This window comes from Drosophila persimilis, unplaced genomic scaffold, assembly GCF_003286085.1.
Source record: "Drosophila persimilis strain 14011-0111.01,24,50 unplaced genomic scaffold, DperRS2 tig00000572-arrow-pilon, whole genome shotgun sequence".
NCBI classification, from domain to species: Eukaryota; Metazoa; Arthropoda; class Insecta; order Diptera; family Drosophilidae; genus Drosophila; species Drosophila persimilis.
The window spans coordinates 3,468,721-3,540,809 of NW_020825321.1; the positions used below are offsets into that span (position 1 = coordinate 3,468,721).

General features: G+C 43.4%; 1 protein-coding gene across 1 annotated transcript; it reads right to left on the reverse strand.

The window, feature by feature from the left end:
* Positions 1-24,558: 24,558 nt before the first annotated feature.
* LOC113566125 (serine/arginine-rich splicing factor RS2Z32-like) lies at positions 24,559-25,285 on the reverse strand. The gene is made up of 2 exons (XM_026990259.1): positions 24,744-25,285; positions 24,559-24,666 (listed from the first exon to the last, which is right to left on the reverse strand). Exons 1-2 carry the CDS (start codon positions 25,200-25,202, stop codon positions 24,658-24,660), a joined length of 468 nt encoding a protein of 155 aa, XP_026846060.1. The 5' UTR covers positions 25,203-25,285; the 3' UTR covers positions 24,559-24,657.
* Positions 25,286-72,089: the final 46,804 nt, after the last annotated feature.

Here is a 72,089-nt window from a genome sequence, read left to right on the forward strand (position 1 = left end):
AAGCGACGTGTTTTTTGGACCGACTCCAAGAACGTGTTGTATTGGATATGTTCAGACGCCCGAAAGTACAATCAGTTCGTTGCGCTCCGAAATGGAGAGATCTTGGAAACCTCGGACATATCAGAATGGAAATGGGTTCCATCCGCTCTGAACGTAGCAGACGATGGAACGAAGTGGACCAAAGAGTCGAGTTTCCAACCGGAAGCGAGATGGTTCTCCGGTCCGCCGTTCCTATTTGACGAGGAAGAACACTGGCCAACTACACAGCTCAACTCGAGTAATCTGGAACGGATACACGTACACGAATGGACAGATACGCCGAAACCGCCATCAAAGCTGAGTAGCATAATCCCAAATGTATGTCGCTTTAGCAAATGGGAAAAGTTCACGGGAGCCCTGAGATGCGTGATGAGATTTCTGGACAAAATACGCAAAAGAGATTTCGCATCAGAGGAGGCAAATTTAGCCGCACGCTTTCGCAACATGGAAGATGTCAACATCGTTATATACCGGATGGTCCAAGAAGAGGCTTACTCTGAAGAAATGGCTCTTCTACGACAAGGAAGAATGGTGAGTAAGAAAAGTTCGATCTACAAATTATCGCCGTACCTCGATGAAACAGGCGTACTGAGAATACGCGGCCGCATAGATAAGTCGATCGGCATAACGAGGAACCTGAAACGGCCAGTAATTCTACCCGGAGGACATAACGTCACTAATCTTCTCATTGATTATTTCCATCGGAAGTTTCAGCATCAGCTTACTGAGATCGTCGTCAACGAGATGCGACAATTGTACCACATACCAGGACTGCGAGCAAGAGTTCGCGCCGTAGCGAAAACCTGCCAAAGATGCCGCAATAAAAGAGCGCTTCCAGAGGCGCCGGAGATGGGAAGCCTACCACCAGAGAGGCTAGCAATCAACGAATTGCCATTCACAAACACAGGTATCGACTACTTCGGACCACTGGAGGTAAACGTAGGAAGACGACGCGAGAAACGATGGGGAGTACTATTCACGTGCCTCACCGTGCGAGCAGTACACATCGAGCTGGCAAACTCCCTGTCAACAGACGCCTTCATGCTAACATTGGAAATGTTCGTAGCCCGTCGAGGAGTCCCCAAGAGAATCGTGTCGGACAACGGGACGAACTTCCGAGGAGCCAGCCGCCTACTACGAGAAGAAATTGAAAGAATTCTACCGAATGAACTGGAAACCAAGTACCCGCAAATAGAATGGTCCTTCATACCCCCAGGAGCACTCCACATGGGAGGTGCGTGGGAAAGAATGATCAGATCGGTGAAATCCATACTAGCCGAAATATTAGAGGAGACACACGTACAAGAACCAGTGCTGAGAACAGCACTAGCAAGGATAGAAAATATGCTAAATTCCCGACCCCTGACTTACGTGCCGTTGGAGTGTCCGGAAGCTGACGTACTTACACCGAATCACTTTCTGAGAGCAGAGACCAGCTCGATGGCAGCAAAGAGCGACGGCAGCGCAATAGGAGCTATGCTTGGTAAGAGTTTTCGCATTGCAGGGCAGATCGTGGACAGCTTCAGAAAACGATGGCTGAAGGAGTACCTACCGTGCCTGACGACACGAACCAAATGGCATGGACCCTCAACCAACCCTATCCAACTCGGAGACGTCGTGGTTCTAGCGGACGAAACAAGCCCCAAGGTGCAGTGGAGGAAAGGCGTCATCATGGACCTTCGAGTAGCCAAGGACGGCATCGCCCGAAGCGCGGTGATCCGCACTGCATCTGGACTGCTAACTCGGCCAATAGTTAAACTGGCCAAGTTAGACGTGAGGACAACGAACCCACTAATGGATCAAGGCGTAACCAAAAGTTTGGCAAACATCACGACAAGCGACGAAGTTTGCGAAGGGGGGAATGTTACGGCAGAAACAGCAGCGGCAGCTCTAAATATCACTGCGCCTAACAGTCCTGAATATCACTGCGCCTAACAGCCCTGAATATCACTGTGTTAACAGCACAAACATTAACAGCGCTGAGCAAAGGGTTAATCAGGGCGAACGGCAGCTATAGGCGAGAAAAGGAGAAGGCAAGGAAAAAAAGGCAGCGGAAAAAGCACTGAAGCGGTACAAGTTTTTTAGCGCTAGCTCGTAGTTTAACACCCGCCCGAATTTGTAAATGAATAAATGAATAAAATAAATCAAACCAATAAAACCGATCTGAAGAACAAAACCACGGGAGGCGTATTGAACACGGGAGGCTTATCAAACGTACGGCCCCAGATTTGGAGGCGTTGCCCGGCGCGGCAATAGTGCCCTCAGTACAAAGTACACCAGGACCGTATAGAATCAGTACAGAAAAACTTTTTACTCTTTGCTCTGCGGGGCCTTAACTGGGATGCGGGTGTAAGACTCCCATCTTACTCTAGTAGACTACTATTAGCCATCCTTAGTTAACCGTAGAAAAATGCTTGGTGTGATATTTATGCACAACTTGATCAGGGGTGACATAGACAGCCCTGATCTGTTGAGCCGCATACACTTCACGATTCCTATTAGACTGAATAGAAATTTTATACCGTTCTTCCTTCCACTTTGTAGATCGAATTATTCCTTGCATGAACCGTTTAGGGTCTTATGCTCGGATTATAATTCCCTCTACCATATTATATCCAACACTAATTCTCTTCCTCTTATTAAATTATTAATCCTTACACACCTTTCTATTAATTAGTAACTGTAGTGGTATTTGTATTTTGATTGCATGCTTAGTTTCTTAGTAAGTTTAGTGCTAATTTTCCTCGATTGTTAGTCTAATAGCTATCTTTCTTGCATGTTCGCGTTTGGTTCGGCTGCGCACCGCGCGTCATGCGGCAGCGCCCCTCGGTCGGTTGGGCGGGAGGAGGGCTGCGTTTTGCCTGGGATCCGCGCGTAACAGCCTTCTGCTGGTGTCACACGGGCCACTTGACGGTGCAGTAACTGCATCGCCTCTTGAAAGATGCAGTCATTGCATGTCAACGTCCAAATGAATACCGACCATGCATCATTGAAGTAGCTAATGTCACAATCGGACCTAAGTTCTAGGTTGGCAAGATAGGCTCTCAAATTGCAGGGGTTCAACTTCAAAATTTTCCACCGCAAAGGTAGCCAAAATGTTGTCCCAGATGCTCTGTCGCGGGTGCACACCGAAGATCTATCGACATTCAGCTGCGATGGATTGGTAGACCTGCAGTCGGATTGCTTCAAGTCGGCAGAATATTAGGAACTGATTCGAAAAATTAAAGGCAACCAGACACAGATGCCAAACATTAAGGTGATCGATAATCTCATATATCGGCGAGCAGAACACCCGGCTGCTGATCAGATCGCTGACGACCTGTGTTGGAAGCTATGGGTTCCAACGGAGCTGGTGTCGATGTACTAAAACAGAGTCACGAACAGTCGTTAGCAGCTCATAGCGGCATTAATAAAACGTTGGAGAGAGTTCGACGTTATTATTATTGGCCAAGTTTAGTAACCGATGTGAGAGCGTTCATAAACAGCTGTTCGGTCTGCAAGTGCACCAAGTACCCGAATCGTTCGTTACGACCCCCATTAGCTCCAGTGAAGGAAACTCAACGAGTGTTTCCGAAGTTGTTTGTGGATTTCCTGGGTCCGTATCCACGAAGCAAGTCCGGAAATATCGGTATCTTCGTTGTTTTGGACCATCTTTCAAAATATCCGTTTTTAAAACCCGTAAAGAAATTTACCGCGGAGGCGATAACTCGATTCATGGAAGAGGACCTATTCCATTGCTTCGGGGTACCCGAAATGGTTGTGTCCGACAATGGAGTACAATTTAAGTCCCATCATTTCAATTCGCTGTTGAAAAAGTACAATGTGCAGCATTTTTATACGGTTGTGTACGCACCTCAAGCCAACGCATCGGAACGCGTTAACAGATCCGTTATTGCCGCCATTAAAGCTTACATCAAGCCAGATCAAACTAATTGGGATGAGCAGCTTAGTTCTATTAGTTGTGCCTTACGATCTAGTCTCCATTCAGCCCTAAACGACAGCCCCTATCGGGTTGCATTTGGACAGCACATGATCACCAATGGAGACACCTATCAGCTCTTACAAAATTTGCAGGTTTTAGAAGATCGTACAGTGAGTTTTGGTCGGGAAAATTCGATTGATGTGATTCGAAAAACAGCCCAACGAACAGTACAAAAACAACACCAACGAAACGAACAGCAGTACAACCTTCGAAGTCGTGAAGAGGCGTTCAAAGTTGACCAGGAGGTCTACAGACGCAACTTTCAGCAGAGCAATTTCGTTAAAGCGTTTCAGCGCAAAACTAGCTCCTACTTTTGTAAAATCTAGAATAAAACGTAGGCTTGGTCACAGTTATTACGAGTTGGAAGACCCCCAAGGTAGACTTATCGGAAAATACCACGCTAAAGACATAAAGCAGTGACCATCCTAATACAGGTTAACGGTTTTCCTCCAAGCGGCTATCACCCTTTGATGTGATTAACACCAAAGTGTGATCTTGGCCGGGGGGATTTGTAGTGGTCGCTTGTCGGGCGGATAGGAAAGCATATTTGTGTTCTTCGCCTGAAAGTATGCCCGATGGTATTTGTACAATTTATATATTTATGTATATTATATATATAAATATATTTATATATATTATATTATTTATACAAGTATATATCACACCTCACCGAGATACTTATTAATTATTAAGTTTATTCCCCATAGTTAGTGTATGGTTAGGTTGGCATAATTTCTTGTTGTGTTGTTACATGTTAAATGTTCCTGGTCATGTGAGGCTAGCGCCACCTAGGGTTGACATTAAGAATATGCTTAAAAACGAACAAAAATCTCCCCACCATTTCCATAACCATTCAAGGTGAATGGCGAAGGATCGTGCAAAGGCAGATCCGGAGAACAACATTTTTGTTGGTCAGTAGATCCGCCCAAATCGTTCTTTCTCCTCGTGGCCGTACAAACATTCAGTTGCGCGGTGAGAAAAAAAAAATAATAAAAATAAAATTAAACCGCCGTAAATAACCGTGGTGTGAAACCAAAGTGTACTCGATCCGAAAAAAAAGAACCCAAGAAAGCAGATTGGGCTCTAATCGAAAACGTGAGTACCGGCCTTCGACAGTGCTAGGAGCCTCGAAGTTAGATTTTCCGACTTTTTCTGTAGTTTCCGCTTGGAGGTCAGCAGCCCCAACACAAAATAAAACTGGAGAAAGAAGGAATTAGCACCTCAACCCCATCCCCCTATTTTCGCAGTGCCAGTTCCAACCGGGTAAATATGTGCATGGAGTAACTGTTAGAAAAAGTAGCCTGATCAGTATTTTCAAATTCCACATTAGAATCGGCACTTAGTTTGGGAAGTATCCAAAATCTGCAGCCCGAGCTTTAAGCCCCCGCACTACGAACCAGCTGATCGCGGGTAGTGAACTTTGGCTGCGCGAGGCGAGGACAGCCGTCTGAACGGGCTTAGTGCGGCGAATTGGCGTAACCGTTTAGCGTTCAAAACCGGGCCAAGAAACGGAAACCGTTACTTGCAGTCAGCGTAGGACCGAAGCCGCTTAAATGTTCCTACCGGGCGGGAAAAAATAGTGCACCACGTGTGTACATAACCTCCCGGCGACCCCTAGTGGTATCGCCTCTCCTGTTCAAACGTTTATTTAAAGTGCAGTTGAGGCCAGTGTTTGTCTTATGTGCACGTTAGTGTCATTATGTAGGCTGAATGTACCCGAAAAACTGTAAGAAATGTGCTCACATACATATGTATACACAGCCCACTGAAAGACACTGAGGCCAGTAAGATCCCACCGTGACTCGCATTCCCTTGATCCTTGCAGTCCGTTTATATGTCTGTTTTTGTGTAGTTGGATATACTTAGTGATAATTGTAGACAGAAAATAAAAAAAAAATAAAAAGAACCCAACAGCACATGGAAAGTTTAAAAATGCATTTGATAAAAGTTATAAGCTTGAGCTTAAAAGCGTCCGCTCGGCCGGGTCCCATCCGCGAGCTTATGCCATGCAGCACGCGCTGTACGATTTTGTTTTTGGTTTGCAGCTAAAAGTTTAATGCACCCACACACAGCCACACGCCCAGCTACGAAAGATCTTTCGCCGCGGGAACACAAACAAAAACTGAGTGAGCTTTATAATATACCAACAACACTACATTTCTTTGCCTTCCAAAATTCCGCGAGCGTGGCAAAAGCTTCGTTCTTTTTATGCTAGAGCTGTTTGTCGGTCTTTGACCTCACATTTTTAAAGTAGTCACAGCTGATTGGCCTTCTGCCTTTACAATACGCTTGGTAAAACGAATAGTATGTCCAACTACTCCCTGAAGCCGATATCCTGGGACATGTGTACCTATATTGCGCTATAGTATTATCTTTCTATTTAAGGAAAAATCATTAGTTTATATCGCACTATAAAATATCGTATATGCACTTATAACTATTTACACTTATCGTATTTATTTATCTAAATATTCCCTAGTAATAATAGCTATATCTCTTGTGACGCTTTTCGTTCCTCCTTTTGTCCATTTAGCCTTGTCTTGGAGTTCTCGGTTAGTGTTTCTTTTTTCTTGTAACATGAGGGTATCTGAATATAGTTTCTAATAAAATGATTGTTAAGATGAATATGTGCTAGACATTACCGTATTTGGGGGGAACCATGCCGCTCGTGAGCGAAATAGGATGACCAATACCGGACACTCCAGGGATCCTGATATTATTATTGGCTCTTTCAGGATCATGGTAGGGTGGGCGTGGCACGACTCCGTGCCAGCAAAATAGAGATGTCCGACGCGATGTCCCTACTCCTTCTCTGTACTATCTTTGCCCCACTATACTTTCCGTTCCCCTAACGATCCTTTCCTTGTCTGTCCCCCTCCCATTCCCAAAAAGAGTACGCGAATTTTAATAAAATAATACCAGCAGGAGGCAAGCAACCTAACTGCAGGGTTACCCCAAAGAACCCATCCCCATTTCCGACCAGAGACCAGCCGTGGAAGCGAGCGCGTACTCCTTCTCAGTTAGCCGACCACCAGCTTCATCGTGCGAAGATTCTCTTCGTTACTCGTTACACGCTCCAGGAAATGTGGCAGAACCGCACATCTTGGGCACTAGCAACAATATGGCACTATAGCCCCAAAAAAAGTTGAACCCCGCAACTATATGGCACCTGCACTTATATAGATCCCTTCCCTATCTAGCTCTTGCATGTTAATTGAACCACCGCACCTATATAGCACCCACGCTCCAGGAAATGTGGCAGAACCTCACATCTTGGGCGTAAGCACCAATATGGCAATATAGCCCCAAAAAAAGTGGATACCCCGCTCCTATATGGCACCTGCATTTATACAGAACCCTTCCCTATCCAGCACTTGCACGTATATTGAACCACCGCTCCTATATAGTAGGAAATGTGGCAGGATCGCACATCTTGGGCACTAGCACCAATATGGCACTTGTTGAGAAATGAGCCTCGTAGTTTTTAATTCAATGTTCATGTATATTGCGATTGACCTATTTACACGCTCATGATTGTAGTACACCGCCTAAATAACTATTTTTACGCGCATAGCTGTGTTGTTGTTTTTGCTCGTGTCCAGAACATAGCTGTAATGTTCTCACACGCATGGCCAGACCCGCAGCTGCACACGCACACAGCGATGCGTTCCGTTGTTTGCATTGAGACCGTCGCGTCGAGTCGTATCGCGTGATCTTCCAATTCCCTTTTGCTCGACTTCTTTTCGCGGAGTTGAGTTAGTATAAACTTCTAGACGAAGCCGCCCGCACGCATACTTTGTACCGCCGCAGAAACGACCCCCCCGCTGTTCTTGTAATATAATTGTACTATAACCACCAATATTAAATAATCAATAAAAATAAATAAGCTCAAGATATAAACGATTATACAGTCCACTAATTCATAACCATAGCAAATTTTGGTCCTTCGAGCCGGATCTCCGCGTTTGAGTTTATTTATATACATATTGAGTGATACCGTTAACCGCTGTTTGCCATGAAGGCCCTAGTGCATCGTCTAATTCAGCAACGTGGTGCCTGCAAATCCCAATTAACTCGCGTGGCTGCGGAGGCTCAAGAGTTTGTACAGTCATGTACTTCTGTGCAAACATTAGAGCACAAGTTGGACCGACTTGTTGCAACTTTCAACCGCTTTATGGAGCTGTCTTAAGAGCTGGTCCAATATAATGATGAAGATGAATACGTGGATCCGGATTTGGACATCCCCGAATATGAGAAAAGGTTCTTTAGTGCGCATAGTATTTTCACTGAAGCCATACGTGACCGGAGCAGTCACGATAATGAGCACGACAACTCAAATATACTGCTATCGAACACTGTGGAACGCTTGTTTGAGGGACAAACTCAACTTCTGGAGAGGATTCGGGACTCATCGGGAACCACAGAGCTGCAGTTCGAGAAAATACGCATTCCGACGTTTTCGGGCAGATACGAGGATTGGTTTCAGTTTAGTGACTTGTTCTTAGGCTCAGTCGACAAGAAGAGTAGTCTGTGCCAAAAGTTTCATTACTTGAAATCCTATCTGGATGGTGAAGCGTTGTCTCTGATAAAACATATTCCCGTACCGGATGCCAATTACCAGGACGCATGGGAGAGGCTCGAAAATCGCTATAACAAGAAGTCACTGATTGCTCGTTCGTTCATTCAAAACTTTCTTTCGTTGCCAACCGCAAAGTGTTCAAACATCGCCGAGTTGCGTAAAATAGTCGACACCGCCGACGAAAGTATACGTGGTCTACATGCGCTGAGCTGCGACAGCCGCGATGTGTGGCTGATCCATATCTTGCTCTCAAAGCTAGACCCGGAATGCAAGGAAGCTTGGGCCACCTCCAGTGAATCGTGCAAGGAAAATGTGACCATAAATTACTTGTTCGGCTTTGTCTTCGTCCGTTGCGATGCACTTGAGTCTTGTCAAGATCCAAAGCTAATCCAGGATACACACACGGTGCTGAATAAACGTCGTGCAATTGTTGACGTGCCAATTCAAGGCTCTGGATGTTGTGGACCGCCGCAAGTTCGCAAGGGATGGTAATTTGTGCTTCAATTGTCTAAGCCGATCTCATCAAGTCAAGGAGTGTAATTCCACAAACACGTGCCGTCTGTGTAAGCTGAGGCACCACACTCTTGTTCATCCAGAGGACATACGCTCTGTCACGGCTTCCGCTGATGTCAATACATCCGCTGACTCACCCGTCCGCTCGTCCAGTTTCCCTGCTGATGCTGATCCTGCCGTGGTCAGCCATCATACATTGGAGAGGAAATTCGTGGCCAAGAGTCAGGCCATATTGCCAACGATTTTGGCCACTATAGTCGACTCCTGGGACAACGAGACCACCTGCAGGATACTGTTGGATACTGGTTCAACTATAACGATGGTCGCCGAATCATTTATTCAACGAATTGAATTGCCGCGCACCCATGCTCGTATACCAGTGGTTGGTCTAGGCGCAAATCCTGCTGGGGTTACTAGAGGTCGCGCCACGTTCGCGCTGCTCTCCCGCACAAGCTCGGCCTCAGTGGTGGTAACAGGTCTGATTATGAACACTTTAACCTCCTCGATTCCAGCCCAGAGGATCGAGTCTAACACACCTGTTACGGCAGAAACCGCAGAGGCAGCTCTAAATATCACTGCGCCTAACAGCTCTAAATATCACTGCGCCTAACAGCACAGACGTTAACAGCACAAACATTAACAGCGCCGAGCAAAGGGTTAATCAGGGCGAACGCAGCTATAGGCCAGGAAGAGGAAGAACAAAAAGAAAGGCAGCGGAAAAAGTTTACTGCAGTGGTACAAGTTTTTTAGCTCTAGCTCCCATAGTTTAACAACCCGCCCCGATATTGTAAATGAAACACCTGAATAAAACCAACTTGAAGAACAAACCACGGGAGGCCTATTGAACGCGGTAGGCTTATCAAACGTACGGCCCCAGATTTGGAGGCGTTGCCCGGCGCGGCAATATTCTAAAAAACTTTTCCTGCTCAACGGAGAGCAAGTCGAATAATCACGACCGACAGAAAGAAGATCGGCGTGCGACGCAGTCAGCTGCGTCACGAGGGATTCGACTTTGCAGGTGAGATATCCTCATACAGTTGGACAGAAAGGCTAATCTCATACATTCGAGCGACACGAGGTTCGTGTATAACCACAAACCAGGACTGTACAAAAAAAGACACCGGAGTAAAATGGACGGTGTCAAAGGTCAGCAGTCGGAATCTGGCGGTGAGACCCCGTGTGGATTAGGAGAAATATATGTGCCGGAAAAGATGCTTGGTGCGTGTTCTGAGACTGAGGGAGGTGCAAGGGAAACTCATCGCGTTAAGGATACATATATAGATGTGATCTCGGCGGCAACAACGGCCACACCTAACGTGTCCACCACAGCCCCGACGAGCCATCAAGCACCAGAGCATACCAACCAAGGAGGAGGGGTGGATCAAGCCCTTTCACCAAGAACGAGCCTTTTAGATAACTGGGAAACGTTCGCTCAGCAGAGAGCGGATGCATTAGGAAGGCCGACGTACGCCACGGCCTTCGAGGGAAGGCGCTCCATCCCGACGCATTCCAGACTGCCTCAAGCAGGAGGCCTCATGAGCTCCACGGTAACCAACGGAGGCTGGGACAGAGCAATTCCCAACTGGACCGGAGTCCACATGTCAGAACCCACGGAAGCAACGCGGATTGGAATGCCTACTGGGCTGAATCCGAAAGAGATAATGCCAGTCGGCGCTATGTGGCACCCAATGGCCGCACCGGCGCCGGGTACCAACCTGCATGGGCAAAACCCCTTTATTCGCGCCCCGACTGCACAGTATTACCCAAGTACGAGTCGAAATATTTCGGACCCGTACGCGTACGGGAGTAATCGTACGGTCGCGCCAGCGGGGGCGGAGAAATGCTTGACAGCATCCCAGATAGCCACAAGACAAGTCATCAACAAGGATCTACCATGCTTTTCTGGAAACCCCGAGGAATGGCCCATGTTCATAGTAAACTTCGAGCAATATACAGAAGGCTGCGGACTCAGCGATCAAGAGAATCTCATGAGGCTGCAAAAGTGCCTGAAAGGTGCCGCTTTGGAAGCAGTACGAGGAAAATTAATGATGCCCGCAACAGTTCGACAAGCCATCGAGACTCTTCGAATGCTTTATGGCCATATATCACACCCTACAAACGAAGCTAAGAATGGAGCCGTCCGTGAAATCGAGCAGCATCGAAAGCCTAGTGCGCCTGGCGCTGTCGGTGCAAAACTATCGCGCTACTGTTGACGCAATAGGACTGTCCGACTATCTGAACGACCCAATGTTACTTCGCGACCTTGTGGAGAAACTCCCATTCGACTTGAAACTGGATTGGGCCAGAAAAAGCGCTGGACTTCCGAGGGTAAACATCGCTGTTTTCGACGATTGGCTATTCCGAGTCGCATCGTGCGCAAGCACCGTGATGCCAGTAGCACCCGAGAAAGAAGTTTGCACGAAGGAGAAGAACCCAAGAGTCCGGCTTATGGTGCACAATGATAGCAGCGCACAACCGCCCTGCCGTAGGTGCCATGGGGCCCACAAATTGGAGGACTGTAAGCAGTTCCTGGAGCTAGAAGGGCCAGGTAGATGGAACTTCGTCAGAGAAAATAAGCTAAGAATAGGCCGAAGGAAAGCACTACGGTACTGCACACGATGCAGAACGAAGCTGCGTTGTTTAGATATGTCCCCTTAACATTGTATGGACCGAACGGCCAAATGCAAGTGTTCGCACTGATAGACGAAGGATCCGCCTGTACCCTAATCGAGACGGAGATAACGGAAAAACTAGGTATCGATGGCCCCTCAGACGAGTTATGCCTACGCTGGACTGGAGACATCACGCAGAGAGAATCTCAATCCAAATGGACAAGCCTAGCGATCTCTCAAGGGACAATGTGGCTCGCAGATTCACGCTTCAAAACGTGAGAACAGTAAAAAACCTGGATCTGCCGAAGCAGACGCTGGACGACTCAATCCTAAGATCCCATTCGCACCTGGAAAAGCTACCGATACTCAGCTACAAGGACGTGAGAGCGTCATTGATCATCGGATTGGACAACGTGAAACTTGGAGTGCCACTGACTGTCAAAGAACGCGAGAATTCCGAATTTATCGCCGCCAAGTCCAGGTTGGGGTGGTCTGTTTATGGCCGCAGAAAGGGCGACGGGCCAGCGAGTCCGCGGGTAATGCACGTATGCGAATGTAATAAACACCCACATCTGGACACTCTTGTAAAAGAGAGTTTCTCATTAGACGCGGTTGGCATAAACATGGCGAAGAGCACACTCAGGTCCAAAGAGGACCAAAGAGCAAAAACAATACTGAAAATTCCACGAGGCTTAGCAGCGAAATGAAGAGATGGGAGACAGGACTTCTCTGGCGGTACGACAACGTGGAACTTCCTTCTTCCAGAGAGATGGCAATGCGACGACTTCGGTGCCTAGAATATGACACGTATGTCAGTTCGTAAAAGAACAGATTAAGAGGTACGAAGACATCGGCTACGTCCGAAAACTCAAAAAAGATGAAATGGTCGAAGGCAAACGCTCCTGGTATCTGCCCGTATTCGTGACTAAGAACCCGAACAAAGGCAAATTAAGACTCGTATGGGATGCAGCAGCCAAAGTGGAAGGCATCGCTCTTAATTCAATGCTACTAAAGGGCCCCGACCAATTGCAAATCGCTGGTAGGAGTAATATCGCGCTTTCGAGAGAAGTCTATTGGCATCTGCGGAGATATTAGAGAAATGTTTCACCAGGTTAGGATACGTTCGGAGGATCAAAGCTCACAGCAGTTTCTCTGGAGATATGGTGACACCAGTCGAGAACCGGATAGGTACGTAATGAGCGTAATGACCTTTGGTGCTTCTTGTTCCCCAGCAGCAGCGACCTACGTGAGAGATAGGAACGCAGAAAGGTTCATCAAGGAACAAAGAGAGGAAGTAGAGGCCATACTTCGCAACACCTTTGTAGATGACTGGCTCCAAAGCTGTGACTCAGAAGACGAAATGGTCCGTCTAGCGCTGGCAGTGAGGAACATACACAAAGAAGGAGGCTTCGAGATGAGAGGAGGATATCTAACTCGAGCACCGTGATGAGAGCGCTCTCAGGAGATGGAGATCATCAAGAACGACCCATCGAGATGACGGACTCGACAAGACGAGAACGAGTGCTTGGTATGTGGTGGCATCCAAGGAATGATTACTTCACCTTCGTCAATAAGTTTCGGAATGACATATACGACGAAACGAAAACTGTGACGAAGCGGTCAATTCTACGTACAGTCATGACCATCTTCGATCCCTTAGGACTATTGGGGTTCTATATTATACAGGCAAAGATAATACTGCAGGACGTGCGGAGGTCGGCCGTAGGCTGGGATGAACAGGTCGAAGAAAGCGAACGTCAACGTTGGATGATATGGGCACGGCAACTACAAAACATCGAAGAATTAAGGGTTCCACGATATCTCGGTCTAACGAAAGAAACATCTAATATCCAATTACACATCTTTACAGACGCCAGCATAAACGCCTTTGCAGCCGTCGCCTACATAAGGATCGAACAAAGAGGAGAAGTCAGGTGCACACTACTCGCATCCAAGACAAGAGTGGCACCATTGAAACCAATTTCGATTCCCAGGATGGAGCTTATGGCAGCGATCATCGGCCTACGACTAGCTAAACTCATAACACAGGAGCTCTCCGTCGAGGTCAAGCGACGTGTTTTTTGGACCGACTCCAAGAACGTGTTGTATTGGATATGTTCAGACGCCCGAAAGTACAATCAGTTCGTTGCGCTCCGAAATGGAGAGATCTTGGAAACCTCGGACATATCAGAATGGAAATGGGTTCCATCCGCTCTGAACGTAGCAGACGATGGAACGAAGTGGACCAAAGAGTCGAGTTTCCAACCGGAAGCGAGATGGTTCTCCGGTCCGCCGTTCCTATTTGACGAGGAAGAACACTGGCCAACTACACAGCTCAACTCGAGTAATCTGGAACGGATACACGTACACGAATGGACAGATACGCCGAAACCGCCATCAAAGCTGAGTAGCATAATCCCAAATGTATGTCGCTTTAGCAAATGGGAAAAGTTCACGGGAGCCCTGAGATGCGTGATGAGATTTCTGGACAAAATACGCAAAAGAGATTTCGCATCAGAGGAGGCAAATTTAGCCGCACGCTTTCGCAACATGGAAGATGTCAACATCGTTATATACCGGATGGTCCAAGAAGAGGCTTACTCTGAAGAAATGGCTCTTCTACGACAAGGAAGAATCGTGAGTAAGAAAAGTTCGATCTACAAATTATCGCCGTACCTCGATGAAACAGGCGTACTGAGAATACGCGGCCGCATAGATAAATCGATCGGCATAACGAGGAACCTGAAACGGCCAGTAATTCTACCCGGAGGACATAACGTCACTAATCTTCTCATTGATTATTTCCATCGGAAGTTTCAGCATCAGCTTACTGAGATCGTCGTCAACGAGATGCGACAATTGTACCACATACCAGGACTGCGAGCAAGAGTTCGCGCCGTAGCGAAAACCTGCCAAAGATGTCGCAATAAAAGAGCGCTCCCAGAGGCACCGGAGATGGGAAGCTTGCCACCAGAGAGGCTAGCAATCAACGAATTGCCATTCACAAACACAGGTATCGACTACTTCGGACCACTGGAGGTAAACGTAGGAAGACGACGCGAGAAACGATGGGGAGTACTATTCACGTGCCTCACCGTGCGAGCAGTACACATCGAGCTGGCAAACTCCCTGTCAACAGATGCCTTCATGCTAACATTGGAAATGTTCGTAGCCCGTCGAGGAGTCCCCAAGAGAATTGTGTCGGACAACGGGACGAACTTCCGAGGAGCCAGCCGCTTACTACGAGAAGAAATTGAAAGAATTCTACCGAACGAACTGGAAACCAAGTACCCGCAAATAGAATGGTCCTTCATACCCCCAGGAGCACCCTACATGAGAAGTGCGTGGGAAAGGATGATCAGATCGGTGAAATCCATACTAGCCGAAATATTAGAGGAGACACACGTACAAGAACCAGTGCTGAGAACAGCACTAGCAAGGATAGAAAATATGCTAAATTCCCGACCCCTGACTTACGTGCCGGACCCCCAATCAACCCTATTCAACTCGGAGACGTCGTGGTTCTAGCAGACGAAACAAGCCCCAAGGTGCAGTGGAGGAAAGGCGTCATCATGGACCTTCGAGTAGCCCAGGACGGGATCGCCCGAAGCGCGGTGATCCGCACTGCATCTGGACTGCTAACTCGGCCAATAGTTAAACTGGCCAAGTCAGACGTGAGGACAACGAACCCACTAATGGATCAAGGCTTAACCAGAAGTTTGGCAAACATCACGACAAGCGACGAAGTTTGCGAAGGGGGGAATGTTACGGCAGAAACCGCAGAGGCAGCTCTAAATATCACTGCGCCTAACAGCTCTAAATATCACTGCGCCTAACAGCACAGACGTTAACAGCACAAAAATTAACAGCGCCGAGCAAAGGGTTAATCAGGGCGAACGCAGCTATAGGCCAGGAAGAGGAAGAACAAAAAGAAAGGCAGCGGAAAAAGTTTACTGAAGCGGTACAAGTTTTTTAGCTCTAGCTCCCATAGTTTAACAACCCGCCCCGATATTGTAAATGAAACACCTGAATAAAACCAACTTGAAGAACAAACTACGGGAGGCCTATTGAACGTGGGAGACTTATCAAACGTACGGCCCCAGATTTGGAGGCTTTGCCCGGCCCGGCAATAACACCGATGTGGAAAAGTATTCGTGATCTACCCTTAGCGGACCCTACATTTGGTAAACCAGGCGAAATCGACGTGATTTTAGGAGCTGATCAGCTTTGGAACCTTTACACTGGACAACGCAAAGAGTTTGGTTGGGTCATTACAGGCAGCTACCATCTCAGTAGTGATGCTCACAACAACGCACTAGCACATCACGCGCACGAGGATCTGGACACTTTGGTTCGATCGTTCATGGACATGGAACGAGTTCAACCAAGTGACGCTACCATTGATGCTAGTGATCCCGCTGAGCAACACTTCGTTCATACGCACGCCCGCAGAAACGATGGCGTGTACATCGTCCAATACCCGTTCAAGGAATCTGCCCCTCCGATGTGGTCCACACTGCCACAAGCACTACGCCGCTTTACTTCTCCCGAGCGGAAATTTCGAAAATTTCCTGCGCTCAAACAACAGTATGTCGACTTTATGAACCATTATATACAACGAGGACACATGGAGGTGATTCCTTCTACTACCATAGAAAACGATCCCGGCAATCACAATTACTTAGCACACCACGCAGTATTTAAACCAGATAGCAGATCACTCACGATCAGCCGAATGTCCCCTGCTGGCTCTGCGACAGCGTAGTCCACGCAAAATGCGCTGGATTTTCTGGCCTCGTGAGTGATACTATAGCCAAACGTAATGGCTTGCATTACAGTTGCGAGGCATGCCGTGCGGTGGAGAAGGACATGGTATCTTTCATGAGGCAGACGCGGAGTGGCTTTAAGGAGCTGACCGTTGGTTTCAAAAACCAATACGATCGGCTCCTAGCCATGGAGGCTCAGTTTAGCGGTTTAAAACTGCTGAATGAGTCTCCGAGGCGCAAAAAGGTCACTCCGCGGGACCTGCAAGTGCCAACCGTCACTCAGCCGTGCGCCGCCGAAAAACTGACTCAGACCACTCCAAGTGTGCAGCAGTTGATCTCGTTTGCCACTCCAAAGGCAACGACAGCTGCTGGCGATGCAGATTCGGTAGCCGAATTCATCGCCTCGGAGAATGTGCAGCCAAGTACGTCTGCAGCGTCCGTGTCCGTGGTGTCCGCAAGTTCACTAGTTGTCCCGTCTATCCCGATCCCACCAGTAAATAGACGTTCCGGACCTCCGGATATTGCCACCACAGATACTAGACATGTGGTGACTAAACCACTGGTGGGAGTCCCACCAAAACGACAAGTTTTTGTTTCACGGCTGGCCCCTGACCTCACATCTAATGATGTAATTGCTTTTATTCAAAGCAAAATAAAAGCCGTGGGCTTAAAGGTGGAGAAATTTAACTTCTCTTATGCCAGGGAGATAGCCTCGTTTAAGATAAGCATCTCCCCAACTCAATTTGACACCATTTGCTCCACCAAATTTTGGCCGGAGCATTTGGTGGTGAAGGAGTTTAAGGCTAAGAAGAAGAATAGGCCCCCCATATCCCTTCCAAATCTTTCCAGTGTGTAACCCTCAACCTCAACTTCCTCTTCCTCAACTTCCCGTCTTGCTTCAACCTTTCCAAAAAACTAACTTCTCTTTTAGTAACCTATCAGAATGTAAGAGGCTTGCGTAGTAAGCTCAGCATTCTTTTCCGGGATAGTGCTGCATTTGCTTCCCACGTTATTGTGTTTACTGAAACCTGGTTAAAGCCGGACATTCTTAGTTCCGAGGTTTTGGCAGGTCGGTACACAACTTTTAGAAAGGACCGTTCGTCTCGACGTGCAGGAGGGGTTCTAATTGGAGTGGACTCTTACTTCACGTCAGAACACTTCACAGTCCAAGTTCAACAGGAACTGGAATTCCTGTGTGTAAAACTGATTCTTCCCGCTTTCGCTATATTCATTACCTGCTCGTATATCCCACCTTCTTCGGATATTTCAATTTATGAGCAGCACTTGTCCGCTTTAACCGCTGTTGCTTCCTCGCTATCTGATAAAGATCGTATAATAGGTCTTGGTGACTTCAACTTGCCAGGAACTGTTTGGTCTTCGGTAAACGAGTCTAGTATCCTAGTGCCCATGTCACGACATGACTTTGTTGACGGCTTGCTTGACCTGTCCCTGTCTCAAGTCAATCATGCGAAAAATTCCTTGGGTCGATTGCTTGATCTATGCTTTGTATCGGATCCGACCATAGTGTTGTTAACCCGAGCCCTTCCGCTCACTATACCTGAACACGCCTACCACCCTACTTTCGAGGTGTCGCTAGATATAGGACCAACTGTATTGGATCGGTCGAGTAGACTACCTGAAGCTTAATAACCTAATTAGGGATTTTGATTGGTCCGCTTTGTACTTGTGCACTGATGTCACAAAAGCCACAAACATTTTTTACAATGCTCCTGGCACATTTTTTGATTCTTGTGTCCCGCTTTCTTGTCCGATTAGATCTGGAAAACCCCCTTGGTTTACCAAAGAGTTATCCAGTCTACAAAACTTAAAATCAAGACTTTATAAAAAATTTCAAGAAGTGGGTTCTCCTACTTCTCACTCTCGTTATGTAGTAGCTCGGTCAAACTTTTCAGTTCTTAATGCTCAATGCTATAAGAACTACCTATCTCGTTGCAGGATACGTTTTCCTCAGGACCCTAAACAGTTTTACTGCTTCGTAAACAGTAAGCGTAGAACGTCCGCACACCCATCCTCGCTATCATTTTGTAATACGTCGGCAAATAATAATCAGGCAATTGCCGATCTTTTTGCCCAGTTTTTCCAAACCACCTATGTTAAGACCTTAAAAGAAAAGTCTAGACATTTGCGAGTTGAGTTGTAAATTCAAACTAAATTTTATTCTTAAAATCAGAGCCTTATATGTGATTTGACAATGAGGTAGGAGGTACAATTTGGTAGTCTATAATTATCGTTAGACCTACACAGAGGATACACTTTACTGAGGGTGTCTTTTTGAGTACATGCTTACATTAGTTTTATTTTAGGACCGCATTTGTTAAGTGTGTTGTGTTGTGTTTTGTTGTCGTATTAATGGGTTACAGATCTCTGTTTACACCAGTGCAGTCATAACTTGTCCACTTTATGTTATTTCTTTAGAGATCGGTGTTGTTACATGAGTTTATGTGTACAATAATCTATTTGTATTTAAACATTCTGCAAGGGGCCGAAAGTGGCATTGTATTGACGATAATATGTTCATGTTTGAACATTCTGCAAAGGGCCGAAAGTGGCATTGTTTTGTATTTTGATTCTTGTGAAACTTTTTGTGTACATTTTCTTTATAGCTATAATTACAAGTACAGATAATCATTTACAGTCAATTACAGTGGGTAGGGAAGTGCTATCGTTTGCAGTCTTCGTGCTACTTTAATTCTTCTTATGGCATAGATTATTAATATTATCATTATTATGATTCCGATAATCAAGGCCGCATGTCCAGATACATGATGGAACTTAAGTCCTTCTAAGTCATGATGACCTTCTTTTAACAATTTTATTTCGTTTTTTAACTTATCCATTTCTTCTGTATGGTTAATTAATGGTACTGCTAATGGATTCCAAACAATTTTTGGTATTTTGCTTATATTACTTGTATAAAAGGATGAAATTGGCTCGTAGCTTTCTGTTTGAATTCTGTGATGAAGTACTAGTATTTTGTCATCGGTTCGCACAGTACAACCATTTATTATTGTTAAAATTCCTTGTTGCGGAAGATCAATTAGTTCTTGATTTGAGTTACTACCTTGAATTCTAGCATTAGTGTTTACTGGAACTTTGAAGAGCCAACTACCTGCCTTTCTAATTCGACCCAAAATGATCATATCTCTGCTATCTTCCTATACACGCAATTTGAATTACCTTTTACTACTACGAGTACTTCTGGTCTCTTTTGGAGTCATTCCTGAGTCTTGCTCTTCTGACTCAATTCCAGCTAATGGACAAATTTTAGTTATGTTGATGTTTTATAGTTACTACTCTGACTCTATCGTCCCTACCTTTATGTATTTCTTCTATTTTTTCCCAAGGGCCATCTAGCTGGGTGACAGGTTTCATCTTTTATTAATACAATCTGTCCTGTTTTAATATTCTGCATTCCTATTTTCCATTTGTTTCTTTGTTGCAGTGTGTGCAAATAATCTTCTTTCCATTTAATCCAAAATTCTCTTTTCATTTTCTGAATTAATCTCCATCTATCCAGATTCCCGATTTTTTCCTCTGAAATTGTCTCCATCGGGCCAAATATTGGCCTTCCAATTATAAAATGACCTGGTGTTAATACATCCAGATCGTCAATATCATTTGTAGCCGTATACAAAGGGCGTTAATTTAGTACCGCTTCAATTTGACATAATAGAGTTGCCATTTCCTCATAGGTTAAATTATTGTCCCCAATTACCCTTTTTAAGTGATATTTCACTGATTTTACCCCAGCTTCCCAAATACCTCCGAAGTGAGGTCCTGCCGGGGGAATAAAATGCCACTCGATCTGTTCTCTTTCTAATATTGGAACCACTTTTAGGTTCTCTTTGAGGGTTTTTTGGTATTCCTCGTCTAACTTGCGCGAAGCTCCCACAAAGTTAGTTCCATTATCGGAAAAAATTTTTGCAAATTTTCCTTTTCTTGAAAAAAAACTTCTAAGTGCATCTAGAAGTGCATCTGAAGTAAGATCACTGACTACTTCCATGGCTTTTGTCGCCATGCATACGAATACGGCAATATATCCCTTATAGGATTTCTGCCCCCGGTTTTTAGAGCATCGGATATGGTAAGGCCCGGCGAAGTCTACACCTGTATTTGTAAACGGGTGCGACATTGTAGCTCTGTGTTTCGGCAGATTTCCCATAATTTGTTCTGCAGTATTCTGTCGATACCTAGCACAGGTGACACACTCTTTAAGTTTTTTCTTTAAGAAATTTCGTAGCCTAAATACCAAAATTTTCACTGGATATAGTTTCGCATCAGGTTAATTCCACCATGCTATTGGCGCAGAAAGTACACGGATGTTTCGTACTTTTTATGATTTTATTTTACTTAATTCTTTACCAACCACTCTGTCCTGTTGATACCGCAAAAGTGCTCATTGAACCCAGCTCCGATCTCTGGTTCTATTCCGATCTAGTTCTCGCATAGTTCTAGTTCGCAGAACTAGAACTATCGGATGATTATTCATATCGATACTTATTCGGATACTTACGATATTTCGTACTACGTTAATAGTAAATACAATTGTAGATTAACACTAATAATTATAAGCTAGCAGCAAGGTAAATACAAATGTAGGGTTATAATACTAAAACAACCTAACAGCTCGGCCATCCTGACAATTAGATCGCCCTCGATCGTAAATATGTAATTAAGAGTAATTTTAATTATATGTGTATATATATATTTTGTTAACTATTTAAGTAGGGGTCACTTTCACACTGATTACGCCAATCTGCCCATTTCCTTAATCGGCATGCCTCTATAATGCCCTCATACGGGATTTGGCTTATTTGGCAGTTTTCAATGTCATTTAACACATATCTGTCGTTCGGCAATACCTTTTTGATGATGTACGGACCCCTGTACTTCGGAACAAATTTTTTATTTGTACCTATTGTGGTGTCAATGTTTCTCATTACAACGAAATCGCCTTCCAAGAACTCAATATGATTTTTGTGATTCCTTTCAAAATACTCTTCACTCTTCTGCTGACAATGCTCGATTTTATCCAAAGATTTCTTACGTACTGATTCTAAATCGCTTTGAGTTCGGTCTTGTTTATCATCTAAGTATTCTGTTAACGCGTCAATATTACAACCCCTCTGTTGGACTCCGAATAACAACACTGAAGGCAATTCTTTCGTGGTCGAATGGACTGAGTTATTAATTGCATATTCAGCCTTTATTAAAAGTTTGCTCCAATCTTCGTGATTTATTGGCTCAGTTATTTTGGCGAGCATAGCTTTCATAGTTCTGTTAACCCGTTCTACCTGACCATTCGCTTGGGGTGAAGCAGTTGCCACTTTCACGTGTTCTATATTATTTTCTAACAAAAATTTACTAAATTCTAATGATGTAAAACACGTTCCTCTATCGCTAATAATTCTACGTGGACGACTATAAAATTGAAAATACTTTGAAAAACATGTGTTGACTTCTTTAGTGCTTGTCGTATTTACAGAAAATAATTTTACAAATTTCGTAAAGGCGTCAATGATAACTAATACATGCTTCTTCTTTGATATAACAGCGGGAAGTGGTCCAAAATGGTCTACGTGTAAGGTGTCGAATGGGATTGGTCGCTTAGGAATATTGTGAAGTGTTCGATTGTTCGCATGTGTGGGGACTGAAAACATGATACAATTTAAACAATTTCCTATAAACAAATCGATTTTAGATCTCATATTCGGGAACCAATAATGTCTTAAGATTTCTTTCATACATTTCTCAGTTCCTAAGTGACATAAGTTTTCGTGAACTCTTCTGATTATTTGCGTTTCCATTTCAGCTGGGACATAAAACAGCTCAACGTCGTTCTCACCTATTTTATAAACAATTCCATCGCTCAATGAAAATTTCTTAACAGGTCCATGCTCCAATTGTTCTTTTAATTTTCCTATATGGTTGTCCCTGTTTTGTGTTATCTGAAGCTGAAGATTAATGTCGTCGCACTCAATCACGGAAACTATTCGGTCTTTGTTATCACTTTCATGAATTGTCACTATTGGTTCATATTCAAAATCTTGATTAAGCGCTGAAGGATATCTACTTAAGGTGTCCACATGGGACATATATTTTCCACTACGATGTTTTAAAGTGTAATTATAATTTGCTAGCTCTATGGCCCATCTGGCGATATTTGAATGAAGACGTCCCTTTCCTAAACATAAAACTACTGAGTTACAATCTGTTATAATTCTAAACGGAATCCCTTCTAAATAAATTCGAAATTTCCTCAATGAATAGATCACAGCTAACGTTTCCAGCTTGAAACTTTCGTATCTTGCCTCTAGTTTTGTCGCTCTCTGTGAAAAATATGCTGTTGGGTGAAACTTATTGTCATCTTGTTTCTGCAACAAAATTCCACCAAAACCTTCACTACTTGCATCACAATGCAATTCTGTTTCTCGATTTGGATTATACAGAGCTAATACTGGTGACGAAATCAGTTTTTCTCGAAGATATTCAAAAATTTGTATGCATTTGTCTTGAAGCTCAAACTTAGTTCCAGGTTTTGTAAGTTCTTGTAATGGTTTTGCTATTCTTGAGTAAGCAGGAATGAAACGCCTAAAATAAGAGAATAATCCCAAAACCTTTTGCATTTCATGGCGATCTTTTGGCAATGGCAGATGCTTAATGGTTGCTGTGTGTTGACAGTTTGGGCTTATTCCCTTACCAGAAAGGGTATATCCCAAGAACTCAATACTTTCATAACCAAATTGACATTTACTAACCTTAATTTCTAGTCGATATTCTGCGAGAATTCTTAAAACTCTACCTACTGTTATAAGATGTTCGTTCAACGACTTGGAACCTATAGCGATATCGTCCATGTAAACTACTACATTACCTTCGCGAATTAATGGTTGTAAAATGAAATTAATAAATCTCATAAATACTGCTGGTGCATTCATAAGCCCAAAAGGCATTCTTGTGTATTCATATTGTCCGCTAGGTATGACAAATGCTGTATACTGCACCGAACTTTCTGCTACTTTTACTTGGTGATAACTGTGTTTCAAATCTAAAAGTGTAAAAATTGTGTTCCCTTCTAATCTCTCTAAGCAGTCGTCTATTAGTGGCAATGGATATCCATCACGAATGCAAATCTTATTAAGCTGTTTGTAATCTACACACATTCTTTTTTTCCCTGATTTTTTCTTAACTAATACTATTGCAGAGCTGTAAGGCGATTTACTTTCTCTTATGAAGCCTTTTTTCAATAGTTCATCTATTTGGGTATCTACTTCTTTCTTCTCCTGATATGAAAGTCTTCTCGGAACAGTGCGTACAGGTTCTTCTGATTTAAGTTTGAGGTTCATTTCATAGTTATGTTGAATTGCTGGAATGTTAGTTAAGTCTGAATAGTTAAGTTTTATCAATTCCATGAATTTACTACGTTCTTTATCAGTTCGCTTTGGGTCGATATTATAGCTGTCCTCTTCTTTTGTTATTTCAATACTATATATATACGGTATATCTAAGTTGGTTCTTTCTAATGATTCACTTGCCATATGCTTTTGCTCGTTATCTTTCAATAAAAGGTCAATGTTATTACAATTCAATTGGACACTAATCTTATTCTCATAATTTTCATCCTTCAATAATCCATTATTATTGATATCTGATAACATCATCTCACTGTCTCTATTTGTCAATACTACATTTTCAATTTGGTCGCTCTCAATGTTCACTAATACTCTATTTTCATCTAAGTCACTGTTCACTAATACTCTATTTTCATCTAAGTCACTGTTCACTAATATTCTATTTTCATCTAAGTCACTGTTCACTAATACTCTATTTTCATCTAAGTCACTGTTCACTAATACTCTATTTTCATCTAAGTCACTGTTCACTAATACTCTATTTTCAATTTCATTTTCAAAAATTAATTTTATTCCATAATTTTCAAGGAAACTGCGCCCCAGAAGGACATTATACGAAATATAGTTGTTTGGTACAACGAAAAATATAAGTTCTTTTTCAATGTTATGAAAAACTAAATTGACAATTATTTTTCCAAAAATGCTTATTCTCGAACCGTTAACTCCAAAATACTCTGTCGGTCTTAGTACACCATCAAAATTTTCATAAGGTATCGCCGAGCGCTGCATCAAATTAATAGCGCTACCGGTGTCCAACATGCCAGAAAGAAATTTAATTTGATACCTGCGTTTTATATCAGTGTAAAAATATACCCCTACCTGATTAACAATAGGAACAAAAATATTGTTCTCCTCTCTGTCGTCCATCGGCGGGTTGCTGGCTGTACCCACGGATCGCTGGGCTGACATAGGCTTCTGTTGGCAATCCTTCACCTGGTGCTGCATGGATCCACACTGGAAACACGATCCCTTCTCCCGCTTAGGTGCGGGACACGATGAAGCATAATGGCCATGTGCTGAACAATTATAGCAGCGCGCCTGGCTCCGGTCATTTCCGGAAGCAGTCATCCCAGTGCGCCTAAAATTCGTCTGGGTACTCTTCCTCAAAGCCTCGTATTGTCGAGCTAGCTCCTTAAGTTTTCCGATGGTCGACGCTGAATACAATAAGGCGATACTGGAAGATCGATCACGAAAACCATCAATGATGAACTGCACTGTCAATTTCTCTTCGATGTCGGCACGCATAGCAATTTCTTCCATGCGAAGAATATATCCCATTACGGAGTTTTTCTCCGGGTTGAAAAAGGTTTCCTTCAACAGGAGTACCACGTCGGCAGTTGAATTGCTGCGGCCAAAAGTTTTTAGGAAGTTTCCTTTAAACTCGTCGTAAGTCTTTGATTTGTCGACACGCATGAACAAGTCCGCCTCTGTTCCCGCCTTCATCAACATGCGCACACAACGAAGCTTAAAATTGCTGCTTTCGTTCACGCCTCCGCAAATCCGTTCAAAATTCAAGACCCATTCAGAGGCTTCATCATTTTCACTGGCAGAAAAAGGGGCAATCAGTTGCTTGACCATTCGGATGTCATCGGTCACATGGTTGTCCATTACCATTAAGGCAGCCAGTTTCTTCTTTTTCTCAGCAACCCTTATTGCGGCGTCAAGTAATTCTTCTTCTTTCATATCGTCGATCTGCTCATTTTCAGACACTTTCTCCTCCGATTCAATATCCGATTTATTCACCAGACTTTCAGAAACTTCGTCCATTCCACCACTTATGGCAAGCTTGCGAAGTTGCCTTAGTGTTGCGCTGGCTGGAAAAATGATCTCTTTCTCCAGCAACCACTCTACAATTTTTTCTTTGTCAATGTTTGCCATGGTTTCCTCAGCCATTTATAAAATGTGGAAAATACTCGTTGTCGGGGATGCCAGTAGACAAATACTTATGTAGGCAGATTCTTTAAAGGGCTACTATCCCACTTCTGAAGTTATTGGCGCAGAAAGTACACGGATGTTTCGTACTTTTTATGATTTTATTTTACTTAATTCTTTACCAACCACTCTGTCCTGTTGATACCGCAAAAGTGCTCATTGAACCCAGCTCCGATCTCTGGTTCTATTCCGATCTAGTTCTCGCATAGTTCTAGTTCGCAGAACTAGAACTATCGGATGATTATTCATATCGATACTTATTCGGATACTTACGATATTTCGTACTACGTTAATAGTAAATACAATTGTAGATTAACACTAATAATTATAAGCTAGCAGCAAGGTAAATACAAATGTAGGGTTATAATACTAAAACAACCTAACAATGCAATGTTTTTTTATGTGCATTCTTGATAATTAAAGACGTCAAGTGACACTTATCTAAAATCAAAGGATGTTTAACCTCAAATTCCGCGTTGGAGTTTTGCAATCTACCTCCAACTCGTAACAATCCGTCTTTATCTAAGAACGGATTTAAGCTTAATAGTTTATTTTTTGTTTCTAATTCCTTTTTATTAATTAGGCTAGCTATTTCGGAACCGAATTGGATAGCTTGTTGTTGTTTTACTATTAATACTTTGGCGCTCTTAATCTCCTTCACTGTCAAAAATGAAGGAAATTCTTTCTTTTTGGTTTTGATTTGAATAAACCTCAATACATATGCAATGACTCTTTCTAGTTTATGCATACACGAATATTTTTGTAATAATTCACAAAAAACGTTATTTTTTGCTATTACCATTGTTGTGCCAACAACTAATTTTTCTTCAATTTCCTCTTTTGGCCAATGTTCCTTAAATTTCGCCAACCATTGAGGCCCTTTCCACCAAATCTTAAAATCTTTTAGCTTATCTGCACTAATGCCCTTTGATGCTACATCTGCTGGATTGTCTTCAGTTCTAACGTGTCCCCATTTAATTTCCTTAATCTTTCTTATTTAGTCAGTTCGACGCCTGATAAACTTGTCTTTATTGTCTCCATTCTTTATCCAGGCTAGAGTAATAGTAGAATCACTCCAGGCATAACACTCTACATTACTTTCAACCGCTACTTTCACCCGTTGAATTAATTTTGCCAGAAGATGTGCTGCACAAAGTTCTAATTTTGGAATAGTTTTCCGATTCTTCTTTGGATTAACTTTGCTTTTGCTGGCTATTATAATTGTAGAACTATCTACCTTGGCATAAACTACGGCAGCATAAGCCTTTTCGGATGCATCGGCAAACCCATGAATTTGCATCGACTTATTGTGCTGAGAATTTAGCCATCTCGGTATCCGAATGCTCTCTAACTCTGTTAAACTATTTTTAAACGAATTCCATTCCCGAGTATCCTGATCTAATAATTCTTTATCCCAATTTTTGTCTGCTAGCCAAAGTTTTTGAATAAACAATTTTCCGACAAGTGACACTGGAGACAACCAGCCTAAGGGGTCATATATCTTGGCTAAGGTAGATAATACTATTCTTTTGTTATTTTTCTTAATTGGTTCATAGTGGAAACTGAACCTAAACTCGTCTTTAACCGGTTCCCATTGTAGTCCTAATGTTTTGACGGATTCATTCTCCTCAATGGTTAATACTTTATTTTCTTGGTCATCTCTAATGCCTTCTATAATTTCTGGGATATTTGTTATCCACTTTCTTAAGTTAAACCCAACCTTATTAAACTCCCGGGTAACTTCCTTTAAAATATAAAATGATAAAAATCATTCTTTATGATTTCCTTAATTGCTTGATTTTTGCAATTATCTGCTATTGCAACAAGCACCCTGGTTGCTAAGTAGGGTGCTGAAGCTGTACCGTACGTAACGGTTGTAAGTTGATAATCTTTTAACTTTTCGTTTGGATTATCTCTCCAAATTATATGCAAATATTGTTGATCGTCTTTATCAACATTAATTTGCCGGTACATTTTTTGGACCCTTTCCAACCCACATGATATCATTTAAACTTTTATTGTTTGTGGTTTTTGCTGAAGCATCGAAAACCACCCTCAGCTTTGTCGTTAGACTGGAATCTCTTACTTGGGTTGTTAAAGTTAGGGTCTGCCAACACATAATCTTGCCACTTAGTTTTATCAATATTGAAAGACTTTAATGGTAAAGCTTTCAACAGTTTCGGAAGAATAATTGCTTCAATATTTAGAGGACCTTTATTATAATCACGAGATTTTACCGATAAAGTAACTTTGTACTTTGAAGTGCAAGAGTCTGTAGATGACACTCCACTTACCTCGGTGTTCGCTCTTTTTCGTACTAAGTTTAATATTTGCGCAGCTTCTTCTGAAATTATGGTACATTGCGACCCACAATCAATGAGAGCTCTAAGGTTTTGATAGCCACCATTCCTTGCCCTTACTTTTATAAGTGCTGTGGCTAAGAACGCTTGTTCTTTTGTCAAGCAAGTGTTAACATTTTCCCTCTTTTCGTAGGGAATATGGAGCATCGTATGATGAGGTTTTTTACAAATCCCACATAAAATTTCAGAAAAGCATTTCTTATACATATCATGCCTACAGCATTTTGTGCAAAGGCGCTGTTTTTTAATAAACTGGCCTCTATCTATCGGACTCATTCCCTTAAACTTATAGCAGTGAATTATGGTATGTCCTGCCATTTTACATAACGGACAATTTTCTTTTTTTTTACCATATTGCACTACTTTTTTCAATGGTTTCCACTCTTTATCCTGCGACGTGTAAAGAGAAGTGTACCGTTGTTCTAAAAATTCCATTACATCTGGCAATGCTTGGATCTCTTTTGTCCTTTTTATATGACTTTCATATAATTGTAAGGTATCTTTGTTGAATTTTTTCAACACAATGTGCGCGAAAATCACATCAACTTCTTCTGTTAAATGTGACTTTAATTTAATTAAATGTATCGACTCATTTATAGAATCAGAAAACCATTTAATATGTTTCGCTGAATCGTGATCTAGCATTGGTAAGTCTAGTAAACGATTCAGCTGATCCGAAAAAATTTTTCGCTCTTTTTCATACCGCTTGGTCAGCAATTCCCAAGCGGCATTATAATTCTCCAGCAGCCCAGTTAAAAGGAGAGCTACCATACTCCGTGCCTCACCCTTTATCGCGATTTTCAAATAATTGAATTTTAGAGATGTACTCAGACTATCTCTGTTATGAATTAATTCACAAAATATTTGTGAAAAGCCGTCCCACTCTTTTTCTTTGCCCGAGAATGTGGGTACTTCTACTTTCGGAAGATCAGGCAAATCGATATCTTCTCTTTTTACCGTTGCCCCTTTAGTATCCATGCTGCTTTCTTCAGCTATGGTTTGCATCCTAACTTCTAGGTTGCTCAACATGCTTTGAATATCAAATTCCAAATCTCCGATCTGATTGTCGAAGCTGTCGTTTGTTTCATAGCTATGATAATAGTCCTCAATTTTTGAGCTCAGGCTTTTACTGAGGAACTCAACTTTTTCCTTTCTCATTCTACACTCTCCCATTTTAGCCTGATCAAACCTCTGCATGGTTTGCTCTAAATATGTCCTCAGGTTTTCCACTATTCTGATGATTTCCTCAGATACTTTTTCTATGCTATTGTCAATTTTTTTCTACATTCCCTTTCGTTAATGTTTTATTATTTTTTTACTCTACATACTTTTTATGTATGTCCTCTATATTTTTAATCATTTTTTCGTACTGCTGTCTCTTATAGTAGTCATGATCGACTACTCCATATGTTAACAGTGCAGATTTATTGCCTGTAACTTTGTTTTTAAGGTCTCCTAACCTTTGGATTACATCGCTGGTCAAATGACCAGCTTCAATCTTTTTAATCTCCCTTGCTATCGCTGCTTGAGCCTCTAATAGCTTAATTATTTGTTCCGACAACATCTTAGTTTAATCTTTTTTTTACTTTTACTTAATTAGGCTCAAAAACAATTTGAAATGTGAGACTTAGCTGATGAATTCTGCTTCTGCTGTTGTTGTTACTGCTGCCTCTGAAGTCGCTGCTGCTGATATCGCTGTCGCTGCTGCTGGTGTTGCCTCTGCTTAAGTCGCTGTCGCTGATCTTCCTGTCGCTGCAGTTATTGTTGCTGGCACAGTGGGCACACACAAACCCCTTTATATATTTATTTTTCACAGTCAGTTATTTGCCACTTTTTTTCAGTTCTAGCCATTAAGCACTTTCGATGTTTCGGATTATTATTTTTTCTCTTTCGATGTTCCGGCCTCAAAAACGCCACCGTCGCGAAAATTTTTTATTTTTCAATTACAATAGATATACATATTTCGTTATCTATTAAAAATACAGCCTGTTTAGCTCGTATTTTTTCCAAATTATTAATTGACACTCTCGTTTCATTAATTTATTTTATAATCTGTTCCTTCCTATAGGAGGGAAATCAAAGTTTTTTATTTTGCTACCTTTTGCTGTCAGTGAACTAGACACTTGTTCAGTCTCAAGGAAGCTGGTTTAACTCCGTGCTCTTACCACAGGGGGGAAACAACGGAGAGTCTCGAAGGACCAAAATGTTAAGACCTTAAAAGAAAAGTCTAGACATTTGCGAGTTGAGTTGTAAATTCAAACTAAATTTTATTCTTAAAATCAGAGCCTTATATGTGATTTGACAATGAGGTAGGAGGTACAATTTGGTAGTCTATAATTATCGTTAGACCTACGCAGAGGATACACTTTACTGAGGATGTCTTTTTGAGTACATTCTTACATTAGTTTTATTTTATGACCGCATTTGTTAAGTGTTTTCTCCACTTGTGTTATGTTGTCGTATTAATGGGTTACAGATCTCTGTTTACACCAGTGCAGTCATAACTTGTCTACTTTATGTTATTTCTTTAGAGACCGGTGTTGTTACATGAGTTTAGGTGTACAATAATCTATTTATATTTAAACATTCTGCAAGGGGCCGAAAGTGGCATTGTATTGACGATAATATGTTCATGTTTGAACACCTATTCTGAGGAAAGCTACTCTGGTCAACCGTACCCATACGGATTACCGAGGTCGAACGGCACTTTCAGTCCCTTGTTATATGAATATTCCCTACTTCATGATCTTCGACTAGTTAAGCCGGTGTTTTCACCGGGTCCAGACGGGGTTCCAGGTTGTGTACTCAGGTACTGCGCCGAGGCTCTGTGTGGACCATTGCTTAAACTATTCACCCTGTCCATTGATTCCTCTTGCTTCCCCACAATCTGGAAGGAATCGTTTATAATTCCTATCCATAAAAAAGGTAGCAAGTCTGATGCAAAAATTATAGAGGTATAGCAAAGTTATCCGCTATTCCCAAATTGTTTGAGAAGGTTTTAACTCCGCACTTGCAACATCTCTGCAAGTCACTTATATCTCCAACTCAGCATGGATTTATAAGGCGGCGATCAACCACCACGAACTTGTTAGAGTTTACCTCTTTCATTATTAAAGGTTTTCAAGGTAACTTACAGACGGATGTTATTTACACCGACTTTAGTAAAGCATCCGACTCTGTAAACCATATCCTTTTAGCACATAAGCTTGACCTTTTAGGGTTTCCGCCCAACCTCCTGAGATGGATTTCTAGCTATCTTTGTTCTAGGTCTCAAAGAGTCCTCTTCAAAAACTCCCTTTCTTTACCAGTAAAGGTTTCTTCGGGAGTACCACAGGGCAGCCATCTAGGCCCCTTACTCTTCACACTCTTTATTAATGACTTGCCTTCAGCATTAACATACTCTCGAGTACTTATGTGTGCGGATGATGTTAAACTCTGTGTCCAGTACAAGGACATTTCATTTCATTCTCGCTTGCAATCCGATCTCAATAGCATTCAGTCATGGTGTTGTGCAAACTTGTTACACCTTAATGCCTCGAAATGCAAAGTTATGACATTTCATCGTTCTAGCCTTTGTTGGCTCCCTACACCCTATTTGGTGGTTCTCTTGAGAGAATTACCCTGGTGGATGATCTGGGTGTTATGTTAGACCCCAAGTTAAAGTTTTCCGAACACATTTCTACCATGGTAAATAAGGCCATGGGCGTGCTTGGGTTTATAAAGAGTTTGTCAAAGGAATTTGACGACCCCTATATAACAAAGACTCTCTATACCTCGCTTGTTCGTCCGATCTTAGAATACGGCTCCTGTGTATGGTGCCCTCAGTACAAAGTACACCAGGACCGTATAGAATCAGTACAGAAAAACTTTTTACTCTTTGCTCTGCGGGGCCTTAACTGGGATGCGGGTGTAAGACTCCCATCTTACTCTAGTAGACTACTATTAGCCATCCTTAGTTAACCGTAGAAAAATGCTTGGTGTGATATTTATGCACAACTTGATCAGGGGTGACATAGACAGCCCTGATCTGTTGAGCCGCATACACTTCACGATTCCTATTAGACTGAATAGAAATTTTATACCGTTGTTCCTTCCACTTTGTAGATCGAATTATTCCTTGCATGAACCGTTTAGGGTCTTATGCTCGGATTATAATTCCCTCTACCATATTATATCCAACACTAATTCTCTTCCTCTTATTAAATTATTAATCCTTACACACCTTTCTATTAATTAGTATCTGTAGTGGTATTTGTATTTTGATTGCATGCTTAGTTTCTTAGTAAGTTTAGTGCTAATTTTCCTCGATTGTTAGTCTAATAGCTATCTTTCTTGCATGTTCGCGTTTGGTTCGGCTGCGCACCGCGCGTCATGCAACAGCGCCCCTCGGTCGGCTGGGCGGGAGGAGGGCTGCGTTTTGCCTGGGATCCGCGCGTAACAGCCTTCTGCTGGTGTCACACGGGCCACTTGACGGTGCAGTAACTGCATCGCCTCTTGAAAGATGCAGTCATTGCATGTCAACGTCCAAATGAATACCGACCATGCATCATTGAAGTAGCTAATGTCACAATCGGACCTAAGTTCTAGGTTGGCAAGATAGGCTCTCAAATTGCAGGGGTTCAACTTCAAAATTTTCCACCGCAAAGGTAGCCAAAATGTTGTCCCAGATGCTCTGTCGCGGGTGCACACCGAAGATCTATCGACATTCAGCTGCGATGGATTGGTAGACCTGCAGTCGGATTGCTTCAAGTCGGCAGAATATTTGGAACTGATTCGAAAAATTAAAGGCAACCAGACACAGATGCCAAACATTAAGGTGATCGATAATCTCATATATCGGCGAGCAGAACACCCGGCTGCTGATCAGATCGCTGACGACCTGTGTTGGAAGCTGTGGGTTCCAACGGAGCTGGTGTCGATGTACTAAAACAGAGTCACGAACAGTCGTTAGCAGCTCATAGCGGCATTAATAAAACGTTGGAGAGAGTTCGACGTTATTATTATTGGCCAAGTTTAGTAACCGATGTGAGAGCGTTCATAAACAGCTGTTCGGTCTGCAAGTGCACCAAGTACCCGAATCGTTCGTTACGACCCCCATTAGCTCCAGTGAAGGAAACTCAACGAGTGTTTCAGAAGTTGTTTGTGGATTTCCTGGGTCCGTATCCACGAAGCAAGTCCGGAAATATCGGTATCTTCGTTGTTTTGGACCATCTTTCAAAATATCCGTTTTTAAAACCCGTAAAGAAATTTACCGCGGAGGCGATAACTCGAGTCATGGAAGATGACCTATTCCATTGCTTCGGGGTACCCGAAATGGTTGTGTCCGACAATGGAGTACAATTTAAGTCCCATCATTTCAATTCGCTGTTGAAAAAGTACAATGTGCAGCATTTTTATACGGTTGTGTACGCACCTCAAGCCAACGCATCGGAACGCGTTAACAGATCCGTTATTGCCGCCATTAAAGCTTACATCAAGCCAGATCAAACTAATTGGGATGAGCAGCTTAGTTCTATTAGTTGTGCCTTACGATCTAGTCTGCATTCAGTCCTAAACGACAGCCCCTATCGGGTTGCATTTGGACAGCACATGATCACCAATGGAGACACCTATCAGCTCTTACAAAATTTGCAGGTTTTAGAAGATCGTACAGTGAGTTTTGGTCGGGAAGATTCGTTTGATGTGATTCGAAAAACAGCCCAACGAACAATACAAAAACAACACCAACGAAACGAACAGCAGTACAACCTTCGAAGTCGTGAAGTGGCGTTCAAAGTTGACCAGGAGGTCTACAGACGCAACTTTCAGCAGAGCAATTTCGTTAAAGGTTTCAGCGCAAAACTAGCTCCTACTTTTGTAAAAGCTAGAATAAAACGTAGGCTGGGTCACAGATATTACGAGTTGGAAGACCCCCAAGGTAGACTTATCGGAAAATACCACGCTAAAGACATAAAGCAGTGACCATGTGATTAACACCAAAGTGTGATCTTGGCCGGGGGGATTTGTAGTGGTCGCTTGTCGGGCGAATAGGAAAGCATATTTGTGTTCTTCGCCTGAAAGTATGCCCGATGGTATTTGTACAATTTATATATTTATGTATATTATACATATATATAAATATATTTATATATATTATATTATTTATACAAGTATATATCACACCTCACCGAGATACTTATTAATTATTAAGTTTATTCCCCATAGTTAGTGTATGGTTAGGTTGGCATAATTTCTTGTTGTGTTGTTACATGTTAAATGTTCCTGGTCATGTGAGGCTAGCGCCACCTAGGGTTGACATTAAGAATATGCTTAAAAACGAACAAAAATCTCCCCACCATTTCCATAACCATTCAAGGTGAATGGCGAAGGATCGTGCAAAGGCAGATCCGGAGAACAAAATTTTTGTTGGTCAGTAGATCCGCCCAAATCGTTCTTTCTCCTCGTGGCCGTACAAGCATTCAGTTGCGCGGTAGGAAAAAAAAAATAATAAAAATAAAATTAAACCGCCGTAAATAACCGTGGTGTGAAACCAAAGTGTACTCGATCCGAAAAAAAAGAACCCAAGAAAGCAGATTGGGCTCTAATCGAAAACGTGAGTACCGGCCTTCGACAGTGCTAGGAGCCTCGAAGTTAGATTTTCCGACTTTTTCTGTAGTTTCCGCTTGGAGGTCAGCAGCCCCAACACAAAATAAAACTGGAGAAAGAAGGAATTAGCACCTCAACCCCATCCCCCTATTTTCGCAGTGCCAGTTCCAACCGGGTAAATATGTGCATGGAGTAACTGTTAGAAAAAGTAGCCTGATCAGTATTTTCAAATTCCACATTAGAATCGGCACTTAGTTTGGGAAGTATCCAAAATCTGCAGCCCGAGCTTTAAGCCCCCGCACTACGAACCAGCTGATCGCGGGTAGTGAACTTTGGCTGCGCGAGGCGAGGACAGCCGTCTGAACGGGCTTAGTGCGGCGAATTGGCGTAACCGTTTAGCGTTCAAAACCGGGCCAAGAAACGGAAACCGTTACTTGCAGTCAGCGTAGGACCGAAGCCGCTTAAATGTTCCTACCGGGCGGGAAAAAATAGTGCACCACGTGTGTACATAACCTCCCGGCGATCCCTAGTGGTATCGCCTCTCCTGTTCTTCTCGTGATTCGGCCTAGCTGTTCAAACGTTTATTTAAAGTTCAGTTGAGGCCAGTTTTTGTCTTATGTGCACGTTAGTGTCATTATGTAGGCTGAATGTACCCGAAAAACTGTAAGAAATGTGCTCACATACATATGTATACACACCCCACTGCCGCATACGGGAACGAAACCTTCCGTTAAAGTGTTTCAGGTGCCTTGAGATCGGCCACGTTGCACTAAAGTGCAAAAGCTCTGTGGACAGAAGCGGGTGGTGCTTCCGCTGTGGTTCTGCGGAGCACAAGATTGGTGACTGCCACAATGAGGCAAAATGCTTCCTCTGCGCCGGAAAGGGCAAGCCCCACACACATGTGGCTGGTAGCCACAGGTGCCCCATGGCACCTAAAGAGAAGGCAAGTCACCACGCTGGACATGGTTAGGTTTTATCAAATAAACCTAAACCATTGCGAGGCTGCCACAGACCTGCTCTCTCAGTCGGTGCGCGAAATGAGATCGGACGTTGCAATAATTAGTGAACCCTACATATCCCCCGACGATGGATTCTGGGTCCAAAGCTCCTCAGGCAAAGCAGCAATATGGGCCTGCGGTAAGCCTCCTCTACGGCCTTCAGGGTGTGCGGAGTTCCGACATTTTGTCAGGGCAAAACTGGGGAACTTGTGGATCTACAGTTGCTATCTCCCTCCAAGCCTGAGCCGCCATAGTTTCGCTGCGGCGATGGACGAATTGGCCGACGACGCCAGGCACCACAAACCAAACGTGATTGCTGGCGACTTCATTGCTTGGGCCCAGGAGTGGGGCAGCGACATCTCCAGAAGCAGCAGTTCAGATGCCATATCCAAGGGGCATGCACTTCTTGAGGCCTTCGCTGCGTTGGACGTAGTACTGCTGAACCAGGGGACCGCGAATACCTTCAATAGGGGTGGCGCTGGGTCAATCATCGACCTTACTTTCACCTCTAGTAGCCTTTCCCCTCTGTCCACCTGGCGCCTGGGAAACCACTACACAGCCAGCGACCACGAGGCAGTGGTGTTCTCGATAGGCGGAGAAGGTGGTTGCAGACCGACCAGGACCCCGCAAACAAGCCGGAGAGCAGCCTACAACCCCGAATCAATGCGGATTCCAAGGTTCCTGGAGGCGCTGAGGCATATGGAGGTCGGAGGCTCAGCGCAACAGATGGTCAACCAGCTTCTGGAATCCCTACTGCTCGCATGCGATGCCAGTATGAGTCGCAAGAGGCCATACAAGGGTAAGCAGTCGACGACCTATTGGTGGAATGACGAGATTCAGGAGGCCAGACGCACCTGCCTGTCAGCTAGAAGGCGATATCAACGGGCCCGCAGAAGGAGCGACACTAGCTGGCCAAGACTACAGGCGGAGTACTGCGGAGCTAGAAAAGCTCTAAAGTACGCTATCAAGGAGAGCAAGAGGGAGTGCTTCCTGCAGCTATGCGACTCAGCCGATAAGGATCCGTGGGGACGCGCCTACAAGACGGTGATGAAGCGTATTCATGCCAGCAACGCGGGGTCGCCGTCTGACCCAGCACAGCTGCGGACTATTGTTGAGACATTGTTCCCATCCGGGGCTCACGGCCTCGCCACCAGTGCCGCTGCACACCAGTCTTCATATACGGTCGAACCAGTCACGGAGGACGAAATCGCCGCCCTGGCCCGCAGCTTAAAGGCCAAGAAGGCTCCAGGCCCTGATGGAATCCCCAACCGTGCGGTAAAACTGGCGATGGCATACAGCCCGCATGAGTTCGCCAAGGCATTCACGCAGTGCCTGCGGGAAGGACTATTTCCGCCGCAGTGGAAGTCGCAACATCTGGTGCTCTTGCCAAAGCCAGGAAAGCCGCCGGACGATCCCTCCTCGTTTCGACCGATTTGCCTAATCGACTCGCTGGGTAAGGCTCTTGAGCAGATAATTCGCAGAAGGTTGGACAACGCCGTCGAGGATGCTGGGGGACTTTCTCCAAACCAATACGGTTTCAGGAGAGGGAAGTCAACGGTGGACGCCATAGGCAGGGTAGTCGACATAGCCTCCAAGGCAGTGGAGGGAACTCGATGGAAGGGCGGCAAGAAGGAATACTGCCTGATTGTCACCCTAGACATCAGGAACGCCTTCAACTCGGTGAAGTGGGAGTGCATCTTGGACTCATTGAACCGGCGCGGGGTACCCCAATACCTGCAGGCAATAGTACGGAGCTACTTCGAGGGGAGACTGCTGGAGTATAATACGGCGACCGGCGCGCAGTCTCACGGCATAACGGCAGGCGTTCCCCAAGGATCAGTGTTGGGACCTCTCTTATGGAACATTGCCTACGACGGAGTCATGAGATTAGCACTCCCAGGCGGATGTCAACTAACCTGCTACGCAGACGACGTCGCCCTGACGGTTGTAGCCAAGCACCTGGACGTCGTCGAAGCAAATTGCGACACCGCAATCCAGCTGATTGCAGACTGGCTCCGTTCTGCGGGACTAGAACTAGCCGCTCATAAAACCGAGGCAGTATTGGTGAGCACCCGTTCGACTGTGGAGACCGCTCACATCAGGGTTGGCGACCAGAGATTATCGTCGAAAAGAGCCATTCGGTATCTGGGCGTGATGATAGACACCAGGCTCAGTTTCCGAGAACATCTAAGCTACGTTCAGGAGAAAGCGGCAAACACGAGTCGGGCGCTGTTCCGAATACTGCTGAACACCCGTGGCCCGAAGCAGGAGAGGAGGATTCTGCTGACCAGCGTAGTCCGCTCAGCCATGACCTACGCAGCAGCCATATGGGCGGATGGCATTCAAGTTGCCAGTTACGCCAGGGGCGTAAAATCCACTCATCGCCTTTGCGCGCTACGAATCTGCTGCGGCTTTCGGACTCTATCCGACGACGCTGCCCTAGTCCTGGCGGGAGTCCTACCCATCGACCTTCTAGTTCTTGAGGAGAGGGCGGTGGCCGAAGCCATCCGGGCCGGCGCGGCAAGGAGAGACGCGCGCAAGCACGCCCGTGACGAAAGCCTTAGAGCATGGCAAAGCCGCTGGGACGGCTCTGGTAAGGGACGGTGGACACACCGCCTAATTCCGGATGTCCGATATTGGATCGGCAGGCGACACGGTGCGGTCAATTTCTATTCTACACAGCTTCTGAGTGGACACGGCTGCTTCAGCCATTACCTTTGGAGGTTTAGGCACGAGGACTCGCCGAATTGCTCGTGGTGTGGCGACGCCACTGAAGACGCTGAGCACATAATTTTTCATTGTGGGCGCTTCGCACTTAAGAGGGAGGAGCTGTGGCGAGCCGCCGGCGGGCAGCTCACGCCGAACAACCTGATCGAGACGATTGTGGAAGACCCCACGGCATGGTCGGCCTGGAACAACTTTGCCGCCGACGCCATGAAAGAATTGCGTAGGTGCGAGCGCCGAAGAAATGAGAGTGGTTAGGAGGAACCATGGTCCCTGCGAAGCATTGCTTTGCGGCCGTCCCGCAGAGACCCGGAACTTCCTTCCTTCTCCAACTCAACACAGCTCCCTGTCTAGCTATAGTTAAGTCCTAGGCTTATAAAAAATTTAATAAAATTAAGGAGTTTATTTAGAATAAAAAAAAAAAAAAAAAAAAAAAACCCCACTGAAAGACACTGAGGCCAGTAAGATCCCACCGTGACTCGCATTCCCTTGAACCTCGCAGTCCGTTGATATGTCTGTTTTTGTGTAGTTGGATATACATAGTGATAATTGTAGACAAAAAAAAGAAAAAACCCAACAACACATGGAAAGTTTAAAAATGCGTTTGATAGAAGTTTAAAAGTTTGAGCTTAAAAGCGTCCGCTCGGCCGGGTCCCATCCGCGAGCTTATGCCATGCAGCACGCGCTGTACGATTTTGTTTTGGTTTGCAGCTAAAAGTTTAATGCACCCACACACAGCCACACGCCCAGCTACGAAAGATCTTTCGCCGCGGGAACACAAACAACGAGGGGGAACGTTGTGAGTTGTTCAAGGGTTCTTGAACTTCACTTTATTTAGTTGTGTGTCATAATCAGGTGAGCCTGCATAAATGAATACATCAGCTGGTGTCCTATTTGTGGTATTATGTTTGGTTTTATGATTATAAGTATAAAGAATTAATTCAAACTTCGTGAATCTATCTTCTGTGTTATCCTCGCTAGATATTATTCTTAATTTTTCATTTACTGTTTTATGAAATCTTTCTACGTCAGATATTCCATTTTTGCTGGAAGTGATCTCTATTTTGACGTTTTCCGCATTCAGCCATGCTTGCAATGCTGTGCACATAAAAGCTGAATCTTTATCGGCTTTGATTTCAATTGGTTTGCCCATCTCGTTAAAAACTTTCATGATGGCTCTTTTTGCTTCTAACCAGTCACGACTTTTTACTTCTACAAGAGTGGCAAACTTCGAGTATACGTCAATACATGATAGGAACTGTTGGTTACCAACCATATAGAAATCCATGACGTATTTCTCTCTGATGTTCAGTATTTCCGGTGTAGTTTCGAATGCCAACTTCGTATTTCTATGCTCTGTTTTGGCAATATTACAAGTAGGACATTCGTTTATGATGTTTTGGATTAGTTTTTGATAATCCGGGTAATAGTATTTTCCCCTAAACCAATTGACGGTTTTCTCTATCCCTGGATGGAGTAAGCCTTTATGATTCTTTAATATGGTTTCTTTAAATTCAGCGTAATTCTGAATATCTAGGAGTTTCGTGCTTGATTTAATAGCTTTCGTTATATTGTTAGAATTAATGATATCTAAATAGGCTTTTTGGAATGGAGGAAAATCTGTTTCGTTTTGGAAATATAATGCGCTCTTTTTGGTGCATAGATATTCCTTTATTATATCCTTCGCTAAGGTGTTAGTCATTTCCTTATACGTGATCTTGATGATTAGCTTGTGAAAATAACGAATTGTTTCTACCTTATCTTCATTGCCTTTTATTAGCTTGTAATAGTTAATTGGTCTTTCCGTGATAGCAATGTGATTTAGATTGTCTTCCTGTGCGCTATGTACAGTTGCACCAACGCTATTGGAAGCTTCTCCCAGGAGATTTTCATTAATCTTTACCCTTGATAAGGCATCAGCTACATGATTTTCTTTGCCTGGTAGATATTTCATTTTAAAATCAAACTCATTCAGTTTTATTTTCCACCTTTGTAATTTCATATTTGGCTCCTTGAGGTTGTTCAACCAAATCAAGGGTTTATGATCGCTTTGTATCTCGAATGTTCTACCGAACAGGTATGAACGAAAATACTTGGTTGCCCATACGATCGCTAATAATTCCTTTTCGATGGCTGAATAGTTTATTTCATGTTCATTTAGGGTTCTGCTAGCGTAGCAGATCGGTTTGTGTTCTTGTGACAAAACCGCTCCCAATGCTATGTTACTAGCGTCGGTTGTTACCGTGAACATTTTGTCAAAGTCTGGGAACGCAAGGATAGGGTCTGAGGTGATGAGTACTTTTAGTCTCTCAAATGCCTCGACGTACTTTTCTTCCTTGGGGTCTATGACAGCTCCTTTCTTTAGTTTGAGTGTCATGGGTTTTGCTATGTTTGCAAAATTAGGAATGAATTTCCTGTAGAACCCGCACAGACCTAAGAATGACTTTATTTGTTTAGTCGTTTCTGGTATTGGAAATTTGACAATGGCAGAGATTTTGCCTGGATTTGGTACTATTCCTTCAGTAGTGACTACATGACCTAGGAATTCAGTTTCCTTTTTCATGAATTCACATTTATCCATTTGTAGCTTCAAGTTGGCGTCTCTCAACTTTCCAAATACTCTCCTTAGTGACAACAAGTGTTCTTCCAATGAAGTGGAAAATATAATGATGTCATCTAAGTATACAAAGCAATCTTTGAAGATTAACTCTTCTAGCAGATTGTTCATACATCTTTAGAAGGTAGCTGGGGCAGTGGTTAGCCCAAAGGGCATACGAGTGAACTCGTAATGTCCATGCTTAGTGAAGAACGCAGTTTTGGGGATTGAGCTAGGTTCCATGGGTATTTGATGGAAACCTTTTGCTAAATCGATTGTCGTAAAATACTGACATTTACCTAGTTTGTCTAGGATTTCATCCATTCTTGGAGTTGGGAATTTGTCCTTAACTGTTATTTCATTTAGACTTCTATAGTCTACTACCATTCGATATTTTTGCTTTCCTGAAGCATCTATCTTCTTCGGAATCATAGATATGGGCGAGCAGTAAGGAGAATTCGACTTTCGAATTATTCCCTGCCTGATCATATCTTTGATTTGCTGGTTTACCTCCTGATCATGTATCTGGGCATATTTGTATGGTCGTCTGTAGACCGGGTCTTCATGTTGAGTTTTGATCTCGTGCTTGATTGTACTTGTGAAAGTCAAATTGTCACCTTCTCTGTACTGCACATCCTTAAACTCATATAAGACCTTCTTTAACTCTTCCCTCTCTTCGTCGTTTAAGTGTTCCAATCTTAATTGATTACATTCCCTTAATTCACTGTCTAGAGCGGAAGCGAAGTATTGATCTCCCTCTGGAGATGGGTCAAGGCACTTAGGTGCGATCTTCTCTTCTTTTGTAGAGGGATCAGTGCACTTCTGTGCGGTCTTGCCGGCTTCAATAGCTTCTCCACTCTGAATGATTGGGTACGACCTAGCTCCTAGTGTTACAGTGTCATTTCTGTAATCGATGACGGCTTTACTTGCCATCAATTATTCTCTTCCTAATAAAATATCATAATTTTCGGAAAAGTTATGTATGCAGAACTTTTGTTCGGACGGACATGTTTTGTTCGCATTCCTCATTATACTCTTAGTTAAACGGACAGGTCCATTGATGGTATGGACCGTAAGGTTATCGTCTTTTATCTCGGAATCTGTGTAATTTTTCTTTCATGATGTTGATCGATGATCCCGAGTCAGCGATACACCTTAATATTCTTTTATTAATGGTAATGGGGTTAAATTGTTAATAGGGTCCTCCTCGGTTTCTTCCGAGGCGGCTTGATGAAAATTTACATCCATCTTCGTTTGGCCACTCTCGCTCTCCCTCCCTCTTTTAGTAGGTTGGTTGGGTCCACTCCCACTAGCTTGGTTTTGAGATATTTGCTGATTGAATGGATTCTGAGCCCTACCTTGATTCAAGGAATTTTTGAACTCATTGTATAATCCAGGATTTTGGGAATTTTGATTTTGATTTGTTCGATTAGTCTGACCTGTTCCAGATGAACTCTGAGTTTGATTGTGATAGTTAGTAGTATTATAATTTGGATAATAGTTTCCAACATTTTTTCGATTTGATTGAGACGATTTCGATTGATCTTTATTTGTACCTGAATCTGTTGTACTAGCTTCGTACAATCCTTCTTCTTGTGCTGCCTTCTTAAGATTAGACAATGTGGTAATATCTTTTCTTGCTAAGGTCATGAACATTCTGTCAGGAAGTTTTCGAGTAATGACATCTTTAATTGTGTTGTTCAAAGCGTTTTTATAAATTACATTATTTTCTGGTATGTTTTCTAAGTTTAGCTTATTGTTTATTAATAATGCTTTTATCTCTAATTCTTCTATAAACTTACGAAGACTGCCGTTGAATCTGGTGGTGTATAGTTGTCGTAAGAGTTCTTCATATGGTGTGTGATTTTTGAACTCGTTGATCAGCGCCGTCTTCAGTTCGAGCCACGTGTTGGGTTGTATCATTTGCGATATGCGTTGTGCCTCTCCTGACAGTTGGATCTCGGTCGCTCCAAATAGGATCCTTTGTTGGCGAAGATCTTCAGTTGGATATAATCCGCATACATATTCGATTCGTTTGATAAATGAGCTTAGCTGTCCAGATGAACCGTCATAGGCAGGTATTTGTCGGATCGACAGCAGTGCCTGGTTCAAGTGGATTTCGCTCAATGATAGTGGTGGTAACGCCATGTTGTTGGTGTTGATTGGGTTTTGTTTTGTTGTAGTTTTTAACTTTATTTTGGTTCACTTGTAAGTTTTTTTGATTTTGTATTAAGTGTTTCACTGTCCTTGGTGATTCACTATCTCCGTTTACTTCAGTTCACTTAAATTAGTTTTGCAAATCGTATGTGCTTGCAGCACATATGTAGGTTCTTTGGCGGATTTCACAATTTTATTAACAATTCCGGGATAACGTGATCACAGTAATTATAAATTACACAAGCTGACCATTACCGAAATATAGGTGTTAATTTTAAACGAAATCCCACCGACTGCGCCAGTTAAATATCCGCAACTCGATTTTAAGTTTTTTAACAAAGACTTTTATTTTACAACTTAAATATCTTTATGTCACAAGATTTAAATGAATTCCCCGACTTGACTTTCGGTCTGCTTGTCTCAAACGGAACTGATCTCTCTGCTGCTGGCTAGTTTCCATGAGCCCTTCTCTTGGAACTCCCGACTCTGGCTTCGGGCGTTGCTTTCCTCGGCTGCATCTTCGTGTCGGTGGCGTACGTGCCTGGATCGATATTTGGGGATGCGTCGGCTTTGATGAAAGGCATCCACTGCTGGCGATCGGTGTTGCATTACATGACGGAGCTAGGAATGTGATACTCCTTGGTTTTATGTCTAGCTTTGATTGGTCCTCATGAGTGGCGTGATTCTAAAGAATCGATTTCTCGAGAGTGGCGTGATTCTAATGTTGATGAAACAATGTGGTCCATTGTTTATATTATGGGGGGCCCTAGCTTGGAGTATGGGAAGAAACAGTTATTGATTCTTGAGTGGGGTCCTGTTATTTGTGTGGATGGGGTGGATGAATTGTACATAAACATAATGTGTATGGGATGTGGGGAATTATGGATATGTCACTATATACTTTATGGGGTCGGAAACGATTCCTTCTGGACGTTACACACATCCACTTTTACCACAAATCTAATATACCCCAATACTTATTTTGAGTATCGGGTATAAAAATTGAGTGAGCTTTATAATATACCAACAACACTACATTTCTTTGCCTTCCAAAATTCCGCGAGCGTGGCAAAAGCTTCGTTCTTTTTATGCTAGAGCTGTTTGTCGGTCATTGACCTCACATTTTTAAAGTAGTCACAGCTGATTGGCCTTCTGCCTTTACAATACGCTTGGTAAAACGAATAGTATGTCCAACTACTCCCTGAAGCCGATATCCTGGGACATGTGTACCTATATTGCGCTATAGTATTATCTTTCTATTTAAGGAAAAATCATTACTTTATATCGCACTATAAAATATCGTATATGCACTTATAGCTATTTACACTTATCGTATTTATTTATCTAAATATTCCCTAGTAATAATAGCTATATCTCTTGTGACGCTTCTCGTTCCTCCTTCTGTCCATTTAGCCTTGTCTTGGAGTTCTCGGTTAGTGTTTCTTTTTTCTCGTAACATGAGGGTATCTGAATATAGTTTCTAATAAAATGATTGTTAAGATGAATATGTGCTAGACGTTACCGTATTTGCGGGGAACCATGTCGCTCGTGAGCGAAATAGGATGACGAATACCGGACACTCCAGGGATCCTGATATTATTATTGGCTCTTTCAGGATCATGGTAGGGTGGGCGTGGCACGACTCCGTGCCAGCAAAACAGAGATGTCCGACGCTGTGGTAGATCCCTACTCCTTCTCTGTACTATCTTTGCCCAACTATACTTTCCGTTCCCCTAACGATCCTTTCCTTGTCTGTCCCCCTCCCATTCCAAAAAAGAGTACGCGAATTTTAATAAAATAATGCCAGCAGGAGCCAAGCAACCTAACTGCAGGGTTACCCCAAAGAACCCATCCCCATTTCCGACCAGAGACCAGCCGTGGAAGCGAGCACATACTCCTTCTCAGTTAGCCGACCACCAGCTTCATCGTGCGAAGATTCTCTTCGTTACTCGTTACACGCTCCAGGAAATGTGGCAGAACCGCACATCTTGGGCACCAGCAACAATATGGCACTATAGCCCCAAAAAAAGTTGAACCCCGCAACTATATGGCACCTGCACTTATATAGATCCTTTCCCTATCTAGCTCTTGCATGTTAATTGAACCACCGCACCTATATAGCACCCACGCTCCAGGAAATGTGGCAGAACCTCACATCTTGGGCGTAAGCACCAATATGGCAATATAGCCCCAAAAAAAGTGGATACCCCGCTCCTATATGGCAGCTGCACCTATATAGAACCCTTCCCTATCTAGCACATGCATGTATATTGAACCACCGCAACTATATGGAACCCACGCTCCAGGAAATGTGGCAGGATCGCACATTTTGGGCACAAGCACCAATTCGGCAATATAGCCCCAAAAAAAGTTGAGCCCCGCAACTAAATGGCACCTGCATTTATACAGAGCCCTTCCCTATCCAGCACTTGCACGTATATTGAACCACCGCACCTATATAGTACCCACGCTCCAGGAAATGTGGCAGGATCGCACATTTTAGGCACAAGCACCAATTCGGCAATATAGCCCCAAAAAAAGTTGAGCCCCTCAACTATATGGCACCTGCATTTATACAGAACCCTTCCCTATCCAGCACTTGCACGTATATTGAACCACCGCACCTATATAGTACCCACGCTCCAGGAAATGTGGCAGGATCGCACATCTTGGGCACTAGCACCAATATGGCACTTGTTGAGAAATGAGCCTCGTAGTTTTTAATTCAATGTTCATGTATATTGCGATTGACCTATTTACACGCTCATGATTGTAGTACACCGCCTAAGTAACTATTTTTACGCGCATAGCTGTGTTGTTGTTTTTGCTCGTGTCCAGAACATAGCTGTAATGTTCTCACACGCATGGCCAGACCCGCAGCTGCACACGCACACAGCGATGCGTTCCGTTGTTTGCATTGAGACCGTCGCGTCGAGACGTATCGCGTGATCTTCCAATTCCCTTTTGCTCGACTTCTTTTCGCGGAGTTGAGTTAGTATAAACTTCTAGACGAAGCCGCCCGCACGCATACTTTGTACCGCCGCAGAAACGATCCGCCCGCTGTTCTTGTAATATAATTGTACTATAACCACCAATATTAAATAATCAATAAAAATAAATAAGCTCAAGATATAAACGATTATACAGTCCACGAATTCAAATTTTGGTCCTTCGAGCCGGATCTCCGCGTTTGAGTTTATTTATATACATATTGAGTGATACCGTTAACCTCTGTTTGCCATGAAGGCCCTAGTGCATCGTCTAATTCAGCAACGTGGTGCCTGCAAATCCCAATTAACTCGCGTGGCTGCGGAGGCTCAAGAGTTTGTACAGTCATGTACTTCTGTGCAAACATTAGAGCACAAGTTGGACCGACTTGTTGCAACTTTCAACCGCTTTATGGAGCTGTCTTAAGAGCTGGTCCAATATAATGATGAAGATGAATACGTGGATCCGGATTTGGACATCCCCGAATATGAGAAAAGGTTCTTTAGTGCGCATAGTATTTTCACTGAAGCCATACGTGACCGGAGCAGTCACGATAATGAGCACGACAACTCAAATATACTGCTATCGAACACTGTGGAACGCTTGTTTGAGGGACAAACTCAACTTCTGGAGAGGATTCGGGACTCATCGGGAACCACAGAGCTGCAGTTCGAGAAAATACGCATTCCGACGTTTTCGGGCAGATACGAGGATTGGTTTCAGTTTAGTGACTTGTTCTTAGGCTCAGTCGACAAGAAGAGTAGTCTGTGCCAAAAGTTTCATTACTTGAAATCCTATCTGGATGGTGAAGCGTTGTCTCTGATAAAACATATTCCCGTACCGGATGCCAATTACCAGGACGCATGGGAGAGGCTCGAAAATCGCTATAACAAGAAGTCACTGATTGCTCGTTCGTTCATTCAAAACTTTCTTTCGTTGCCAACCGCAAAGTGTTCAAACATCGCCGAGTTGCGTAAAATAGTCGACACCGCCGACGAAAGTATACGTGGTCTACATGCGCTGAGCTGCGACAGCCGCGATGTGTGGCTGATCCATATCTTGCTCTCAAAGCTAGACCCGGAATGCAAGGAAGCTTGGGCCACCTCCAGTGAATCGTGCAAGGAAAATGTGACCATAAATTACCTGTTCGGCTTTGTCTTCGTCCGTTGCGATGCACTTGAGTCTTGTCAAGATCCAAAGCTAATCCACGATACACACACGGTGGTGAATAAACGTCGTGCAATTTCTCATCATGTTGACGTGCCAAATACGTCTGCTCGTGATTGTGTATATTGTCACGAGCAACACAGTCTTTATGCGTGCACTCAATTCAAGGCTCTGGATGTTGTGGACCGCCGCAAGTTCGCAAGGGATGGTAATTTGTGCTTCAATTGTCTAAGCCGATCTCATCAAGTCAAGGAGTGTAATTCCACAAACACGTGCCGTCTGTGTAAGCTGAGGCACCACACTCTTGTTCATCCAGAGGACATACGCTCTGTCACGGCTTCGGCTGATGTCAATACATCCGCTGACTCACCCGTCCGCTCGTCCAATTTCCCTGCTGATGCTGATCCTGCCGTGGTCAGCCATCATACATTGGAGAGGAAATTTGTGGCCAAGAGTCAGGCCATATTGCCAACGATTTTGGCCACTATAGTCGACTCCTGGGGCAACGAGACCACCTGCAGGATACTGTTGGATACTGGTTCAACTATAACGATGGTCGCCGAATCATTTATTCAACGAATTGAATTGCCGCGCACCCATGCTCGTATACCAGTGGTTGGTCTAGGCGCAAATCCTGCTGGGGTTACTAGAGGTCGCGCCACGTTCGCGCTGCTCTCCCGCACAAGCTCGGCCTCAGTGGTGGTAACAGGTCTGATTATGAACACTTTAACCTCCTCGATTCCAGCCCAGAGGATCGAGTCTAACACACCTGTTACGGCAGAAACCGCAGAGGCAGCTCTAAATATCACTGCGCCTAACAGCTCTAAATATCACTGCGCCTAACAGCACAGACGTTAACAGCACAAACATTAACAGCGCCGAGCAAAGGGTTAATCAGGGTGAACGCAGCTATAGGCCAGGAAGAGGAAGAACAAAAAGAAAGGCAGCGGAAAAAGTTTACTGAAGCGGTACAAGTTTTTTAGCTCTAGCTCCCATAGTTTAACAACCCGCCCCGATATTGTAAATGAAACACCTGAATAAAACCAACTTGAAGAACAAACCACGGGAGGCCTATTGAACGCGGGAGGCTTATCAAACGTACGGCCCCAGATTTGGAGGCGTTGCCCGGCGCGGCAATATTCTAAAAAACTTTTCCTGCTCAACGGAGAGCAAGTCGAATAATCACGACCGACAGAAAGAAGATCGGCGTGCGACGCAGTCAGCTGCGTCACGAGGGATTCGACTTTGCAGGTGAGATATCCTCATACAGTTGGACAGAAAGGCTAATCTCATACATTCGAGCGACACGAGGTTCGTGTATAACCACAAACCAGGACTGTACAAAAAAAGACACCGGAGTAAAATGGACGGCGTCAAAGGTCAGCAGTCGGAATCTGGCGGTGAGACCCCGTGTGGATTAGGAGAACTATATGTGCCGGAAAAGATGCTTGGTGCGTGTTCTGAGACTGAGGGAGGTGCAAGGGAAACTCATCGCGTTAGGGATACATATATAGATGTGATCTCGGCGGTAACAACGGCCACACCTAACGTGTCCACCACAGCCCCGACGAGCCATCAAGCACCAGAGCATACCAACCAAGGAGGAGGGGTGGATCAAGCCATTTCACCAAGAACGAGCCTTTTAGATAACTGGGAATCGTTCGCTCAGCAGAGAGCGGATGCATTAGGAAGGCCGACGTACGCCACGGCCTTCGAGGGAATGCGCTCCATCCCGACGCATTCCAGACTGCCTCAAGCAGGAGGCCTCATGAGCTCCATGGTAACCAACGGAGGCTGGGACAGAGCAATTCCCAACTGAACGAGACAATGCCAGTCGGCGCTATGTGGCATCCAATGGCCGCACCGGCGCCGGGTACCAACCTGCATGGGCAAAACCCCTTCATTCGCGCCCCGACTGCACAGTATTACCCAAGTACGAGTCGAAATATTTCGGACCCGTACGCGTACGGGAGTAATCAAGCGGTCGCGCCAGCGGGGGCGGAGAGATGCTTGACAGCATCCCAGATCTACCATGCTTTTATGGAAACCCCTAGGAATGGCCCATGTTCATAGTAAACTTCGAGCAATCTACAGAACGCTGCGGACTCAGCGATCAAGACAATCTCATGAGGCTGCAAAAGTGCCTGAAAGGTGCCGCTTTGTAAGCAGTACGAGGAAAATTAATGATGCCCGCAACAGTTCGACTAGCCATCGAGACTCTTCGAATGCTATATGGCCGACCAGAGGCCATATATCACACCCTACAAACGAAGCTAAGAATGGAGCCGTCCGTGAAATCGAGCAGCATCGAAAGCCTAGTGCGCCTGGCGCTGTCGGTGCAAAACTATCGCGCTACTGTTGACGCAATAGGACTGTCCGACTATCTGAACGACCCAATGTTACTTCGCGACCTTGTGGAGAAACTCCCATTCGACTTGAAACTGGATTGGGCCAGACAAAGCGCTGGACTTCCGAGGGTAAACATCGCTGTTTTCGACGATTGGCTATTCCGAGTCGCATCGTGCGCAAGCACCGTGATGCCAGTAGCACCCGAGAAAGAAGTTTGCACGAAGGAGAAGAACCCAAGAGTCCGGCTTATGGTGCACAATGATAGCAGCGCACAACCGCCCTGCCGTAGGTGCCATGGGGCCCACAAATTGGAGGACTGTAAGCAGTTCCTGGAGCTAGAAGGGCCAGGTAGATGGAACTTCGTCAGAGAAAATAAGCTAAGAATAGGCCGAAGGAAAGCACTACGGTACTGCACACGATGCAGAACGAAGCTGCGTTGTTTAGATATGTCCCCTTAACATTGTATGGACCGAACGGCCAAATGCAAGTGTTCGCACTGATAGACGAAGGATCCGCCTGTACCCTAATCGAGACGGAGATAACGGAAAAACTAGGTATCGATGGCCCCTCAGACGAGTTATGCCTACGCTGGACTGGAGACATCACGCAGAGAGAATCTCAATCCAAATGGACAAGCCTAGCGATCTCTCCAAGGGACAATGTGGCTCGCAGATTCCCGCTTCAAAACGTGAGAACAGTAAAAAACCTGGATCTGCCGAAGCAGACGCTGGACGACTCAATCCTAAGATCCCATTCGCACCTGGAAAAGCTACCGATACTCAGCTACAAGGACGTGAGAGCGTCATTGATCATCGGATTGGACAACGTGAAACTTGGAGTGCCACTGACTGTCAAAGAACGCGAGAATTCCGAATTTATCGCCGCCAAGTCCAGGTTGGGGTGGTCTGTTTATGGCCGCAGAAAGGGCGACGGGCCAGCGAGTCCGCGGGTAATGCACGTATGCGAATGTAATAAACACCCACATCTGGACACTCTTGTAAAAGAGAGTTTCTCATTAGACGCGGTTGGCATAAACATGGCGAAGAGCACACTCAGGTCCAAAGAGGACCAAAGAGCAAAAACAATACTGGAAGATTCCACGAGGTTTAGCAGCGAAATGAAGAGATGGGAGACAGGACTTCTCTGGCGGTACGACAACGTGGAACTTCCTTCTTCCAGAGAGATGGCAATGCGACGACTTCGGTGCCTAGAATCTCGTATGACACGCGATAAGGTGCTACGAGAGTTCGTAAAAGAACAGATTAAGAGGTACGAAGACATCGGCTACGTCCGAAAACTCAAAAAAGATGAAATGGTCGAAGGCAAACGCTCCTGGTATCTGCCCGTATTCGTGACTAAGAACCCGAACAAAGGCAAATTAAGACTCGTATGGGATGCAGCAGCCAAAGTGGAAGGCATCGCTCTTAATTCAATGCTACTAAAGGGCCCCGACCAATTGCCATCGCTGGTAGGAGTAATATCGCGCTTTCGAGAGAAGTCTATTGGCATCTGCGGAGATATTAGAGAAATGTTTCACCAGGTTAGGATACGTTCGGAGGATCAAAGCTCACAGCAGTTTCTCTGGAGATATGGTGACACCAGTCGAGAACCGGATAGGTACGTAATGAGCGTAATGACCTTTGGTGCTTCTTGTTCCCCAGCAGCAGCGACCTACGTGAGAGATAGGAACGCAGAAAGGTTCATCAAGGAACAAAGAGAGGAAGTAGAGGCCATACTTCGCAACACCTTTGTAGATGACTGGCTCCAAAGCTGTGACTCAGAAGACGAAATGGTCCGTCTAGCGCTGGCAGTGAGGAACATACACAAAGAAGGTGGCTTCGAGATGAGAGGATGGATATCTAACTCGAGCACCGTGATGAGAGCGCTCTCAGGAGATGGAGATCATCAAGAACGACCCATCGAGATGACGGACTCGACTAGACGAGAACGAGTGCTTGGTATGTGGTGGCATCCAAGGAATGATTACTTCACCTTCATCAATAAGTTTCGGAATGACATATACGACGAAACGAAAACTGTGACGAAGCGGTCAATTCTACGTACAGTCATGACCATCTTCGATCCCTTAGGACTATTGGGGTTCTATATTATACAGGCAAAGATAATACTGCAGGACGTGTGGAGGTCGGCCGTAGGCTGGGATGAACAGGTCGAAGAAAGCGAACGTCAACGTTGGATGATATGGGCACGGCAACTACAAAACATCGAAGAATTAAGGGTTCCACGATATCTCGGTCTAACGAAGGAAACATCTAATATCCAATTACACATCTTTACAGACGCCAGCATAAACGCCTTTGCAGCCGTCGCCTACATAAGGATCGAACAAAGAGGAGAAGTCAGGTGCACACTACTCGCATCCAAGACAAGCGTGGCACCATTGAAACTAATTTCGATTCCCAGGATGGAGCTTATGGCAGCGATCATCGGCCTACGACTAGCTAAACTCATAACACAGGAGCTCTCCGTCGAGGTCAAGCGACGTGTTTTTTGGACCGACTCCAAGAACGTGTTGTATTGGATATGTTCAGACGCCCGAAAGTACCATCAGTTCGTTGCGCTCCGAAATGGAGAGATCTTGGAAACCTCGGACATATCAGAATGGAAATGGGTTCCATCCGCTCTGAACGTAGCAGACGATGGAACGAAGTGGACCAAAGAATCGAGTTTCCAACCGGAAGCGAGATGGTTCTCCGGTCCGCCGTTCCTATTTGACGAGGAAGAATACTGGCCAACTACACAGCTCAACTCGAGTAATCTGGAACGGATACACGTACACGAATGGACAGATACGCCGAAACCGCCATCAAAGCTGAGTAGCATAATCCCAAATGTATGTCGCATTAGCAAATGGGAAAAGTTCACGGGAGCCCTGAAATGCGTGATGAGATTTCTGGACAAAATACGCAAAAGAGATTTCGCATCAGAGGAGGCAAATTTAGCCGCACGCTTTCGCAACATGGAAGATGTCAACATCGTTATATACCGGATGGTCCAAGAAGAGGCTTACTCTGAAGAAACGGCTCTTCTACGACAAGGAAGAATCGTGAGTAAGAAAAGTTCGATCTACAAATTATCGCCGTACCTCGATGAAACAGGCGTACTGAGAATACGCGGCCGCATAGATAAATCGATCGGCATAACGAGGAACCTGAAACGGCCAGTAATTCTACCCGGAGGACATAACGTCACTAATCTTCTCATTGATTATTTCCATCGGAAGTTTCAGCATCAGCTTACTGAGATCGTCGTCAACGAGATGCGACAATTGTACCACATACCAGGACTGCGAGCAAGAGTTCGCGCCGTAGCGAAAACCTGCCAAAGATGTCGCAATAAAAGAGCGCTCCCAGAGGCGCCGGAGATGGGAAGCTTGCCACCAGAGAGGCTAGCAATCAACGAATTGCCATTCACAAACACAGGTATCGACTACTTCGGACCACTGGAGGTAAACGTAGGAAGACGACGCGAGAAACGATGGGGAGTACTATTCACGTGCCTCACCGTGCGAGCAGTACACATCGAGCTGGCAAACTCCCTGTCAACAGATGCCTTCATGCTAACATTGGAAATGTTCGTAGCCCGTCGAGGAGTCCCCAAGAGAATTGTGTCGGACAACGGGACGAACTTCCGAGGAGCCAGCCGCTTACTACGAGAAGAAATTGAAAGAATTCTACCGAACGAACTGGATTTGGAGGCGTTGCCCGGCGCGGCAATAACACCTGCATATAACAGCCTGTGGAAAAGTATTCGTGATCTACCCTTAGCGGACCCTACATTTGGTAAACCAGGCGAAATCGACGTGATTTTAGGAGCTGATCAGCCTTGGAACCTTTACACTGGACAACGCAAAGAGTTTGGTTGGGTCATTACAGGCAGCTACCATCTCAGTAGTGATGCTCACAACAACGCACTAGCACATCACGCGCACGAGGATCTGGACACTTTGGTTCGATCGTTCATGGACATGGAACGAGTTCAACCAAGTGACGCTACCATTGATGCTAGTGATCCCGCTGAGCAACACTTCGTTCATACGCACGCCCGCAGAAACGATGGCGTGTACATCGTCCAATACCCGTTCAAGGAATCTGCCCCTCCGATGTGGTCTACACTGCCACAAGCACTACGCCGCTTTACTTCTCTCGAGTATGTCGACTTTATGAACCATTATATACAACGAGGACACATGGAGGTGATTCCTTCTACTACCATAGAAAACGATCCCGCCAATCACAATTACTTAGCACACCACGCAGTATTTAAACCAGATAGCAGATCACTCACGATCAGCCGAATGTCCCCTGCTGGCTCTGCGACAGCGTAGTCCACGCAAAATGCGCTGGATTTTCTGGCCTCGTGAGTGATGCTATAGCCAAACGTAATGGCTTGCATTACAGTTGCGAGGCATGCCGTGCGGTGGAGAAGGACATGGTATCTTTCATGAGGCAGACGCGGAGTGGCTTTAAGGAGCTGACCGTTGGTTTCAAAAACCAATACGATCGGCTCCTAGCCATGGAGGCTCAGTTTAGCGGTTTAAAACTGCTGAATGAGTCTCCGAGGCGCAAAAAGGTCACTCCGCGGGACCTGCAAGTGCCAACCGTCACTCAGCCGTGCGCCGCCGAAAAACTGACTCCGACCACTCCAAGTGTGCAGCAGTTGATCTCGTTTGCCACTCCAAAGGCAACGACAGCTGCTGGCGATGCAGATTCGGTAGCCGAATTCATCGCCTCGGAGAATGTGCAGCCAAGTACGTCTGCAGCGTCCGTGTCCGTGGTGTCCGCAAGTTCACTAGTTGTCCCGTCTATCCCGATCCCACCAGTAAATAGACGTTCCGGACCTCCGGATATTGCCACCACAGGTACTAGACCTGTGGTGACTAAACCACTGGTGGGAGTCCCACCAAAACGACAAGTTTTTGTTTCACGGCTGGCCCCTGACCTCACATCTAATGATGTAATTGCCTTTATTCAAAGCAAAATAAAAGCCGTGTACTTAAAGGTGGAGAAATTTAACTTCTCTTATGCCAGGGAGATAGCCTCGTTTAAGATAAGCATCTCCTCAACTCAATTTGACACCATTTGCTCCACCAAATTTTGGCCGGAGCATTTGGTGGTGAAGGAGTTTAAGGCTAAGAAGAAGAATAGGCCCCCCATATCCCTTCCAAATCTTTCCAGTGTGTCACCCTCAACCTCAACTTCCTCTTCCTCAACTTCCCGTCTTGCTTCAACCTTTCCAAAAAACTAACTTCTCTTTTAGTAACCTATCAGAATGTAAGAGGCTTGCGTAGTAAGCTCAGCATTCTTTTCCGGGATAGTGCTGCATTTGCTTCCCACGTTATTGTGTTTACTGAAACCTGGTTAAAGCCGGACATTCTTAGTTCCGAGGTTTTGGCAGGTCGGTACACAACTTTTAGAAAGGACCGTTCGTCTCGACGTGCAGGAGGGGTTCTAATTGGAGTGGAATCTTACTTCACGTCAGAACACTTCACAGTCCAAGTTCAACAGGAACTGGAATTCCTGTGTGTAAAACTGATTCTTCCCGCTTTCGCTATATTCATTACTTGCTCGTATATCCCACCTTCTTCGGATATTTCAATTTATGAGCAGCACTTGTCCGCTTTAACCGCTGTTGCTTCCTCGCTATCTGATAAAGATCGTATGATAGTTCTTGGTGACTTCAACTTGCCAGGAACTGTTTGGTCTTCGGTAAACGAGTCTAGTATCCTAGTGCCCATGTCACGACATGACTTTGTTGACGGCTTGCTTGACCTGTCCCTGTCTCAAGTCAATCATGTGAAAAATTCCTTGGGTCGATTGCTTGATCTATGCTTTGTATCGGATCCGACCATAGTGTTGTTAACCCGAGCCCTTCCGCTCACTATACCTGAACACGCCTACCACCCTACTTTCGAGGTGTCGCTAGATATAGGACCAACTGTATTGGATCGGTCGAGTAGACTACCTGAACGTGTTCGCTGCTTTCGTAAAGCCGAGTTTGCGAAGCTTAATAACCTAATTAGGGATTTTGATTGGTCCGCTTTGTACTTGTGCACTGATGTCACAAAAGGCACAAACATTTTTTACAATGCTCCTGGCACATTTTTTGATTCTTGTGTCCCGCTTTCTTGTCCGATTAGATCTGGAAAACCCCCGTGGTTTACCAAAGAGTTATCCAGTCTACAAAACTTAAAATCAAGACTATAAAAAATTTCAAGAAGTGGGTTCTCCTACTTCTCACTCTCGTTATGTAGTAGCTCGGTCAAACTTTTCAGTTCTTAATGCTCAATGCTATAAGAACTACCTATCTCGTTGCAGGATACGTTTTTCTCAGGACCCTAAACAGTTTTACTGCTTCGTAAACAGTAAGCGTAGAACGTCCGCACACCCATCCTCGCTATCATTTTGTAATACGTCGGCAAATAATGATCAGGCAATTGCCGATCTTTTTGACCAGTTTTTCCAAACCACCTATTCTGAGGAACGCTACTCTGGTCAACCGTACCCATACGGATTACCGAGGTCGAACGGCATTTTCAGTCCGTTGTTAAATGAATATTCCCTACTTCATGACCTTCGACTAGTTAAGCCGGTGTTTTCACCGGGTCCAGACGGGGTTCCAGGTTGTGTACTCAGGTACTGCGCCGAGGCTCTGTGTGGACCATTGCTTAAACTATTCACCCTGTCCCCAATCTGGAAGGAATCGTTTATAATTCCTCTCCATAAAAAAGGTAGCAAGTCTGATGCAAAAAATTATAGAGGTATAGCACAGTTATCCGCTATTCCCAAATTGTTTGAGAAGGTTTTAACTCCTCACTTGCAACATCTCTGCAAGTCACTTATATCTCCAACTCAGCATGGATTTATAAGGCGGCGATCAACCACCACGAACTTGTTAGAGTTTACCTCTTTCATTATTAAAGGTTTTCAAGGTAACTTACATACGGATGTTATTTACACCGACTTTAGTAAAGCATTCGACTCTGTAAACCATTCCCTTTTAGCACATAAACTTGACCTTTTAGGGTTTCCGCCCAACCTCCTGAGATGGATTTCTAGCTATCTTTGTTCTAGGTCTCAAAGAGTCCTCTTCAAAAACTCCCTCTCTTTACCAGTAAAGGTTTCTTCGGGAGTACCACAGGGCAGCCATCTAGGCCCCTTACTCTTCACACTCTTTATTAATGACTTGCCTTCAGTATTAACATACTCACGAGTACTTATGTATGCGGATGATGTTAAACTCTGTGTCCAGTACAAGGACATTTCATTTCATTCTCGCTTGCAATCCGATCTCAATAATCTCAATAATGCCTCGAAATGCAAAGTTATGACATTTCATCGTTCTAGCCCTTTGTTGGCTCCCTACACCCTATTTGGGGGTTCTCTTGAAAGAATTACCCTGGTGGATGATCTGGGTGTTATGTTAGACCCCAAGTTAAAGTTTTCCGAACACATTTCTACCATGGTAAATAAGGCCATGGGCGTGCTTGGGATTATAAAGAGGTGGTCAAAGGAATTTGACGACCCCTATATAACAAAGACTCTCTATACCTCGCTTGTTCGTCCGATCTTAGAATACGGCTCCTGTGTATGGTGCCCTCAGTACAAAGTACACCAGGACCGTATAGAATCAGTACAGAAAAACTTTTTACTCTTTGCTCTGCGGGGCCTTAACTGGGATGCGGGTGTAAGACTCCCATCTTACTCTAGTAGACTATTATTAGTAAACCTCCCATCCTTAGTTAACCGTAGAAAAATGCTTGGTGTGATATTTATGCACAACTTGATCAGGGGTGACATAGACAGCCCTGATCTGTTGAGCCGCATAAACTTCACGATTCCTATTAGACTGACTAGAAATTTTATACCGTTGTTCCTTCCACTTTGTAGATCGAATTATTCCTTGCATGAACCGTTTAGGGTCTTATGCTCGGATTATAATTCCCTCTCCCATATTATATCCAACACTAATTCTCTTCCTCTTATTAAATTATTAATCCTTACACACCTTTCTATTAATTAGTATCTGTAGTGGTATTTGTATTTTGATTGCATGCTTAGTTTCTTAGTAAGTTTAGTGCTAATTTTCCTCGATTGTTAGTCTAATAGCTATCTTTCTTGCATGTTCGCGTTTGGTTCGGCTGCGCACCGCGCGTCATGCGGCAGCGCCCCTCGGTCGGCTGGGCGGGAGGAGGGCTGCGTTTTGCCTGGGATCCGCGCGTAACAGCCTTCTGCTGGTGTCACACGGGCCACTTGACGGTGCAGTAACTGCATCGCCTCTTGAAAGATGCAGTCATTGCATGTCAACGTCCAAGAAGAGCACCACCACGAAATGCCGAGTTGTATTTGATGGCTCTGGGGAGGACTGCAATAGATCTTCACTTAATTCACGACTACACATCGGACCATCTATGCAAAGGGATTTACTTGGAGTATGTCTACGTTTCCGTCAGCATCGCTATGCGTTTTGTACGGACATTGAGAAAATGTTTAGAGGCATCCTGGTTTCAGAAGATCACATGCAGTACCAACGGATTGTCTGGCGAAAGGAGGAGACTGCTACACTCGATCATTATCGATTGCTGACCGTGACGTATGGTCTTCACCGTTCTTGGCTGTTCGAGTTCTCATGCAGATCGCGCAAGATCATGCCGATTTGTATCCGAAGGCTGCTGCTGTGCTTGTACAAGACGCGTACGTGGATGATATTCCTACTGGTTGCGATAATATCGACGATTTCATTGCACTCAAAGATGAATTAATTTTGCTATTGAGCCAAGCTCAATTTAAACTTCGAAAATGGAGTTCAAACTGTTGGTCACTACTCAAATCGCTGCCAAAGGACATTTGTGAGTATCCACTTGAAGCCCTAGAGGGAGATAGCCTAACTCAATATGTCAAGGTTCTTGGAATACGCTGGGACCCGGCTGTGGACGAGCTTTCCTTCAAGTTGACCATTCCTGACGCCACAGGGGTTCTGACAAAACGGATTTTGCTGTCCGAGCTTGCCAAGATCTACGATCCACTGGGGTTGCTTGCTCCCACAACTGTATTTCTAAAGGTTCTCTTTCAAGATAGTTGGCTGACCTCGGTCGAATGGAACGAACCACTACCCGCGCAGCTATGCGCACGGTGGCAACAGTTTGTAGCTGAAGTTCATTTACTGGAAAGCTGTCGCATACCTCGCTACCTATCCTCGCCACTTCAAGCAACGGAGCTGCATGGATTCGCCGAAGCTTCATCTCATGCATACGCCGCTGTCATCTACAGTCGCGTGAGATTCAATAATCGCCGCAAAAACCCGGGTGGCACCCATCAAACCTATCTCCATCCCACGGCTCGAATTTAATGCCGCCCATCTTCTGTTGAAATTGATGTCTCTGGTTAAGCAAGCTCTAACTATTCCTATTTCCAGTACTTCGTGTTGGTCAGACTTCGAAATTGTACTACATTGGCTCTCATCACCCCCACGGACTTGGAACACTTATGTTTGTAATCGCACTGCTGAGATTCTAGAAGCTTGCCCACGTAGCTGCTGGCAACACATTCGCACTGAGGACAATCCCGCGGACTGTGCATCACGCGGACTTCTACCAAAGGATCTGGTAGAACATAAGCTGTGGTGGAATGGACCACCGTGGCATTCCCAATCACATCGCACTTGGCCACCTGCTAAGGCCAAGTTCGCACTGTCGACTGAGGACGCTGAGCGGAGCGCCTGTCATCATTTTTATCGTCATGGGAGCTTCAATATGCCCGCTCTAGGGTAATCACACATGTCCAGATGGAGTTCTTCCAAGTGGAGTACAGACAGCTGAGCACTGGACAAGCCCTTTCTCAAAAATCCAAGTTACTTCACTACACTCCATTTGTTGACGACCAAGGAATTCTGCGCGTAAGAGGACGCATTGGAAATTCGAGGACAACCTATGATGCAAATCATCCCATACTTCTTCCAAAGGAATCACCAGTCGCTGTTTTATTAGCTAGACACCAGCACGTCACATCGTTACACGCTGGAGTCGAATTTATGTTTCACACGTTGAGACAGAAGTATTGGATCCTGGGAGCCCGTAGCATAGTCCGCAAAACTGTATTCAACTGCAAGATATGCTTCCTCCAGCGCAAAGGAACGAGCACACAACTCATGGCTGATTTTCCCGCTTTTCGCGTTAAGCCCACCCGCTGCTTTCTACATTCTGGATTGGATTACGCTGGACCAGTTACCATCAAGACATCAGCAGGTCGGACACCGAAGCTTGGCAAAGCTTGGTTTGCCATCTTTGTTTGTCTGTCCACCAAATCAATTCATCTCGAGCTCGTCAGTGATTTGACGACCCCTGCATTTATTGCCGCTTTCAAGCGGTTTTGGTCTCGACGTGGCCCTATATCCGACTTGTACTCGGACAATAGCACAACATTCCATGGAGCCAGAAAGGAACTAACGGAGATGCAACGGATAGCTGTATCTCAAAGTCAAGACGAGGAAATTGCTAATTTTCTGACGAGTCAGGACATCAACTGGCACTTCATTCCGCCGTCTGCCCCGCATTTTGGAGGTCTTTGGGAAGCAGGCGTACGATCTATCGAACTCCGAGTAATTGGTAGCAGTGCGTTGACTTTCGAGGAATATTCAACAATTTTAGTTCAGATTGAAGGGTTACTCAACTCGCGCCCACTGTGCGCGCCCAGCGATCACAGCTTGGATCCCCTTACCCCCGCTCATTTTCTTACAGGTCAACATCACATGTCGGTGCCGGAGCCGTCCTTGTTAGACGTCAACATTAACAGACTGCAGCGTTGGAGACAACTGCAAGCCAAGGTTCAAGGATTCTGGAAACGTTGGAATCTGGAATACCTTACTTCCTTGCAACCTCGCACGAAATGGCAGCAGGAGTCCGTCAACATAACCGTGGACACTCTTGTGGTACTGAAGGAGCCAAATCAACCGCCTAGCAAGTGGCTGCTTGGGCGAATCACCGAAGTTAAACCTGGCCAAGACGAGAGGGTTCGAGTGGTCACCGTGAAAACAGCCCGAGGAGTGTACAAGAGACCTATTACCAAACTTGATGCGCTTCCCTTGTTCTGAACAGTAGTTCAGGGGGGCCGGTATGTTGAGAAATGAGCCTCGGAGTTTAATTCAATGTTCATGTATTGTAGCGAACCCATGCATGTACATATGTAATACCCTGTTATATATATAAACTCATATATAAGCGCGTATATAAACGCAGTGACATAAACAACTATTGTTTATGTTACACATTCCATCTGAACAGCAACATAATCTGCCTCTTGAGCGCGGATCAGCTAGCTGCCCAAACTGCTGATCAATCTTTTCCCTAAAACACAGGCAGAACCCCAACGCACTCATACTGAGGCTAAGGGTCTCTTTCAATAATCCACATAATGCTGATCATGCATTAATATAGACTCAGGCAGAGACCACTCGCACTAATGCTAATGCAGTGGTACTCTCTTCATAAGATGCATGGGAGAACTCCCGCTCTCCGATAAACATAAGAAAAATTGTACCCTAGGCTAAGACTCAAAAATATGCCAATAAACATTCACTTATCAGAACTCAAACACAGCGGACCTTCTTCTATTAAATAAAACTCTTTACATGGCGACTGTGACTGAGAGCTAAAAGCTCAAGGCACATAAATGATCAAAAAAAAAAAAATTTGAAAAGTGAAAAAAAAAACAAAAAACAAAACAATGAAACTAAGGCACTGGACAAAAGAAAAAAAGGAGTATTTAAATACTGAGTGAGTAGAGGATGAGTGGGCTCAAAAACAAAAAACGCAGTGGAATAAAAGTAAGACAAAGAAGAGAAAAAGCCCAACTTTTAAAATTACTAGCCACCAACGAACCACCACGTTGGGAGACGGCCAGCATATATATGACAAAATAGATCATATAGAGTCTTGGCAACAAGACCAAAAACGACAGAAAAAGAGCTCCACCCCCTCTCACTCAAGTATCAAATCAATATTCGACAAAACTAAAACTTCTCCTCCACCCAAAAAAGAACTACCAAAATTTAAAAAGAAGTGCCCGGCCGATTGCGGAGGCCCGCTCTACATCGTCGGCTGCTTTGGAATGTGCCAAAACCCTGAAAAAACCGACAGCGCTGCAAAGAGCGCCCAACAAAAGGACTGTGCGATGACCAACACCGGCTCCGCCCAGCGCGCCAAGCTGGGCCAGGAATAAAGTGCGAGAGGCATAGGACCGCCTCTTGCACCTCCGAAGGAAACGCAAAGAAGACAACACGACAGCAGCATATAATAATATTTAGTTTTACTTATATATATAAATAATCAAAAAGTAAAATGTACCATTGAGCAATAATTGCATTGCCCGATGAGAAGCTTGGCCCATAAATCCATACGCCAATTAGGTAGGAACAAATTGTTATCCAAATCCACTTAATAATTTACTCGAAAAAAAATTATTATTTTGACAATAGAAGAAAAACCCAATAATTAATCATGGGTAAAACAGAGTCTAAAGTTGAAAATCCAACGGCCAATGTCGTTAATAAAGTTGAAGTTGTTGATCATACCGAGGACATAGGACGTCTATTATTAATAATAATCATTTTAATTTCGGTAATGCTTGTTCTTAAACTTTATACAATGCATAACAAGCATCTTAAGAAAAGATACACCCAAAATATATAAATGAAAAATTTTTTTAAAAGAAAATAAATGCTTATTAATAATAATAAAGTAGATCCGAATATCTATGGAATGGAAAGAGATAGTAAGCAAAATTTCAAACAATAGAACCGAATTTGACAAATCATACAAATGCTTAAATAAAAGTGTGCCTATCACAACGCGTACAATAGTAAAAAATACTGAAATCCTCATTACAAAGTACAACGAAATAGTAACTCTTCATCTAAATAATCAAAAAAGGCTAACATCTTTGCATACATTTCAAATTAGAGATGTAATAGCACGTCTAAAAAGTAACATTTTAAACGTTAATAAAATACATCATTTACAACTTATATTGCCAAACGATTACACCAAACTAGCTGTTTTTGACCAATCACTCTTGCCACAAACTAAGTATATAAAAGACCAAACCTTATCGGAAGTAGAATCAGAACCAGAATTAGAATCAAAATCTGTTAAAATAGAACAAAAACTTAGCACCATGGCCGATGAATCAGCCGCCCAAAGGGCGTATATAAAAGAAATTTCGCATGCAGTGCCAGAATTTGATGGAAAAAAACTCCATTTACAAAGATTCATAACGGCAATAAAATTGGTTGATATGACAAAAGACTCATATGAAGCCATAGCAATAGAGGTAATAAAGTCTAAAATAATTGGCTCAACCCTCTATAAAGTTCAAAACGAGACAACGATTAGTGCAGTAATAAAGAAATTGCAAGACACAATTGTCGGTGAAACATCCGACGTTGTAAAAGCAAAAATGGCAAATGTCTATCAAAAAGGCAAAACAGCCACTCAATTTACCAATGAAATCGACAGTTTACGAAAGTTACTCGAATCTTCGTATATCGATGAGGGATTGCCACCAGAGCATGCTGATCATTTCAGCACTAAGGAAGCAATTGGCATCATGACCAAAAATTGTGAGCATTGCAAGTTGAAAACAATACTAGAGGCAGGTACATTCAGAACCATGAATGAAGCCGTCTCTAAGTATATAAATTGCAGCACTGAGATGACGGGAAAGTCAAGTTCCATTTTGTACTCACAAAGAGGCAATTATAATAGAGGCTATTACCGCGGTAGAGGCAATGGTCGTGGTAATAATAATAATAGAAACAATAATTACCGAAATAATAGCCAGAATAACTACAACAACTACGGAAGGGGACGTGGAACTTATAGAGGAAACAACCGTCAAAACGGTGGTACCTATAACAGTAACAACAATAAACAGACCAACAATGTCCGACAGGTTCAAACCATGCCGGAAAACTAGGAGGCACCCTTGAGAAAACAACAACAGTCATAACAGCGGTTCACACAATAAATCTCAATTTCAATCTATTTGTTTCATTACAAAATGAAAAAACACGCAAAACATACATATTATTAGTTGATACTGGTGCAGACATATCTTTACTTAAAGAAAGTTCAGACACATTTCGTAACCTAAATTACAACAATATCACAAAAATATCAGGCATTGGTGAAGGCACCAATTCTAAAGGATTAGCATTCATAGAACTTCTTTCAGGAAAATATGCTGTTCCCCATAGTTTTCATATAGTAGATTCAGACTTTCCCATACCATGTGATGGAATAATAGGTATAGACTTCATGAAAACATTTAATTACCAAATAGACTTAAAACATGAAAATGATTGGCTCATACTGAGACCAAATAATCTTCGTTTCCCCATCAACATTCCAATTCAACACACTCTACATAACAACTTAACAATTTTACCAGCCCGCTCCGAAGTTTTCCGAAAGATTGCTATAAATACAGCAACCAAATACATAGTCATACCAAACCAAGAGATCCAAAATGGAGTATACATAGGAAACTCTATTTCAGATTCTCGAAACACCTTCGTCCGAATCCTAAATACAACAAACAAAAATGCAATTATTAAACTAGATGCCATTCAATTCGAGTCATTAGATGATTACGACATAGTAAATAACAGCAACAATCCTAAACACACCGAAATTTTAAACAAACTAAATACAAATTTTCCCCCACAGTTCAAAACCATTCTCACAGAACTATGCACCAAATACAGTGACATATTCGGAACAGAAACCGAATCGATATCAACTAATAATTTTTATAAACAAAAGATAAGAATGAAAGATGATGAACCGGTATATATTAAAAATTATAGAATTCCCCAGAGTCAAAAAGAGGAAGCAATAAAACAAGTGGACAAACTAATAAAAGACAAAATAGTAGAACCCTCAGTCTCAGAATATAACAGTCCATTATTAATCGTACCGAAAAAATCATTACCAAATTCAGATTGTAAAAGATGGCGCCTAGTGATTGACTATGTAAAACTAGATTAAGTTGCCACGAAAGGTAGCAGTAAACTTGTTTAAAATTAAATACAAATTTTCAACATGAAACAAAAAAAAAAAAAATAGTGATTGACTACCGCCAAATAAACAAAAAAGTATTATCAGACAAATTCCCACTGCCCAGAATAGATGATATTCTAGATCAATTAGGTAGAGCCAAATACTTTTCATGTCTAGATCTGATGTCAGGCTTTCATCAAATAGAGCTTGAAGAAAGTTCAAGAAATATAACGTCCTTTTCAACGAGCAATGGCTCCTATCGCCTCACGCGATTACCATACGGTTTAAAAATAGCGCCCAATTCTTTTCAAAGAATGATGACAATTGCATTTTCAGGTATCGAACCTTCTCAGGCATTCTTGTATATGGATGACCTAATTGTCATTGGTTGTTCCGAGAAACATATGATTAAAAACCTTACAAAAGTTTATGATTTGTGCGGGAAACACAACCTTAAGTTGCACCCTTAAAAGTGCTCATTCTTCAAACACGAAGTAACCTTTCTAGGTCATAAGTGTACTGACAAAGGTATTTTACCAGACGACAAGAAATATGACGTCATAGAGAAATACCCAGTCCCAACGGACGCAGATACCGCTAGACGATTCGTTGCATTCAGCAATTATTACAGACGTTTTATTAAAAATTTTTCCGATCATTCATGCCACATAACAAGATTATGTAAAAAGAATGTTAACTTCGAATGGACAGATAAATGTCAGAAAGCATTCGAATATTTAAAAATACAATTGATGAAGCCAACCTTATTGAAATATCCAGATTTTAACAAAGAATTTTGTATAACAACGGATGCAAGTAAACAAGCATGTGGAGCTATTCTAACACAAAACTATAACGGAACTCAGCTACCAGTAGCGTATGCATCAATATCTTTTACAAAAGGCGAAAATGATAAAAACACAACAGAACATGAATTAGCGGCAATACGTTGGGCAATACATAATTTTCGACCATACATTTATGGCAAACACTTAACTGTCACAACTGACCACAGGCCACTTACATATTTATTTTCAATGGTTAACCCCAGCTCTAAACTAACACGTATGAGACTAGATCTAGAGGAATATGATTTTACTGTGGAGTATCTCAAGGGAAAGGACAATCATATAGCAGATGCGTTATCAAGAATAACCATTACAGACCTAAAAAATATTCAGACAACCAACAAAGTAATGAAAGTCACTACAAGAAATCAAAGTAGACAAAAAACCTGCGCAGGTCCAAATAAAGAATTGCAAAAGCATTCGATCTCTTCAGAGCCCAATATATACAACGTCATACAAAATGATGATGTTAAAAAAGTAGTGACCTTACATTTAACTTCGACTAAATGTTTCCTCAAGCATGGAAAGAAGATAATTGTAAGAATTGAAGTTAGCGATCTTTATACCAATGGAACATTCGACTTAGGTCAATTCTTCCAAAGGCTTGAAAAAGAAGCCGGTATAAATAAAATCAGCCAACTTAAAATGGCACCGAGCGAAGAAATCTTTGAGAACATTTCATTAGATTCTTTTAAAAATAAGGGCAATAAAAAAAAAACATGACACGTCAAATTACAAATTATATGAGAAAGTGTCCAAAATGCCAAATGTCCAAAACGACTAAACATACCAAGACCGCAATGACTATAACACAAACACCAAACATGGCTTTTGATAGAGTAATTGTGGATACGATCGGTCCACTTCCTAAATCAGAACAAGGAAATGAATATGCAGTCACCTTAATCTGTGACCTAACAAAATACCTTGTTGCCATACCAATACAGAACAAAAGTGCAAAAACAGTAGCTATATTTGAAGATTTCATTCTAAAGTACGGTCCAATGAAGACTTTCATTACGGACATGGGAACAGAATATAAAAATTCAATATTTGAAAATTTATGTAAATACTTAAATATTCAAAACATAACATCGACTGCACATCATCCGTAGCAACCGTAGGAACCGTGGAGCGAAGCCACAGAACATTCAATGAGTTCATACGCTCATACATCTCAACCGATAAAACAGATTGTGATGTATGGCTACCATACTTCGTATATTGTTTTAACACGACACCCTGGCACATGATTATTGTCCATATGAGTTAATTTTCAGTAAGACTTCAAACTTGCCAACACATTTTAATAGTATAGATAGAATAGACCCCCTATACAATATAGATGATTACGCTAAGGAATCAAAATTTAGGTTAGAACAAGCCTATAAAAGAGCCAGATTAATGTTAGAATCAAATAAACAAAAAAAAAACAACTAAATATGACAATCAAGCCTTCAATTTCAAGTTAAAAACAGGAGATCAGGTTTTATTAAAAAAATGAAACAGGTCATAAGTTAGATTTCAAATACACCGGACCGTATACAGTAGACGGTATAGGAAATGAAATGTAATGATAACATTACAATATCAGATATAAAAGATAAAAAACAAAAAGTACATAAGGATAGATTAAAACTTTTTATTACATAATCATTTTACTTTATTGTATGGCCATACACAAATAGTTAATCGGATATTACTTAATTAATAAATAAAAAAAAAATATATATATATAAACATATATATATATATACAAGCATACATTTTATCAAACATTTTTGATATAAATAACTTCATATATTACGTTATTTTTTTAAAAAGGGAGGTGTAGCGAACCCTTTCATGTACATATGTAATACTCTGTTATATATAAACTCATATATAAGCGCGTATATAAACGCTGTAACGAACCGTTCTTTTCCGTCTGATGCAGCTGGGCTGACTCAGCGGTCGGTGGGCTCGCTGCAACAATATTTGTATGTTGCCCCGACGACAAGTAAGAAGGCACGGGTTGGGTTTTGTACTGGTATGCTAATATGCTTTATTGGTATCTTAAGTCTATCTTACGCTATTCCGACTCCGGTGCTGGTTCTCCTCTTGGTTCTCCTCTGTGGTTTGATGAGCGTGTCGCACCCTGGGCCCCCTACGGCGTCGCCAAGCGTGGCACCGCCGGCTCTACTGACTGGGGCTAGCGATTCTTGCACGTGGCCCAAATCCGCCTCTCAGTCAGGCGCCTGACGCGTTCGCTCTCACTCGACTCACTTGGCTTTTCGGCCCGAGGGTGCCTCACTCCCGGTGGGATGCGCTTCAAGCGTGGCACCGTTGGTTCAAGGGATTGGGGTCTTTGGCTCTTGGCTGCACGCTCGAGTCCGCCTCTCAATTCACTTCACTCTTGCTAGCTCCGCTTGCTGACACTCCTCGTTCCTGGTCGCGGCCCTCCTCTTATAGGCTCGCTTATGCGTCGGCGCCGCCGATGCCGCCTGGCGCTAACGGCACTTTCCGCCATGCGGTGCCCGTATTTTTCCATCGGCGTTCCTTCATTCCCTTGTCGCTTTCCAACGGGACCTGGCTGGTGGCGTGATCTCATGACCATATTTGGTCATGCGCTGGGCCATCCCGCTGCTCTCTCTCCAGGGGTCCTCCCGTCTCATCTTGGGTCCCCGGGGAGCTCTCCTCGGGAATTCGCCGCCTCCGGATATCCCCGGATAACGGCCGTTAGCGCTTAACCCTATACTGCCCCCTACGAGTGGGAGTACCTTTCCTCACAACGCAGTGACATAAACAACTATTGTTTATGTTACACATTCCATCTGAACAGCAACATGATCTGCCTCTTGAGCGCGGATCAGCTAGCTGCCCAAACTGCTGATCAATCTTTTCCCTAAAACACAGGCAGAACCCCAACGCACTCATACTGAGGCTAAGGGTCTCTTTCAATAATCCACTTAATGCTGATCATGCATTAATATAGACTCAGGCAGAGACCACTCACACTAATACTAATGCAGTGGTACTCTCTTCATAAGATGCATGGGAGAACTCCCGCTCTCCGATAAACATAAGAAAAATTGTACCCTAGGCTAAGACTCAAAAATATTCCAATAAACATTCACTTATCAGAACTCAAACACAACGGACCTTCTTCTATTAAATAAAACTCTTTACAGTATATTGCGATCGACCTATTCACACGCTCATTATTGTAGTACACCGCCTAAGTAACTATTTTTACGCGCATAGCTGTGTTGTTGTTTTTGCTCGTGTCCAGAACATAGCTGTAATGTTCTCACACGCATGGCCAGACCCGCAGCTGCACACGCACACAGCGATGCGTTCCGTTGTTTGCATTGAGACCGTCGCGTCGAGTCGTATCGCGTGATCTTCCAATTCCCTTTTGCCCGACTTCTTTTCGCCGAGTTGAGTTAGTATAAACTTCTAGACGAAGCCGCCCGCACACATACTTTGTACCGCCGCAGGAACGACCCCCCCGCTGTTCTTGTAATATAATTTTACTATAACCACCAATATTAAATAATCAATAAAAATAAATAAGCTCAAGATATAAACGATTATAGAGTCCACTAATTCATAACCAGCACTATAGCCCCAAAAAAGTGTAACCTCCGCAACTATATGGCACTTGCACTTATATAGAACCCTTCCCTATCCAGCACTTGCATGTATATTGAACCACCGCACGTATATAGCACCCACGCTCCAGGAAATGTGGCAGGATCGCACATTTTGGGCACAAGCACCAATTCGGCAATATAGTCCCAATAAAAGTTGAACCTCGCAACTATATGGCACCTGCACTTATATAGAACACTACCCTATCCAGCACTTGCACGTATATTCAACCATCGCACCTATATAGCACCCACGCTCCAGGAAATGTATCAGGATCGCATATTTTGGGCATAAGCACCAATATGGCAATACAGCCCCAAAAAAAGTTGAACCCCGCAACTATATGGCACCTGCATTTATATAGAACCCTTCCCTATCCAGCACTTGCACGTATATTGAACCACCGCACCTATATAGTGTAAAATGAAATGTTCAAATCCTTTTTGTTGGATCGTTGGGGCTCAACCCTCCGATCTGTTTTATTGTGATTTCTCTTCTGCGTTTTACAATTGTGGTTTGGGCTTTTGTAAGCCAAAAGCCGCGGAGCTGCGCTGCCAGTGACGCCGGCAGCGGAGCGGCAGAACTATGTGTTCTTATCTCTTATATGTTATGTTAGGGTCACCGGGTTGAGTAGCGCTACTCTTATTGTTCGTAATATTTTATTGCCCATATTTTTAAAATTATCTATTGAAATGTATTCAAAGATATTTTCCCACGGTGCCACTTTGAGTTGGCTGATTTTTTGTTTACCGGCTTGCGTTTCAAGCCTTTGGAAAAACTGACCTAAGTCAAGGGTTCCATTAGTATACAAATCGCTAACATCATATCTTGCAGTAATTTTTTTTCCATGTTTGAAAAAACATAAATTATTATTTACATGCAAGGTCACTACTTTACGTACTTCGTCATTGTTGATGACTTCATATACGTTGGGCTTTGAAGCTTTTGTTAGAGATTGCCTAGGCAATTCTATTTTTTCTTTTCCTGCGCAGGATTTCTGTCTACTCTGTTGCCTGGTAGTGACTTTCAGGACTTTATTTGTTTTTTGTATGTTTTTCAGGTCTGTGATGGTTATTCTTGATAACGCATCTGCTACATGATTATCTTTACCCTTTAGATACTCGACTGTAAAGTCGTATTCTTCTAATTCGAGCCGCATGCGTGTGAGTTTTGAGCTAGGATTGACCATTGAAAATAGGTATGTTAGTGGTCTGTGATCCGTTTTTACTGTAAAGTGTTTACCATAGATATATGGTCGAAAATGGGTAATTGCCCAATGAATTGCTGCTAATTCCTGTTCTGTAGTACTTTTGTTACTTTCACCTTTTGTGAATGAACGTGATGCATATGCTAATGGGAGTTGGAGTCCGTTATGGTTTTGAGTTAAAACCGCTCCACATGCTTGTTTACTAGCATCGGTGATTATGCAAAATTCTTTCTGAAAATCTGGGTACTGTAACAGAGTGGGTTCCATAAGTTTATCTTTTAAATATTGGAATGCATTTTGACATTCAGTTGACCACTCAAAGGGGACATTCTTTTTACATAATCTAGTTATGTGCCGGGAATAGTCGGCGAAGTTTTTAATAAAACGTCTATAATAATTGCAAAATGCAATAAATCGTCTAGCGCTGTGCGCATCATGTGGGACTGGATAGTTTTTGATGACGTCATATTTCTTGTCATCTGGCAAGATTCCTTTATCTGTGCATTTATGACCAAGAAAGGTCACTTCATGCATAAAAAATGAACATTTTTGTGGATGTAATTTTAGGTTGTGTTTCCTACATATCTCAAAAATATCTGTTAAGTTTTTAAGCATATGTTTTTCGGAACAACCCATGACTATTAGATCGTCCATATACAGGAAGGCTTGCGAAGCTTCAAGTCCAGAGAATGCTATAGTCATCATTCTTTGAAATGAATTCGGCGCTATTTTTAAACCAAATGGTAGTCGCGTGAAGCGATATGAGCCATTGCTCGTGGAAAAAGACGTTATATTTCGCGAACTTTCTTCTAGTTCGATTTGATGAAAACCTGACATTAAGTCAAGGCATGAGAAATACTTTGCTCTACCTAGTTGATCCAAAATGTCATCAATTCTAGGTAGTGGAAATTTGTCGGCCAGGAGTTTTTTGTTTATTTGACGATAGTCAACTACCAATCGCCATTTCTTTTGTTCTGAACCCGGAAGGGCTTTCTTTGGGACAAGTAGAAGTGGGCTGTTGTATTCTGATACGGATGGTTCGACAATATTGTCGTTGATTAATTTTCCTACTTGTTTTTTAATTTCCTCAACTTGGCTATGCGGACTTCGATAGTTCTTTATATATATAGGTTCGTCATCCCTCAATCTCAATTTCTGTTTATAAAAATTATTTGTTGTGATTGATTCGGTTTCAAGCCCGAATACGTCACTAAAATTTGTACATAGTTTAGTTAATTGCTTCTTGAATTGTACTGGGAAATGTTTGCTTAATTCAGCTATGACAGTTTTTTCTCGGATTTTTTGAGTTGTTTGAATTACCTTGTAATTCGAAAGTGGTTCATATTGTATGTTATTTATATGTACTAATTGGTTGGTACTGGTTGTATTCAGCAATCGGACAAATGTATTATTTTTTGAAGTTATTGTATTTGCTACATAAATACCAGGTTGAATTTCCTGGTTTGGGATCAATATGGTTTCTATATCGGACGTTAATTCTATTTTTCTGACAACGTGTGATCTTGCTGGTAGAAGAATTGTATT

What these genes read in the sequence shown, in the direction of transcription:
- LOC113566125 (XM_026990259.1), bottom strand. Translation starts at nt 25,202, where the DNA reads ATGGGATATATTCTTCGCATGGAAGAAATTGCTATGCGTGCCGACATC.